Below are 60,948 nucleotides of genomic sequence, written 5' to 3'. Positions count from 1 at the left end.
CTGCCTTTGTTTGCTAAAGATAATGGCCTCTAGCTCCATCCATGTTCCTGCACAGGACATGATCTTGTTCTTTTTTATGGCTACATAGTATTCCATGATGTATATGTACCACATTTTCTTTATCCAGAGTACCATTAACAGGCATGTAGATTGATCCCATGTCTTTGCTATTGTGAGTAGTGCTGCAATGAACATACATGTGCATGTGTCTTTATAATAGAATAATTTAAATTCCTTTGGGTATATACCCAGTAATGGGATTGCTGGGTCAAATGGCATTTCTGTTTTTAGGTCTTTGAATAGCCATGCTGTCTTACACAATGGTTGAACTAATTTATACTCCCACCAACAGTGTTCCTTTTTCTATGCAACGTCACCAGAACCTATTACTTTTGACTTTTTAATAATAGCCATTCTAACTTGTGTGAGATAGTATCTCATTATGGTTTTCATTGCATTTCTCTAACGATCAGTGATGTTGAGCTTTTTTTATATGTTGTTGGGCGCATGTATGTGTTCTTTTGAAAAGTGTCTGTTCATGTTCTTTGTCCACTTCTTAAATGGTGTTATTTGTTTCAGACTTGTAAATTTGTTTATGTTCCCTATAGATACTGGATATTACACCTTTGTCAGATGCATAGTTTGCAAAAATTTCCTCCTACAATGTAGGTTGTCTGTTCACTCTGTTGACAGTTTTCTTTGCCATGCAGAAGCTCTTTAGTTTAACTAGATCCCATTTGTCAATTTGCTTTTGTTGAAATTGCTTTTGAAACCACGGCTTTAAGTCAAAGTCTCATATGTCTTTGAAAAGCAGTGTCCCAAGATGTTCAGTTTCATGAGAGAAGTAAGACACCTGGTTTTGAGTGAATGCTTGTTGATTACCTGATATCCTTATTACATATCTTTATGGAAAATAGCCTAGCTGAGAACATCCTGAAAATGCACACAAACCCAGTAACTCAAAATCCTGAAATTTTTCACAGGATGCAAATGATATCTGAAGCTCCCTTTACATGTTGTAATTACAAAATGTGCTTTTAATGCGAGCTAACGAAATACATTTCTTCTCTCTATGTCAATGAGAATATCTTTTCTTATGCAGAGAAAGAAGGAAGACAGTCAGAAATGACATGATTACCAGCTACAGTTACATGAAATAGACATACACAGACATACATGTTTTTACTTAGTAATTTATGACCAGCCCGACTTTGGGAAAACTGAGGCCTAAAGAATTCAAGTGGCTTGTCCCAGGTCACACCATCAGGAAGTGGTAGAGCCACGACTCCAGATCAGACCCGTCAGACTCAAAGTCCACCTCAGCCACCGTCACCTTGTCAACAACGACAAAGGCCTCGATGTATTGAGCACTTTCCGTTGACCAGACATCTTCTATGTAATATTTCATTTACCATAACAGGCCCACAATAAAGACGTCATTAACATCTGAAGCCTAGAGAGTTAGTCCCTTCCTCAATTTTATGCGGCAAGTGCTAAAAATAAGGCTTGCTCCCAGGAACCAAAGCCCCTGATCTTTTTACTGCCCCTGGGCTTTGGCATGCAGCAGAGACCTACCTGCCTTCCACGTACCTCTAAACCTCACACAACACACCATGCTCACCAGCATGCAGTTCTGTAGCTGATGCTAAAGGCTAACAGTGCCTCCAGCCTGGCAAGGAACAGAGGAAGCTGGAAGGTTCTCTGTCGAGCCTGATACTGTTCATTTGTAAAGCCAAACAGTTGCGAGGACACAGGAAAGTGAAAATTTATAAGCTAGAAGTGGGTTTATCATTTTAATACTATATCATTTTAACACCTTATTTCCCCATTAGCCTGTGATCTACTAGAACGTTAGGAAAGTTTATGTCCAAGCCCTGTATTCTAACAGATGTAGTCCCCCAAGTGCTGAGGTACAAGATCCATATCCAAAAAGCAACAGGTTTCCTCTACACTAGCAATCACCAATCCAAAAATGTCAAGGAGAAAAAAAATCCCGTTCATCTAAAATACTGGGGAAAATGCTTATTATAAAATAAATCTAACCAGAAATGTGCAAGGCTCATATGAAGAAAAATGTAAAATGTCACTGAAGAACACATAAACAAATTCCTGGATGAGAAAACTCATTTAAAAATGCTCGTTCTCTGCAATTTAATGAATAAATTCAGTATTTTCCCAATGCTATTTCAATCTACCAGAATTTTTATAAAAATCAAGCAAGTGAGTCCTAACTTCTTTTCTAAGTGACAAAATATTTTAAAATAGCCAAAATAAAAAGTTTAAAGAAAAGAATTCTGGTAATCCTTGCCCTACTAGTTATCAAAACATACTACAAAAAAACCTGCAATGAACAAAAAATGTTGTTTTGGTGCAGAAAAAGATGGTAGATCAGTTCAAGAGAAAATAAACACAGACTGATGGATTTATATCAATTAATTATTTAATAAAAATGAATATTCCGTTCAGTGGATAAAAAGATTATTCAATAAATTATTTTAGAGGAATTTACTCTCTTTGTGGTGGAAAATGACTAAACATTTTTCTTTCTGTTTTTTTCTTTCTCTTTTGTGTTTGTTTGTTTGTTTGTTTGTTTTGAGACAGAGTTACAGAGTTTTGCTCTTGTTGCCCAGGCTGTAGTGCAGTGGCCCCATCTCAGCTCACTGCAACCTCTGCCTCCTGGGTTCAAGCAATTCTCCTGCCTCAGACTCCCAAGTAGCTGGGATTACAGGCACCTGCCACCACACACAGCTAAGTTTTGTAGTTTTTTTTGTTTGTCTGTTTGTTTTTTTTTTAGTAGAGACGGGGTTTCACCATATTGGCCAAGCTGGTCTCAAAATCCTGACCTCAGGTGATCTGCCCATCTCAGCCTCCCAAAGTGCTGGGATTACAGATGTGAGCCACCGTGCCCGGCCACTAAATATTTTTCTTGACAAAATACTCAGCTTATGGTTAAAAAAAATCAAAAAGTACTAGAAGAAAATATAGGTAAAGTCTTTCTAATCCTTGGGGAGAGAAGACCTTCTTATGATTTTTTAAAATGATGCCATAATGGAAATGATTGATGAACATGACTATATTAAATGAATGTACATTTAATTCAACTTAAATTAAAAGCATCTGCAAGATAAAAGGCTGAATGATGAGAACGCATAGACACATGGTGGGGAACAAAACACACTTGGGCTTGTTGGAAAGGGAGGTTGGAGGAGTGAGAGCATCAGGAAGAATAGCTAATGGATGTTGGGCTTCACACCTAGGTGATGGGATGGTCTATACAGCAAAGCACCATGGCACCCATTTACCTATGTAACAAACCTGCACATCACGCGCATGTATCCCTGAATTTAAAACAAAAGTTGGAAATAAAAAAGAACAAAAATATACAAGATAAAATATTTTTAGTATATAACATCAAGTTTTAATACCCAGAATACATTTAAAAATGTATAAATCAATGAGAAAGAGGAAAAATAACATAATGGAAAAAAGAACAAGAAAGATAAATTGCCATTTCATAGAAGAAACATGCCATTATGAATGTATTCTCAACTTCAATAATATTCTCTCATATTCTTAAAAAAGTAAATTTAGGCCAGGGGTGGTGGTTCATGCCTGCAATCCTAGCACTTTGGGAAGCTGAGGCAGGTGGATTGCTTGAGGTCAGGAGTTCGAGACCAGCCTAACCAACATAGTGAAACCCCATCTCTACTACAAATACAAAAGTTAGCTGGGTGTGGTGGCGGGCGCCTGTAATCCCAGCTACTCGGGAGGCTGAGGTAGGAGAATTGCTTGAATCCGGGAGGCAGAGGTTGTAGTGAGCCAAGACCATGCCATTGCACTCTAGCCTGGGAGACAGAGTGAGACTCCATCTCAAAAACAAACAACAAAAACAACAAAAAACAAAACAAAAAAAGTAAATTTAAACCACAATGAAATATCATTTTTTTATCCATTTACTTGGCAAAAATCTCAGATGAGTTATATCCAATGCTGGCAGTTAAAAAACAATCTCACTCACTGTACTTGAGAATAAAATCTTTGGGAGGGCAAATGTACTATTAGGTTCCTATGCTAGGGGAAATAGACATATGCAAGGGTGTTCAGCATTATTATTATTAATAACCCTAAATCTAAAGTAACATAAATGCCTATTAGTGAGGCTAAGGTTTTTTTGTTTTTGTTTTTGAGATGATGTCTCACTCTGTCACCCAGGCTGGAGTGCAGTGGCATGAACTCAGCTCACTGCAACCTCTGCCTCCCAGGTTCAAGCAATCCTCCTGCCTCCCTCCTGAGTAGCTGAGATTACAGGTGCCCGCCACAGTGCCCAACTAATTTTTGTATTTTTAGTAGAGACGGAGTTTCATCATGTTGGTCAGGCTGGTCTCGAACTGATGACTTTAACTGATCCAACCACCTCTTCCTCCCAAAGTGTTGGGATTACAAGCGTGAGCCACTGCACCAGCCAAGGCGAAGATTATATAAAGAATGGTGCAGTCACACAATGAAATCCTATGTTACTCATGAAAACTATGAAGCAGACCACAGAGTTTGAAATGAAGAAAAACAAGGTGCAGATCCCTCAAGAAAGGTGTGATTTTCAGTGTGTGTGCATGTGTATGTAAGGCAAATATATACAATTATATAAGACAGGTTTTATGTCACATAAAAAATACGTATGTTCCTAAATGCACATGTGTTTGCAATTGTATATATAAGGCTGGGAGCAGTGAATATTGCCTCGGACCAAGGGAGAAGGGTGCTGGTGGATGGAAGTGTCTGCACAGGACCAAAACATTAGCATGGGTCTCACTCACACTCACATGCTCTTTGCCATGAGTCTATTGGAAAACATAGTGTCTTAATTCTCTGGACTTCAGTTCAAAACGTGATTTTTGAAAGCTGTTATAATTTCCACCATTTTCATAATCATTTTATTATTTAATTCCATTAGAATACTTCATGAGCCACTAAATATTTATAAGCAGGTTTTTTAAAATCAATAATAGAGTCAGTTATCGCAGGGCAATTTCAATTGGAACTGACCTTCTTAGGGGAAAAGAGATATTAAAGGGCAATCATGTAGAACAAATAATGTTTCATCACAGATGAGCTTTTCCCATTGATTCTGCATTCAGTATAAATCTAATTATATTTATTGAAGACCCGTAATTATTACTCATCTTATGTGTCTTGATTTCGTGTTTGCTTGCTTAGTTTTAGTAATGGCAATGCAATCTACTATTAGTTCATTCGTGGAAACTCTTTCCTCATTCTGTTCATTCTGTTGTAATTGCACTACAACTACGTTATGTATGTGTAAACCACGACATAAGAAGGCAGGACCTTTTCTGCTATTCAGAATAAGATACCTTTAGCAAAAGGATCCTGAGCCCTTATAGTAACCTGTCTCTTCATCAAAGTAAGAACTGAAACAAAAACTGTCTCCAATGTTTTCATTTTTTTTGTTTTTGTTTTTATTGTCCTGTTATTAGTCGTCTTATTCCCCATACCCTTTTTTCCTTCAAACATTCCTTCAAGTAGAAAAGCTCTGTTATTTCTTCCTCAGCTGCCAGAATCATTTTGGGGAGATGGGGGAGAGCAAATTTCGGCGTGAGGATACATGGAGTGCTCTAGGACAGGGATAACCATTTCCAGTAAAGTATTAGTAACTCAGAGGGCGGTACCTCAGTGTCAACAGTGCATATAACCGTGATGGTAAAGAACCCACACAGGAACTGATGAACATCTGTCCTGTCTACTGATTAAAATAAGTTCATCTTCTTCCCTTCCTCCTTTTCCTTCCATCCTTCTTCCCTTCCTTCAGTTTTCTTTCCCCTTTAACCTTGAAGGCAGTATAGTGAAAACAGGACAGGTAGCCTTTGGTGTGATACTGTCCCTACCACTTACTGGCTGTGGAAAATGAAGCAAGACACATGGCCCATCTTTCTGAACCTTGGGAGCCTTGTCTGTCAATTCAGACCCCTATCCCAAGATGCACTTCCAGAGCTTTTTATGAGTTTGAATAGGATTGTTTATGTTGAACATCTGAATAGGAGTTCAGTGGGTGCTTAATAAAGATTAGGTCTTGTCCTTCTTCCTACGGATATTTTCTTTGCAAACTATTTCCAATTGTGAAGTTGTGAAACTGGAATTTGAGCCATAAATGAATTTCCAACATCAATAAGCATATAGATAGAGTCCCCCAATTAAAACTGAAGTGTGTGCAAACACAAATTTACAAGATAAAAAAATCTAAGCAATAGCAAGATGAATGCATGCACCATGCAAAAAGATAACCAATGAGCATTGGTATAATACTTAGGCAGTGATTCAATCACCTTCATAAAAACTGAAGGGTCCAAAAAGATAAACTGGAACTTCTGGTATTGGAAAATATAGAGTTAAAACATTACAGCCTATCTCTCCTAGCCATCATAACCAGAATTCTGAAAAGAATAATCATAAAAGCAATTATCTCAGCACCAATGACATTAGCAGGTGGTTTGGGGAGGGAGGTCAAAATCTGAAGTGCAAACTGTAACAAGAGTAAATGTTGTGTAGGGTTTTCTCTTTTATTACCTCCTGGCTTTGAACCAAGGGCAGTCTCAGTGGGGAACTACCAGAGGGCACAAACAGCAAAAGCTTAGAGACAAATCTATCTTTCATCCAGAGTAACAGGAAAAATGGTATCTACAAGCAGGAGAGTTTGGGGGAGTAGGTCTGATTGTTGTTCAATAAATTTTACCTTGGAAAAATTTTATATTTTCAGAAAAGCTGCAAAGATAGTACAGAGAGATCTTGTACACGTTCACTCAGTTTCCCCCATTATTTACATCTTACATTACCATGGTTCATATGTTGAAACCAAGAGACCCGTATGGGTACATTGCTGATATGGATTGGCTGTGTCCCCATCCAAATCTCATCTTGAATTGTAGCCCTCACAATTTCCCCACGTTGTGGGAGGGACATAATTGGAGATAACTGAACCATGGGGGTGGTTTCCTCCACACTGTTCTTGTGGTAGTGAATAAGTCTCATGAGATCTGAGGGTTTTAGAAGGAGTTTCCCCTTTTGCTTGGCTCTCATTCTCTCTTGCTTGCTGCCATGTAAGACATGCCTTTCTCCTTCCACCATGGTTTTGAGGCCTCCCCAGCCACGTGGAACTGTGAGTCCATTAAACCTCTTTTTCTTTATGAATTACTCAGTCTCAGGTATATCTTTATCAGCAACGTGAAAACAGACTAATACCAACTACTGTTAACTAAACTTGACTTTATTTGGATTCGCTAGTCTTTCCACTAAAGTTCTTATTCTGTTCCAGGATCCAATCCAGGATACCATATTGCATTTAGTTATCACATCACCTTAGTCTTTTCTGCTCAATGGCAGTTTCTCAGTCTTTCCTTATTTTTCATGGCCTTGAGAATTTGAGGAGTATGCATTGAATATTTTGTAGAATGTCCTTCAAATTGGGTTTTGCTGATGTTTTTCTCATGCTTAGACTGGACTTGCAGTTTGAGGGTAAAATATCAAAGAAGTGAAGTGCCCTTTACATAACATCATATGAGAGGTACACACTATCAACAGAACTTATCACTGGTGATGTTAGTCTTCAGCACCTGGTCAAAAAAGTGTTTGCTGGGTTGAAAGCAAGTCACTAGGTCTAGGACCCACTCCAAGTGAGTGGGAGGCGAATCCATATAAATTATTTGGTATTCTGCTGTAAGGAAGATTCGTCTCTTTTCCCCCATTTTTAGGTTTATGCCTTGAGAGTAGCATAAACATAAAATGTAAAATTGTCTGGTGGGTTTTCTGAGGTTTGTACAAATGTAAATTTTAATGTATGTGGATGTAATACACATGACAACTATAGCATAAAAGGGGAAGGGCAATCATTCCTAGAGCAACTGCTAAAATATATATATATAGTAAAAAAAAGAGATAAATTTAAATGGATTACTAAAAGATGTTCAAATAATCAAAATGAAGGCAGGAAAAAAAGAATAAAGAAACAGACACACTGATGAAGGCACAAACAAAGCAAATAATAAAATGACACATATAAAACCGACTGTCTTAGTCTGTTCAGGCTGTTACAACAAAATGCCATAAAACGAGGTGGCTTATAAACAACAAACATTTATTTCTCATAGTTTAGAGACTACAGAGTCAAAAGATCAAGCCACCAGAAGATTTGGTGTCCCATGAGGACCTGTGTTTTCATCTGGTGGTGGTTGTTGTTTTGCTTTGGTTTGAGACAGGGTCTCACTCTGTGACCAAGCCTGGAGCGCAGTGTCGCAATCTTGGCTCACTGCAGCCTTGACCTCCTGGACCCAAGCAATCCTCTTGCCTCAGCTTCCCAAGTGGCTGGGATTACAGGCACGTGCCACCATGCCCGGCTAATTTTTGTATCTTTTGTAGAGACAGGGTTTTGTCATATTGCCCATGCTGGTTTCCAACTCCTAAGCTCAAGCTATCTGCCCACCTTGGCCTCCCAATGTGCTGAGATTACAGGCATGAGCCACCATGCCCAGGCTCTTAATCTATTTAGCGTTGCTAAAGAAACAGAATACCTGAGGCTAGGTAATATATCAAAAAAAAAAAAAAAGAGGTTAATTTAACTCATGATTCTGGTGGCCAAAAAGTTTAAGATTGAGCAGCTGCATCTGGTAAGGAACTCAGGCCGCTTCCACTCACCACAGAAAGCAGAAGGGGAGCAGGCATGCACAATAGAGATCACATGGGGAGAGAAGCAAGAGAGAGAAATGGACGAGACTCTTTTTACCACCCTGCTCGAGTGAGAACCACAGTCCCATGAGAGCAAGAACTCACTCGCTCTTGCCAGAGGGTGTTAAGCTATTCATGAGGGATCCACTCCAATGACCCAAACACCTTCCACTAGGTCCCATCTCCCAACACTGCCACCTCAGGCATCAAATCTCAATATGAGTTTTGGTGTGGACAAACCATATCTAAGCCATAGCAGCCTGCGTCTTCATAGATGGTGCCTTCTACATCCTCACATGGTGGAAGGAGTGAGGGTTCTCTCTCGGGCCTCTTTTGTAAGGGCGCTAATCCCACTAATGAAGGCCCTGGCATTCGCGGCCTAATCACCTCCCCAAAGGTCCTCCCTCCTAATACCATCATCTTGGGCATTAGGATTCCAGCATATGAATTTTGGGGATGCAAGTTATAGCACCAACGTTGTTACGTTATTAAAGATCACATTACATGTAAATGGTAAACATGCCAATTAAAAGAGATTGTCAGATTGGATTTTTTTAACTGTCATATGCTGGTATATTAATAATAGCTGAACTCAAATATTCATTGTAATGTATACACAACAAAAATGGAATTTTATCTGTGAATGAGTTGAGTCACCATATAAATTACTTTCTCTCTAGTTATAGAATATTTTTGATTTAATATCCTCTTAATGCCTGGCTGGGGCAGCTCTGCTCTATAGCAAATTTGGCCAGACCCACTTGAGCCACTCAAATGGCTCTACGATGTTGACTGCTCAACAGCCATTTGCCCCTCTTCCTTGTTAACAGAGCTCTAATTGTGTTCAGCACCCGGAGAAGAATCACTGGTGTAAGTGAATTGTAAAAATCCTACTTATTTTTGCCAGTCAATAATCTATAGGTGTACATATGACTCAATTTTGGCCAATGACATGTAAGAAGTCTGTTGGGGGCATCTAGGATATAAATATATCTTCTTTCTGAGAGAAAAGAGAATTTTTGTTTGCTTGCAGACCCTCCCTTGCTTTATGTGTTGAACTCTGTGGTGTAAGGAAGAGAAGGAGACGCTTAGAGCTGTGGTAATCCCTACTACCATGAAGAGAGCAGAGTATGTCAAGGAGAAAGATAAAAGGATTCTGATGAATCAATCTGAAGGGTCCATACTCAACTGCTGACCTTTTCGTCTAGTAAACAAGAAATATTTTTAAAGGCAGAATGTGTGTTGGTCACACATTCTGTTGTTACCTGTAGCCAAAACCATTGTTTTTGTTGTTGGTGTTGTTGTTCTGAGATGGAGTCTCACTCTCTCGCCCAGGCTGGAGTGCAGTGGGGCAATCTTGGCTCACTGCAACCTCCGTCTCCTGGGTTTAAGAGATTCTCCTGCCTCAGCCTCCGGAGTAGCTGCCACTACAGGTGCGAGCCACCACACCCAGCTAATTTTTGTATTTTTAGTAGAGACGGGGTTTCACCATGTTGGCCAGGATGGTCTCAATCTCTTGACCTTGCGATCTGCCCGCCTCAGCCTCCCGAAATGCTGGTATTACAGGCGTGAGCCACCGCGCCTGGCTGGCCAAAACTGTTCTGAACTGAAATGAGAACAGAGAGTCTGGTCTTTCCCAGTACAGAATGCAAAACCTGCCATTTTGTCCTTTCATGACTGTTAGGACCATTGTCCTTTTCTCCCTCTCCCGGCCACTTAATTTGGAGGGAAGCATGACCTGGAGACAGTGAAAGTTTAGTAGAATAAGAGGCAGAACACTATTCATGTATTGCAGAGCCAATAATACTACACGGTTAGGATACATCATTCAATCACTCAACATTTATTGAACGCTTATTGTATGCTAAGATCTGTGTTAGGCCCTAGAGGTCAAAAAATGAATGAGAACAAGTTCTGTGTTTCAAATGAGTGGGATGGATAATACACAGATAAACATATAAGGTCAGGTTGTGTTATAAAAAAAAAAAAAAAGTAGGCAGAGTAAGAGCATGTTAGGAGCTATTCCAGACGAAATGGTCAGAGAACAGCAACTATTCAGAACTTTACACAGAGCCTAATTTGTGACTTTTCCACTTTCTCTGAGAGGTAATAAGGAAATTTTGAACTTATAAAACTTTATTAAAGCTCCACATTAATAATCTAAACTCAACGAGGGACGAGGGTAGTAGAGCAACCTTTACTTGGAGTTTTTTTTTTTTAGGAAAATTATTAAATTTCATTGTGAGATTAATCAATACATAACAGCTCACAAACGTGGCATGTCGATAAGGGGACAACTTAAAAGTTAAGAAAATGATGGCCAGCTAATGACAGCTATGCAAGATGGTAAAAAACAGAACAGAGAAAGAATGGAAGGTTAAAAAGGAAAATGTAACAGGACAAGCCAGAGGAACAGTGGGCGTGAGGAACAAGTCATCAAGGCAATTGGAAATTTTTGTGGATATGATACTGTTGTCAGGAAACTTTCGGGTGGGGCAGAAACTTGAGTGACAGATGTTGTTCAAAAACAATGTGATTCATGACCTTATTTACAGCAGGAAGAATCAGAGTTCCAGCTATTCCTAACAGCGATACTGCGGAGCTTAGGAGGAGAACGCCTTAGAGGATGTATCAGGTTTAAAACCACAACCCTCATTTTTCTTATCTATGGCTCTTACATGGGCTGGGAATTCTGAAACCTGGGAGAGGCGGGGATCAAAAACCTGGAGGTTAGAAGATTCCAAGTCATATTAAAGTCCCGATGCGGCCGGCCCCCAAGATCTCAGAAGGAAATATTGCCGAGTTTCGTCTCCCAGAGCATCTATTTCCTCTCGAGTATTGCAGATGTAACCATAAACCGCAAGCCAGTTACAGCCACAACTTCATGCTCTAGCGAGAACGCAGTGGCTCCTGCAAAGTCCTTACGCTGCTAGAAACCCCGCCCCCGTTCGTAACTATGGGAACGGCTGACACGCCGAGAGCCGGGGATAAGCCTGTTCCGCCCCCTCCCTGACAGATATTGTTTCCCACTGTCTGTCCACATGGGCGCACCGCCTCGCTATTGGCCTGGGCTCCAGGACTGTGCCTGGCCTCAGCCAGTAAACGGCCTGTGCACGTGCACGCCGGGGCCTCCCGATTGGCCAACACTCCCTGATCACGCACGGCCTTCCTGCGCCAACCCACGCGTGGGAGCGCCAATGAAATGACTCAGTGACCTTCTACAACAAATCAGCAAGAAGCAGGGCTCGCAGCTGACCAATGGCCGCCCGCCGGGGGTGGGCTGTCCCGGCCCTTGTCCAGCCCCAACTGGGTTTGTTAAAGCGACAGGCCTCTCGGCGAGCCGGTGCTCCATCGGGTACCGCAGGCTGCCGCGGCGGCCTCAGCCTGCCGCGAGCACCTGTGACAGCGGCGCCGCTGTGCTCGCGACCCCGGCTCCGGGCCTCTGCCGACCTCAGGGGCAGGGACGAGTCGCCCGGCGGGATGGGCGGCGAGGCTGGGTGCGCGGCGGCCGTGGGTGCCGAGGGCCGCGTGAAGAGCCTGGGTCTGGTGTTCGAGGACGAGCGCAAGGGCTGCTACTCCAGCGGCGAGACGGTGGCCGGGCACGTGCTGCTGGAGGCGTCCGAGCCGGTGGCCCTGCGCGCGCTGCGCCTGGAGGCCCAGGGGCGCGCCACCGCCTCCTGGGGCCCGAGCACCAGCCCCCGCGCCTCGGCCAGCGCCGCGGCCCTGGCTGTCTTCTCGGAGGTGGAGTACCTGAACGTGCGCCTCAGCCTGCGGGAGCCCCCGGCCGGTAAGCGCAGGCGAGCGCCTGGGGTTCCCCCGCCAGGCTGCGGGGCCGGGGAGGGGCTGGAAGGCCGCGCACCCGCGGGATGCCCACCTGGCAGGTGAGATCAGGGCGGGCTTCCGGGGGTGGGGTCCGGCCTAGCCTCTCGGGTAAGGAGAGACCGCAAGTCCTGGCTGCGCAGCTCTACCTGGCGACCCGCCCCTGGGGCCTGACCGGTACCAGTGGCTCGGGATTTCCTAGGACCGCGACGGGAGGGGGCCATTGCGTGCGGTGGGAACCTGTGATTGGACAGTGGGGGATCCAGAAATCTAGGTACTGTTCCTTCTGGTCCGAGGAAGGGACGGTGGAACCGGCGGCTATGAGGTTCCATTCTGCGGTGCCCGTGTCTTATGGCCTCCACTCCTCCCTATCCTGGGTACGTTCTTGGTTCATGATGAATTAGCAGAAATTTGGTTTTGGGAATAGGGAAGTAGTTCCTGAGGGGTAGGAGTTCAGAGGAAGTGTTTTCTAGACTTGACCATCATGCTTGGTTTCCCTCTTCTGGGGAGCAGGGCAACTTAGTAAGAGTTGTGCCTCTACCTGATACTGCTGCTGTTTCCTCCGCATCCTCTTCCTCCCCTCCTACCCGCTTCTTCCGCTGTCCCCCACTTCTTTCCACTCAAAATGCGTTTAGAGACAAGGGCATCTGGGCGTGTCGGGATTTCCCTTCCTGCTCACTGTGGTGAAGTCCAGTTCATAGTGTAGACTTTTCCAGAAGTACCCATGTGGGGACACACTACATGAGTGTTTCATTAATATTAGATACCAAAATTGGATCCCTTCAGTCACGAAAATACTAAGAACCATGAGTCTTACTCTTATTTCATGGATAGAAACTAGTTTAAACTTACCTTTTTGCCATGAGCTTTTATCTATCAAATAAAACAATGGTATGCACCTCCTCGCCTTGAAAAGTAAACGCATTATATCTATGTGCTATGTCTTATACAAAATATAACAGAATATGTGGTTTTGCCTTATCCTACTGTGGACACAGTGAAGTCCTCGAGGTAAGTGATCATCTGAGTGATCCCAAAATTGTAGTGAGGAAAACCATATTTGGAACCAAAACTGCCTTTTGGATCAATGGGAACAGTGTGTTAGTGATAGTTCTTACTCCTTCATGCACTCTCCTCAGTATGGCTTCCAGGATCAACCCAGGCCCCAGTGGAAGCAGACAATACAATTTGCAAGACAGCTGAATGGAGTCAAGGACCTTGGGAGAGAGACATACATTGATTTTTCTCCAGGACTTTGGACTCTATCTCTGGGCCTATAACTGCTGAGTAAATAGATGTAAAATTAAAAGCAGCTGAACCTGGGATTAGCAATAAAAAACTGCTTTGGTAAAATCTGGGCTAACAAATATTTTTTTAATTCACAAGTCAGATGTTTATTCGTCACACGCACACACATATATACATGTGGAACAGAATGTAAAAACTAGACAATTTGGAAATCTTAAACTTGTTTTAGAATGTATCATAGCACCTATTGGCACAATTACATTTTGCTTAAAATCATAGTCTCTTTTAGTTGAGGAAAAAAAATAAGTCACCCCTAATATCTATAGCTTGGAAGAAGTTAGCATCTTGACACAGTCTAGATTCTGGGGGTAATTTAATTACAAAACCTGGCTGTGTTTCAATAACCTAAGGAGATTTTTTAGAAATCCATATTATGTAGCACTGGGATCTGTTTTCACAAATGCTCTCCAGATAATTCTTTGACATCCTTAATCTAATTCAATTACTTGCTATCATTGTGATTGATTTTCTTCATATTTTTATTGAGAAATTGTAGTAGAAAAACAAGACAGAATCAGAGAGTTGGTTTCAGTTCTTGGTCACCCACCAGCCGTGTGACCTTATGCAAGTCCCTCACCCTTCCTGAGCCCCAGTCTCTGCCTCTGTAATGGTCTTCTGCATCCCATGGCTCATCAAAACCTTTAATTATGAGCTTTGGCTGTAAGACCATTAGTGATCGAAACATCTTCCTGTGACTTTGTAGTGCTCAGTATACAAGACAGAAATAATGAGCGGTTGGTTCAGAAGCAGAAATGGGCACGTGGTTCAGCTTGTGAACCTTTTACATTAAAAACAAAAATTGAGAAAGAGAAAAAGAAAACGAAGATTGAATTCCAAATATTATAACCCATTTTTGTCAGTTTTTCCATTTCTTTTTCCGGTTTATGTTTTGAGATAGTTGAAAGTCTAATTTTAAATGATATAGATCTTATGTCGATTTGTTTCTTAATGAAAAGGGAACTTCATGTCTCTCATTCTCTTCAGTATCCTGGGCAACTCTGTTCCTCATAAATGCCTGCCATGCTCTTCCTCATGCTATTCCCTTATCTAAATTTCCCTTCCTACCTGTCTTCATTCCAGCCCTCAGGTCCTGAAGATGTCGGGCCCACCCATGTTCCTTTGTGGATGCTCTAGGTTCTAGCACTCTATGGTCATTACTTGTGTACAAACATGTAATCTCCTTTCCTCCCTCGGTCTATTTGAGGATTATCCACGGTGCCTGAAATCTAAGCACTATACATTTTAAACTCAAATGAAATACACATTTCAAAACATTTGTAAATACTTGGTCATGTTCTGTAACCTAATAATTTCAAATTAGAACTTTAGCCCAGCTCTTTTAGGAGCACTGGGATTGCCTTGAGCCTTTCACTCCACAGCTGTCAGGTCGAGATGCTTCCCTGGTCCCTGGTCCCTGGTCCCTGGTCCCTGGTACTGTAGCTGTGCTGCAACCTGCCTGAGCACACCTCAGCCACTGGGACTTGCCCTGCCACTGAATTTAACATGATCTTATGCCCCTGTAACTCGTTCTTCACATTGCCTCCAGTCACCCACCTGTGGAGTATTCAAATTGACTTAAGTGGCAGGTGTGTCACTTTTTTATCCCCCTTGATGTTAACACATTAAAAATTTGGGGATAGATTCAGAAGACTTAATGGGTCAGTAATGTGTTCCTATCTTCTAAAAGTACAAAGTTGAAATGTCAGCTGACTTGGTTAAGGTCATAAAATAAAACTCTTTTTTTATTTAAGGGATAAAAAATTCCCATTTCACTACTGATTTCTTTAAATTTTTTTTAGTGAATGGATAAAGTAGAAATCTTCATTTTAGTGTCAGATGACCAGGCAAATCTCAGAGTTCTGTCTCTGTGTTCCCATTTCTTCATCTTATCCTATCCACAATAAGGGAATTCAATATTAAATCTGAGCATGAAATGAAAGGACAGTGTATAAGTCTCTCAAGAGAGCCTCCTGACCAACCGTGAAAGCCATGAAGTCTACTTTGGATCTGAATTAAACAGATTGTCTTGGTGCCTTCATCAGAGGTTTCAGTGGTGCCTCTGGCCTTACAAAGTCCCTCCACACCCTGCATTTTGGCCTTCTCACAATCCAGTGATAAGTTTCTGCATGAAATAAAATGGAGCTGGTAACCCAAAGCTGAGAAAAGGGCCCTGGCCATGCTTGGTAAAGCCCTTTCTGTATTCCAAGTTAGCCACCAAGAAACTCTCTGTTAGTCAGGAGAGCTCAAGGATACATACATGACTTGCTTAATAGCTTGTCTTGTTGGTTTGGCTGTTTTGTGTTATACCCAGTATTAATAATGTTCATCAAGTTTTCACCCCTTTCCATTTCTGCTCGAAGAACACTCAGTGTGATGTTTCTGGTATACCCAAAATAAATCTGTCTTTTGCTAAATTAGTTTTCGGTCCAATTTAATATTGGTATTTCCTGTTAGTATAATAGAATGGGGGTAGGCAGTTGTGATTTTTACATATACACACACGCACACACATATATACATATCCATATACACATATATATGTATGTCAGAGTTCTGAGCCTTAGCACTTTAGTAATTGGTCTATTTGAGAGTGGAATGTATGTGTGTATGTATAAGTGTTATGGTACTTGGTAAAAACTGGCCAAGTGCAGTAGCTCACCCCTATAAGCTTAGTGCTTTGGGAGTCCAAAGTGGGAGAATCATTTGAGGCCAGGAGTTTGAGACCAGCTTGGGCAATATAGCAAGACCCCATCTCTGGAAAGAATTATTAAAAATTAGTCAAGAACCATGGCACATGCCTATAGTCCCTGCTCCTTGGGAGTCTGAGGCAGGAAGATTGCTTGAGCCCAGGAGTTCAAGGCTGTAGCACTCTGGCCTGGGCAATAGAGCGAGACCTTATCTCTAAAACACGTAGACACACACACACACACACACACACATTCAAATTTAATTCTCTACATTTGTTTAATGAACTTTTGGAGTATGCTGCATTTTGCAGAGAGAAAAACTTCCTTCAAAAAATTAATTTACATTGTGAAAACTCTTGAGCTAATACTAACCACCCTTCATTAAAATAAAATACAATCTCTTACAGGTGAAGGCATCATTTTATTACAGCCTGGAAAACATGAATTTCCGTTTCGCTTTCAACTTCCATCTGAGTAAGTGAAACGCTACAATTTTGTGGTTATCTTTCTCTGCAGCATGTCCATTCAAATTTATCACTGCTAGGTATCTTCTGATTCTCAAGTATGCATGTTTATACTGCATAGCCCCTAAATAGACTTACTCTTTTTTATTTCCAACCTAAAACATTTTAAACCATGCTTTTTTTTGGCTTTGTTTAACTGCAAAGTGAACTCATAATTAATGTCTTTGGTTGGTTTCAGGCCTTTGGTCACCTCGTTTACTGGGAAATATGGAAGCATTCAGTACTGTGTGCGGGCAGTGTTGGAACGACCCAAGGTACCTGATCAGAGTGTAAAGCGGGAACTCCAGGTTGTTAGTCATGTCGATGTCAACACACCAGCATTATTAGTAAGTTCTTCCTTTTTCTCTTCCTCCTTCTTTTCCTCCTTCCCTCCCTTCCTCCTTCCTTTCAACAGTGGGATCTATATTTAGCCAGTTTACTGGTAGTCTGTCCTGTCACTTTCTGATGGCTTGGAAAACACAGTCTTGTAACCCAAAGGCATTCACTATAAATATATGATTCTAGGTTGGACAAATTACAAATTGTGTGTGTTAATACTATTGATTATGTCCCTGCTGTTCAGGGCTTCTTTTGCCAAAAAGTTACACAGGCTTGAAATGCATTAATAAGGCTTAATAACAATAATGCACACACAGAGAGTAGTTACTTTTACCAGAGTGGCCACATTTACAGGACTGGGGTATTCTAAACTCCTCAGTAATAGCAGGTTGAGGAACAGTAATTATGGAAGAGTATTAATCATGCTCAGCCTGTTATTGAAGCTCAGGCCATTATGCTATGTATCCTGCCATTTTGCATGTCATTTTCTAACATTAAGTAAGTGCATGCAGCTGCCGCTGAGATCCTTTCACTTATCATTTCCTTATGACAGATTTGGCCACATTAAAGCATTGAACTTCTAATAATCACCAGAAATACTGTAGACTGATAAGAAAGATCAGGCTATAAGTAACAACAGAATGGGCAAGATGGGAGCTAATGAGTTAGATTCTTTTATCTAAACCCATATTATCAAAATAATATAAAATTAGACCTTGTACTTTCATGACAGCTACTAGGACCTAATGGTTCTTCATTTAAATATGAATGAATGATTTTTTTTACTTCATAGAAAATACTGAGATAATTTAAACTTTCCATCACGATACTGATGTGACAAAGATATATTTTTCGTGTTGGAGGTTTTTCTAGCCTGTGTTTTTAAAGACAAGGAAAAAGCTAGCAGTTAGAAGTTGTTGTTTAAGTCTTATTTTCGCATGAAAAAGAAATAGAATTTAATGTTCACCTTTGGATTATGAAAAGATAGCAGATATGCTGTGGTTACATGGCCTCTTGTGGTAGGAATCATAAAATAGCCAGCACCCAGCTGGCCTGGCTTATAGCTATGACTTTAATAGCTGCTTTAAAACCATTTTTGAAAATTGGTGATGCCAAGTAGCTTGTATTTTTAAAAACTACTTAGAATTGGGAGGTTAAATATTTTTAAAGTTTTTATGACCATTGTGGGAATTGATTTAAAGGGACTTGTCTTTGCCAAAAACAGATGCTGTTGATCCCTTACTATTCTTTATATAAATAAAGAAAAAATATTGCAAGTAACTGGGTTTTGCAGAAAGCTTTGGTGTGTGTAACTTGTAAACTGAACATTGTAAATCTTGCAGTAACTTCTCTTGACACTATAGAATACTATAGTGAGACAGTATGTTTAATAAGCTTTTCAGATCTGTTAACACTACACATGTTATTGTACTATTACACAAAACCCCAAAACCATTCCAAATTAAGAACACATGAAATTTCTGCTTGATAATGCATTTTGAAGTAAGTGATGGGAAGAGGCTGTTTGCTTATTCCACTTATTAAATGCCAAAATAAATACAATGTTCTGATTCTTTTTTATTTTTATATCATTTATCCTTCCACCTGACTTTTATATATAAAGTCTTAAAAATAATTCTGTCATGTTTATAAGTACTAATACAGCTTTTGATTTTTTTTAAAAAAACATGGTATATTATTTCCTGGAAACATAATGACTTCAGGGTAAAATAAGATGGTGTCCCGCTAATTTTTGAATCTTAAAATTCACTGTAGTTTTCCTAAAAGGGGAGTCTTAACACCCTGTGTTTTTGTGCATATTTGGCCTAATATGTTACATGAGGATAAGAAAGTTTTATTCATTTTTTGGTATTTCCTTACAGCCATTCTGTGAAGAAAGATATAATTTTAAGTTCTATGAGTTCTCTAGAGTGGTTTAATTAAGGTTGTTTTATTGTTTGAAATTTTCAAGACCCCTGTATTGAAAACTCAAGAGAAAATGGTTGGCTGTTGGTTTTTCACTTCTGGTCCAGTCTCGCTGAGTGCCAAAATTGAAAGAAAGGGCTACTGTAATGGTAAGCAAAATGCTTGAAAGTCCACATGAAAGATTTTATTCATTTTCTTAGCTAACTTTAAGTGATTTTAAATAGTGTTTTTTGTAATTGTATGACGTGTATAGTATTTTAAAACATGAATAGTGATACATTTTTAATATAAATAATTGATATTTAAGTATTTTTAAACGGAGGAATTGTTTCCAGTCAAACTCCTGTTTTTCTCTGACTTCGATCCTGTTACTTTAGTAACAAAGAGTATAACTAGAGGAATGAGAAAATGCCAGCATCTGATTTTAATGTTGCAAAAGAATCTCCAGGGTTGTATTGCTAAGAAGAGAACTATTGGAGTATGAAATGCTGTTAGACATTCTGATTCCATGCTGGCTTAATATATGCAAATACATGGGACTGGAATGTAGTGTATTAACAAACTTAGCAATCAGATTGTTACTGGAACTGCCATTAGTGAAGGGCCCATTTCCAGCAGTGGATTTGGCCCCTGCTCCAGGATTCTGACTTGTTAGAAAGGAATTCAGTATGGAATGGTATGATGTGGAGCCATAATGTTATAAAACTTGCCTAATCCATCCGTTGATTCCTTCTGTGCCTTAACATTATTAATTCCTTAAAAGCAAAGGCTTTGTTCTCCTGTTGGGCAGATTTTAATTTGATAAGCACTAATGAGTTTGTTAGTGATCTTCTATACTTAACATAGTCCTGAATCATTTATTTGTATGTCTTATCCTAATTTATATAGACACTGGTCATTTACATATCTTTAGAATTGCTAATGCAATATTGCTACTTTAGAAAAGTCAATAATGCAATAATTAGAAAGTAAGATCTACCACAACCTGCAGTGAATTTTTATTTCTCTGGCTTGAATTTACAATGTTTTCCATCAAAGCTTCTCAATTTGTTAAAGTGATGTTGGAACATTTCAGCTATCTGGCCCTAATCCATTGTGGTGAGAACTTTTTCAAGAGTCTCTGAATCCTCCCTGGTTTTGTTTTCTTTTCAGGAGAAGCTATTCCAATCTATGCAGAAATAGAGAATTGTTCCTCTCGTCTGATTGTTCCAAAGGCTGCTATTTTCCAAACGCAGACATATTTGGCTAGTGGAAAAACAAAGACCATTCGACACATGGTCGCCAACGTGCGAGGAAACCACATCGCTTCTGGGAGCACGGACACGTGGAATGGGAAAACGCTAAAAATTCCACCTGTTACTCCGTCCATCCTGGATTGCTGCATTATCAGAGTGGACTATTCCTTAGCTGTAAGCAAAGCTCTTTAAAAAAAAAAAAATGTGCATGATGGACAATAGCTGATGTCATGTTACTGTGCATATGTAGAGTTACCTATAAAAATGTCATTTTATTTCAGCATTAACACCAGTTGGGGACTGTATGAAGATTGGCCCTTGTTTTTAATAAAAAACTATTCCCCACAGGGGATTTAATAGAATGCCATAAAAGAATTGAGGTACATTAAGGGGTGTTTGTTATATTGAAGACATATCCTTAATTTTCTATAATTATTATATAAGCCATGCAAACCTACAATGGTGCATGTTAAGGACACAGTTCTCTGTCACAGAACATTCACTATGTTTTGTATACTCTTCATTTTGTTTAATCAAGACAATTGAGAATTGTGATGGGGGTGGTGGCAGCTGACAAAAGCATTTGTTTCTATGAAAAAAGAAATTAATTGGGCTACCTACTGGAGGTATACCTTACATTTGTTCCTTTCTCTCTCTCTTTTTTTTTTTTGGCTTATCAGGTATACATTCACATTCCTGGTGCTAAAAAATTAATGCTCGAACTGCCATTAGTGATTGGTACAATTCCATATAATGGTTTTGGCAGCAGAAACTCCAGCATTGCCAGCCAGTTCAGTATGGATATGAGCTGGTTGACACTGACCCTGCCAGAACAGCCTGAAGGTAAAATATTTTGGCGTTCTTTCATAATGAAGTTTTACCTAGAAAATACCTAAGAACAGAATATATAAGCTATTAAATGCTCAAATGTTGATTAGTACTGCTACTATAGGTATCTTTATTCCTACTACTAAAAAATCATAAAGCATTAGTCCTGGGAGGGTCTTTGAAAGTTTAGCTTTATCTAGGACGCAAAGCTGCTGATAGCAGGTTCAGGAATAAGATGTACATTTCCTAATTCCTATTTGTAATAGGAAAACAATGAAAAATTGTCAAATGAATGGTGTGTGATGTATTTTCTGTAGTCATATTTCAGTGATATTTGTTTACCTACATCTCAAGAGACTAGAATATAATCTAATAGTAGTAGTTTAATAAAAGGAGAATCTATTTTTTATTGTAATATGCATAAAACCTTGCTGATGAGAGGGAAAGAATGCCATATTTTTATCTTCAAATTTAGCTGTTTCTTGTTTTTGTAACAGTTAAGAGTTGAGATTAATTTTTGAGTGGATTTCTTAACTCCAACTTCATTTCTATTTCAGCACCACCAAATTATGCAGATGTGGTATCAGAGGAAGAATTCTCTAGACACATTCCTCCTTACCCTCAACCCCCTAACTGTGAGGGAGAAGTGTGCTGTCCTATGTTTGCCTGTATACAAGAATTCCGGTTTCAACCCCCACCTCTTTATTCAGAGGTAAGCAAAGCGAAAGAAAATTAGACTTTTACTGTATTCTTTTCAAATAATCATTTTTTGTCATCCATTTATTACAGTGTCTGTTGCTGACTCGTAATTAGTAAGGGATACATTTAAATTTGTTTATACAGTGGTAATAGATCATCGCTGATTCATCTACCAGATTTTACTATTTTCCTCGTGATCTATGGCATTATATACAGTATTGTGGATTGCCTTTAAGGTGTGTTATTTGGCCATGGAATACAGAGAACTTACGCACCTTCTGGAACTTACTAATAACAGGCTCTGACCAACCTGGCATATAACCGTCATATAATTAGAAATAGGTACTAGAATCATTTTTAAATAATGCTACAACACTAATCTCAGTCCACTCTTTTTTTTGCAGGTTGATCCACATCCTAGCGATGTAGAAGAGACCCAGCCTGTTTCCTTCATTCTCTGAACATATTTCAGAAATCACTGTGTTCATCAGCAAATGAGAATGTTGGTTCTTTTCCTTCTGCCTTTTTGGGAAAGAGACAGGAAAGTTTCACTTGAAAACATAAATGAACATCAAGACTGAAGGCAATAGAAATTAAAGAATGTGAGAAATTTCTGGTGGGCCGACAGGATTGCTGCACAAGTTTACATGATGGTCATATATATATCCCTGTTAAAAACTGGGATGAAGATGTGCAAAGTCACAGAATGTAATGGAAGTCCTGATGGTTATAGAGTAAGTGAAAGGGTGCCTGCGCTGACCTGAGAGAAAGGAATCTGTAAACAGTGGAAACATTGTGGGAGTTTCCCATGGTGTTTTAAAGAGTGGAACGAAGGCGATATGAACTGAAGGGGTGAAGACTTGATTTTGGAGAGGGTAACAAAGCAAGGGTGTACATGAATAGGAAAATGGCCCGCTCCGAATACGAAGTGAGACCCTGAGGTTGTGGGTGCTTCATGATTTCCTACCACATTCAGGCCTAAAGACATCGAAAGTATCTTTCCTTGAGATCATGGTCATATGAGGTCCTATTGAAGTACTACAGTTTTCATTGTTTCAAGGGTAGACGAAAATGTAGTTTATAAATTGGCAGTACAGTATTATGAAAACAAAAAAGGGTTTCTCGAAAAGCTTGTCGGTTCAAAGGGGAAAGATGAATTTCATAGTGAAAACATGTTTTGTTGAAGGCTGTACTTTTTATCCCCTTTAAGTGCTTTAACAGGATAGATGTTTGATTTTCCTCGTATCTTATTTACCTAGGAGCACGTCAGAGAAAGAAGGGAGAAAGGTTGCATCTGCAGGATGCCTTGATAACTACACAGTGCAAAATAAAAGGCCTTTTTCTAACCTACCTCTAATGGGGTTATCAGATATGTTCTTAAATCTCTCACCCTGAGTACGCTTCTTTGGAGTTGCTGCTGTTTACAGCAACAATCGCATCTATCACGAAATATGAAACTGGGCTAAGGGGAAAATTCAGTAAGTTAGCATTAAATGGAAGTAAATATATGTATACCTAAGAGAATGTCAAAATAAACACCAAACCAAAAGAAGGTAGGAGTGCCATTTTTAAAAAAGACACAACTTTAATTCCTGTCAAGAGACCTAGGTCTACTGATGGCAGTCACTGCGTTGTATATTATTCCAGTTCTTCAGTAATTCTGTTTAAACTGTGATTTTTCTTTATCGTGTTGGTGCAATATTTTATTATCATTTAACCTCAGGATATTCAGACCAACAGGATTGTGTTGCTGCTAAAAGTCTGAGCAGTGTTTTACTGTCCCTAGCTCCCCTCCTACATGGTCACATGTTCACTTGCTTTTCCTTCCATCCGTTGGTTTTGTGAGCTGAGAGCATCTCTGGACACGTGGAAGGGAGCCAGGGATTCCTGTGATAGAGATTTTGAACCAGCAGAGTACTTTGGTTTTCTTCATGTCCTAAGGGTTTGATCTAGAAACCCTGGTGCTTCCCCTGCAGAATACTGTACTTCATTTAAAAGAATGATTGATTTTTCTTTCAATCAGCATGTTCACCAAAAACAGAAAAGTTCTTCTAAGGTTAAATTTTGTATTTAAAAATTAGTTGGCCATTTGATCAGGGAATTTTCTACACACATTAGGCAAATGTATGCTTTTCACCCTCTGGGCTTACCTCTCTTCTCTGCAATCATGGAAGCATCGTGCATAGTTCTTTCATTGTAAGCTGCTATTTAAATTCCCACAATGCAAAACTGTTAGACCAGTAATTGTGCTACTGAAATTGTCACAAAACGTTATTCCTTGATTTGGTTTTTAAATTTTGCTTTTGTGTGTGTGTGTCTTTAAACAGCTAATGTGTATTTAAGTGTTGTCTAAACAGTTGATTTTTTACTTTAGAAAAGATCATCTTCAACTGTTTATTGACTTCTAAGTGGTAGTTCATGCCTTGTCAAGGCTTTGTTCGACTCTATGATACTAAAACATAATGAAAGAAACAAACTCCAGTATGGAGAGAGGGAAAGTTTAATTATTTGGTTCCATCTAGAAAAGCAACTACTTTAAGGAATCCTTCACTAGGATTGTTTTATCATCTTTATTAGATAAATCATGAAGTGTCCCTGTGAAATTGAAGTGAAACTATCTCTGTAGGACTTAAGAGAATAGCTAAAAGGTGTGACTTGCCTTATTGAACTGATACTGGCATATCTGACCATAAGCAGTAGGTTGAAGATATCATTTTATGAATGTGGAGAGTTCTACATTGAAACAGAAAATACCTGGGAATGAAGATTAAAAATTTAGCTGCTGTTATTTGCTTGGTTATTCCCCCCTTGCTCTTCTTTAGTTTGAAAAAACAAAAACGTGGCCTTGGACTTTTCATTTTGATGCAGAAATTTTGAAATTGACAATGTGCATGTTTTGGTGCACAAAATCCTTCTGTTGGCAAAACTCTTTATGTTTTTGTTTTGCATAGTAAGAAACAATAGGCAAGGGTTATGTTTTTGGTAAGTTAACTATGAAAGCTTTCTTATTTTTATTATTAAAAATGTAACAATTTAACCCACAGGAAAAACTTTGTACACTTGTTTGAACCCTATGGGTTCGTTTTATTAATAAAATTATTACATTAATGTTATGAGTTGCTAGTTTTTTTCAAATATAAATTATTATAGACAAGGGAGCTCAATACCAAAAAAAAAAAACTGTTGCTGCAGTTAAAATCCTTTTCTCTAGGCGTGTTATCATGAGGGAAGAACAGCCCTAGAACCTGACTTTGTTTTTCCAGTGGGCTCAGTTTCCCAAGGTAGTCCAATTTTAGCATTCCATGAAGAAAAGTAGTTGAGACAAGTAAGGAAACTAAAGCTATATTGATTTAAAAAGCCTATCATCATTTATTCCCAAATGATAAGGATTACTCTTTAAAGCCTCCTGAGTTTGAGTGTTTGATTGTCCAGAATCTCCCCAGGATCGATTTAGCAGGTCTCATGGGCAGTCAAGGGACTCTTACTGGGATACACTGACCTAAGTATGCCACCCCTTTCTACACAAACACTCCAGTAGTTATGAGCACTAAATTTTATACAAGGAGGATGTAATGGTATGTCACTTCAAGGAAACCGCCCAGACCCCTCTGTCCTGGAAAACTACCACCTGAACTAAGGAGTAAGAATTAGTCCAGTTGGTTTGCTCTTCAGTTATTTTTAATAGATGGTGTTACATAATAAATAGGTTCTTTCTGTATCCACATTTATAATCAACATAAGTTGAAATATTTGTCTTATGCGATACTGAGGCAAAATTTTTGATTACCATTACAATTTCTGCAGTTTACATCTAGTATGAAATTTAGAACTAGGCAAGACACTGCAAAGAAACTGGGACAAAGCCCTCACATTACAAATCAGGATACCAAAACAGAGAGTTGTAACCTGACAGCGTGGTCCCTGCTTGCTCTGAAATGTCCTGATTCTACCATCTTCATAAAAGTAATGGGAACAATTAATTGTTTTCAGTTACACAGCCTAAGAGTTGCAGACCTGGTTACCTGGATAACTAAGCATATGCTAAATCAACAGTCTTCAGTGTTTACACTTAAGAGCTCTGCCTCCTGAAAGGACACCAGCCTTTGACTAAGTTGCTTCCAAGTGTGTTTAGTTGCCAGAATCTCTTCTTCAACAGAGATTTATGTTTCTGCCTTTATATAATGAAATAATTACAGACTCTCAAGAAGTTGCAATAATAGTACAAGGAAGTCGCGTGTACTCATCAACCGGTCGTCTGCAGTAACTACAGTACATTAGCAAAACTAGGACATTGAGAATACAATTTACAGCTTAGACCTTACAGGGATTTTGCCAGCCTTTGCATGCAGTCATTTTTCTTGTGTATGTTTTTGTGTCTAGCCCCATGACATTTTACCTCCTGTAGAAGTGTGTATCGTCACCACCACCACCAAGACACAGAACTGCTCCATCACTGCAAGGGAACTCCCTTGGGTTGTCCCTTTATAGTCACCCCCTCCCTCTCTCCATTTCCTTCCCTCACCCCAGCCTTCCCATCCGTTTTTCATCTTGGTAATTTTGTCATTTTGAGAATGCTAGAAAAATGGCATCATTCAGTATGTACCTTTTGAGACTGGCAGTTTTTTACTCAGCAGAACACCTCTTAAGATCCATGCAAATTGCTCCGTGCATCAATAGTTTATTTGTATTTTAATGGAGACATTTTAAAAGAAACAGAATCGACTACTTCTGAAATTTTCATTACGCACTTTTCAAAGAAAACGTGTGACATCGATAAGCACATGATACCTTTGTAAATATTTTGAGTTTGAGAACTTTTTATGTAGAAAATATGTAAATGCAGATTGATACAAATTTTTGGGCTAATGTTTAGCTTGTCAAATGCTTGAAGTATTTTGCCTTTAAATAGAAAGACTACATTATAAATGAGCCAGATAGACCTGTGATGAAATTAGACAACAAGGAGAAACTATATTGGGCTATTTAACATACCAGCTTCTGAGTCTGATAAATTTTAACATAAATTATCCAGGAAAGAGACTACAGTTGCCTAGTGTGTTTGTGTATTAAATTTTGTGAATTTTTTCTCTTCTGTTTCTTAATTCCTTCGTTCACACTCCCACTTCTTAATATCTGATGAAATGGAAAGACTACTCGGAAGCTGAGAACATTTTTAACTACAATATATGTGGTTATTCCTGATGAAACAATACTATAAAACATGGGCTTATTTGCTAAGACTATTAAATTTTTCTAGAAAGGAGAGCTCTTATTTTATAGAAGCCATTACACACTAATATTTCCCAAAAACCAGACACGAGTTTGTTGGTGATGAGCAGCAGCAGCAAAAGGAAGACACTGAGATGGGGTAGAGGTGGATAGAAAGGGTTGACCAGTGTCAACTTCTAGAGAATATCACTATAAATGAATTCACCATGAACTGTCTCTTTGGTGGAGGTTTCTGTGTTCATTGATGGAGATTTCACCATCCCTGACAAATTTTCAGGGAACCAAGATGTCTTCCTGAACAGGAAGAGACACGCTTCAGGCAGCTTCTCCCACTGGAAACAAGGAAAGCATAGGTGCCTCCCTCGTGTTTGCAAACACCTGCCATATATGTGCACACACACGCATGTGCACACACAAACGCTGTTATTTCTTCCTCTCCTCCACACCCTTTACCTCCAGAGCTGTGTCTATTTCAGGTAAGAATTTAAGCTCCATTACAAAACGAACAAACAGATAATAGGTTCCTACTTCCACAGGAATTTATTGGAAGAGAAGTCTTTTGCCCCCAGCTTCTTCCTAGTTTGCCCCCAAACAGTACGAGACTAGTAGAAAGGTATCAGGGAATTATAATTAAATGAGAAAATGGGGGGAAATAGATGCCCTAAGTTTATTTTTGTTCTTTTTTCAAAAAAAAGTTACTGCATGGTATAATAGTCATTTCTCCATGCTGCCCCAGCCTCATAGATCCTTATTGTAATGACTAAAGGACACAAAATGTTCCAGACCAAAATAATAATGATTACATTATTTACAGCTCACACATCTAGTATTGACTGTGTTCTTTACAAATATGCAGTCACTTTCCCATAACATGAAGGTTTCCGTGGTATTTTATTTTGCTTTTTAAATTTTAGATGACAGAATGCATCTGATTGTCCACATGGCAAGTGTTCTGTATGTGATCGCTTACTCATATTTGCTACCACTGCAAATATTTGGACTTGCTGGAATTGGTTGATTGAGTTGATTCAGTAACATCTGAAGATTTATTGTCTATAGTTAATTAGCTTCTTTCTTTTTTTTATTATACTTTAAATTCTAGGGTACATGTGTACAACGTGCAGGTTTGTTACATATGTACATATGTGCTATGTTGGTGTGCTGCACCCAAAACACAGCACACAAATGCACACACACGGACACACAAGGCATGCATGCATGTGCACACTGACATGCACTCACACACAGATGCTCTGTTTATTGGCTGGAAATTTCACCCCTTGGGCAAGAAAACTCATCAAAAATGTCATTGTTTATACACCTGGGAATCAAGAGAGGGCACATTATCAACACTGAGTCATCTCACTACTAGAAGAACACAGAGCTCTAGCCTTATTTTTAGTAGTTGCTGTATTGGTGGGTGGTAAACAGATAAGGAATAAGGAAGAGTCCAACAAAACAATTCCCTATTTCATACACCTTCTAAATCACTGCAGCACAGGAAGCCAGATTCAATACCCTACTATTAAACTGGAAGAGCAAGGTATAAGATGGATCTAGGATCACACATGAGCACATCTGAGAAACTGCACTGAGGGTTCACTGTTGCTGAGTTTCGCTACAGATCTGTTCTAAGACTTCCGACAAAGCTCAAGTTATGGAAAAACAGCTTAGGAACCTAAACACTTCCCTAACTTCTTTCTCCTGCTTAAATTAAAACGAAGAAGTATATGTAAGTATGCGTACACATGGGAGGGGTGTGATATTGAGCTTAGTCCCTAGTTTCCTTTAGCTTCCTTAGTGAAGTGGCATCGTTCATCTGGGATAATACCTGAGGTTTGCTGCCTCACGCCAAGGAAATCAAGGACACAGATACACAAGGAGTGAGGTTAAGAGCAGAGCTTTAATAGGTGAAAGAAAGAGAATCGCTCTCTCTGCTGTAGAGACAGAGGAGCTCCCAGGCAGGTCTTCGGTTCCGTGGTGAAATGCATGGGATTTTATACAGGAGCTTGAGGAGACGGTGTCTGATTTACATAGGGTACGAGGGATTGGTCAGACCAGGTGTGTCATTTGCATAGTGCAAGATGGCGGCAGGCCCACTGTAATCTATGAGGCAGCTGGATTCTCTACCTAGCCAGCACCATGTTGCCTGCTTCTTTACTGTACATGTGGTTGACACAGAAAAGGGAAGATGGAGCCTCCATGTAGAACATGCCTGGCCCCCAGGTAGCCTTTTCCCATGGGCATAGCTGCCGGCATTCACCCATGCAAGCTTCTAGCTTGCTTTTCTACGTCAGCAGCTTGATTTTTCAGGCTGCTCTTTGTTAGAAAAGAAATTATTTGGGGGCTGCTTTTTCTTAAAAAAGGAAACCTTGACAAAGACTGTCTTACCCTCACTAAATGCCTAAATAATTTCTTTCTAGTTCCTGTATCATTAGGAGAGGACAAAGCCAAAGATTCCTGGCAAACCTCTCTTAAGAGAACCTCTGTGTACAGAGGTGGATTTAAAAGCAAATTTCAATATGTGTTATTTCATCCTTAATTCAACCATCTGGCCCTCTTCTATAAAAGTGGAATACTGCTTATCAGGGGAAACTGTAGCAGCAAATACTTACTTTTATCTCATCTGACAAAACAAAAATGCTTGGTCATGATGTCAAAAGATAACTTATCTCAAACATGTATGGCTGCAAACACCAACAGCTGTTCCTCTAAGAGAGTGGCGGCATTACATCAGATAAAGGCAGTGTTTTTAAGAAAATTAATCTCATTTTACGTAAAGCCTTTTTAAGACAACCAGAATTATCCTCCCAAGAACAAAACAAAAATAATTCCCTTTGCTGATGGGAAGATGTTTAAAACAGTATCTACATTGAACAGGGAGACTTCTAATGGTCTCAGACTTGCTACTGAACACAACAGGGAAGTCTCCTGGGGAGAAATACATTGGTGGAAGCCAGGAAACCCACATGTTAACCTTCTTTCTCCAGCCTTGGCCAGCCAAAGACACTGGGTCTTTGAAGTTTAGCAATGCGTGACTGGCTCCAAGATAAACAATACCTTCACAGACTCCATGGCAGCTGCTGGAGAGAGCTGGAATGTGTCATCTTGCCCCAAGTCTGGTCTAAGCCTGGACACCTGAGCACTTGCCGTGCTCACCCATTACTTCCCCTGGGCTGGATGACCCACACAGAGGACTGGGCCTGTACTGGGAAGAAGCCCTTCCCAGATCAACCCACTTAGTGGATACCCAACACTTCAATTCCAACACCAGGAACCCCAGGGGAAGGAAGGTATAAGAAATTTCTTACAGCAAGGAATAAATCAGAAATGGCTGCTATGAGCAGAAATGAGGGCTGTATACATTAGATAAGTTCACTGTGAGGAAATTATCTTTTTTGTAGGTTTGTGTGCCCGTGTGTGTGCGTGTGTGTTAAAGGAGGGAGGACTGGGGTTTTCTTTGCATCTGATTTTTGTGAAGGAGCTTTATGCCTTAAGACCTAAACAATGCTGAAGTTGGCAGCTCTCTTCTTGCCCAGCCAGGGCCCTGATGCCCTCCACAGCTATTCCCTGGCCTTCCCCAGAGGACCAGCTTGTCCTGGTTTGCCTAGGGTTTCCCCAGGTTTAGCATTGAAAGCCCCCATCCCAGGACCCCTAAATTCCAGGTAAAGGGGTGTGGTTGATCACCTTCCCCTCATTCTTCCCACTGGGGCAACCCTGCTCCCCATATCCACAGACACCAGCTGTCGTCCTCCAAGAAGCTTCCATCACCTGCTGCCTTCTAGCACTAAATTCCTCCTGCTGTCACTAAACAGTCCCCATGCAGAGTGTCTTCCCAGAAATGAACAACGACACTGGGATGGGGCCACAAACCTCAGGCCCCTTTGGCCATTGGCACTTGGATGGCATCCCCCACAGAGATCAGCAGTACAGCTGGTTCAGTTCCCATCTCCCCCAGTTCTAGTGCCCTCTCCTTCCCCATTCTGTGTGGAGGCCCAGCCTACCCCGGGCCTGCCCACAGGGGCTGCCAGGGACCGAGGCCTGGCTCTGGATTAGAGGTCACCAGACCACAGATGATTTGCACACCATTTCCTTTCAGGACTTGTATTCTGTGGACAAGTGTCCATGGTCAGAGGCTACAGACATGTTTCTCAGGTTGTCTTTGATTTTCTGCTCTCTCTCTCTCTCTCGCCTACAAATAAATGAGGACCTGATTTCCCAAGAGATCTGGGTCTCTTTCTTCTTCCTGTGGCTCTGTCAACAGTGGCCTGGGGCCTGTGAAAGCAGGCCCTTCTCCCTGTCTAATCCCAGGACCGGGTGGTATGCTCATCGTACGAGGAGTAACTGCAAAGGAGGGTGACGCGAATGTGCTCAAAGGATGCCCAGAGCACTCTCGAAATGGCCCTCAGAAACTGTGGCTTCATCTTCTCATATCTTCACTAGGGAAGAGTCTTTATCCTTTGAGGTTAAAGGATAGTATTTTTGATAATACCTAAAGCTCATTCAGAAACAAGCCTGGAGAGTAAAGCTGAAGGCCGGGCAGGCAGAGGAGAGGTGAAAGACAGCAGCAGAGGCGAGAAACACATCTGACAGGGAGGTGAGAAACACATCTGACAGGTAATACTGAACTCATGCTTCGCCTTGTCTGGGTGTTCCCAGGCATCGTCAGCCTGGGGAGGTGAATTGGGTTCATTAAAAACAAGATCCCCATGTTGCTAACTCTTACCCCAACTTGATCTTGAAAAATCTCAGCTTCTCGCCAAGTCCATCTTCTACTCCCAAGAATTTCCTAAAAGTCTCCAGGAATAAGTCAGTCTCCACTACTTCTTAGCATCACCTCTAATGCCCTGAAGTCTTCACAATCCCAGGCTAGGACTGATTTGGGGAAAGTGAAGAAGAATGATTTTTTTCATTTTATGTTTTGTTTTATTTTTATTTTTTTATTTTTTAAGACAGAATCTCTCTCTGTCGCCCAGGCTGGAGTGCAATGGCGCGATCTTGACTCACTGCAACCTTTGCCTCCTGGGTTCATTCAAGCAATTCTCATGCCTCAGCCTCCCTGAGTAGCTGGGATTACAGGCATGCACCACCACGCCCGGCTGATTTTTTTTTTTTTTTTTTTTTTTTTTTCAGTAGAGACAGGGTTACACCATGTTGGCCAGGCTGGTTTTGAATTCCTGGCCTCAAGTGATCCACTGGCCTTGGCCTCCCAAAGTGTTGGGGTTACAGGAGTGAGCCACGGCACCTGGTCGATTTATATTTTGTTTTGTAGAGGCTCCCCACAAAAAAACAGCTTCTTGTGCCCCACCCTATTACCTTGTTTTTAGAGAAACTGCCGTTTTCACCTTTTCGTTTGCAGATTTTCCTCTGGGTAAGACTCAGACGTACAATCTTAGGACTGGGCTGCTGACAAAAATCAGGTGATCCCGAGTCTCACCTCCCTTCTGAACACTCAAGCTCTGGAACTGAGCCAAACTTAGCTTCCCTGGCATCCTCTTACCTTAGGGTGGGTCTTCCCAGACCCCACAGGCCCCCAACTGTTTTCCAGGCATCAACATACATCACTGAGCCCTGGCTCAGAGTCAAGCTGGGGCCCCCTCCATCTACACCCCAATGGCCAGAGAGTCATGGAAAAGTGACTGCAGGAGGGGCCTACCACCTGCCTTCAGAGAGGCCCCTACCTCGGGCAGCTGATGGCCCCTGCTGAGTGGGAGGCTGGGCAGAGGAGCACCCCAGGCCGTCCTTGTATTCCTACTTGAAACACCCAGGGCCCGCGGGCCAGAGGACAGGGGGCTGATATATCTTGCTAAGGAGGAAGAGCATCTTAGCTGTGGATCACTGCATGGTGAGGACAGGTCCAGGGGAAGTCATAATGGGGGTCCCCAGGCCACTAAGGAAAAGCACAAGGTCACCTGCCCAGGTGTCAACAGGGAGGAAACTGGGCACTAAATGTGCCCCTGGGCTTGCTTTGAACTTTGCCTTACTTCTCACTGCCAATTCTGTAGCCATCTGGGCTGCAGACCCCTACTTGAACCGAACAGTGTTAGGAATGCAGTGTGCTTGTAGTCAATCTGGCAATTCCAACGTTTCCTGTCTCCTTATCACCTACTTGGTTGGGGTTGAGGGGTTCAATCTCTAAATGAGCTTTTCCTATGAAAAGCCTCCATGTGTGCTTAGTATGGAGACTCGGAAGCCCCGGGAATTTTTATATTTATTACAGAGAGAGGCAGGCATCCATTCAGTGTTTCCATTAACACAGACTGGCAATTAATGTGTTTGGTTCAAAAGACTTCAAACATTTGTACATCCATTTGCACGTTTAAATGGTTCTGTATAACAGTCAAGCAGGTGGTTAACTATATGTATATTAAATTCATAGAGAAACTGGTAATTTTCAATTATAATTGTCAGTTCACAGTTTACATGATAAGAATTTTTTGAATAGACCCATTAGCTGATTTTAGTTAGCCAGGGTTTTTATAAATCATGGTTTATTTGCTTATTCTACTTATAAAAGAGAAATTTTCAGTATTCTCACATGAATCAATAAATATTTACTTTGGTCTTTATTCTGCTCAAATGCCAAGTTTGACAATGGATGAAGTATCATTGGGTTTCCTTAAACAGCTGTTTGAATGCGGCTGTTTTATTAGTTGTTTTGTTTAGTATTATTACCCGGATAATGGTTTAAAAGTTTTATTCATTTGCTATTAATTTGTTTTTTTATAAATAAAGTCAAAATAGGACTGAATTGCAGTTCCTTATAATTTTACAATGGATTGTACTTTCCTGGTAATGTGTTTTGACAATAGAAACTTCCAAGCCAATGAAAAGCTGTCCCATTTTTCTAAATTATAACCTCTAAAGCAAAACTCCTAAATATATAGCACTAACTTGTGCATAATAAAATTTGATGATTTTGTTACTGTGGATAATATTTCTCTTTCCTAGGCAACAGAAATAATTTAAATGCCTCTCATTTGGCTTTTACAGCACAAAAGGCAGTGTAAGACACCAGATCTCTGGAGAATGCTGAACTGGTGTTGAGAAGAGGAATAGCATTTTGAGAAATACCTTCAACATTCTCCACCTTGTAACTCCCTTGGGTCTGTTCCTGGATTTCTCCTTTTCAAAAATGATCAAGGAGGGAAGGCATGGTGGCTCATGCCTGTAATTCCAGCACTTTGAGAGATTGAGGCGAGTGGATCACTTGAGGTCATGAGTTCGAGACCAGTCTCCCCAACATGATGAAACCCTGTCTCTACTAAAAATACAATAGAAATTAGCTGGGTGTGGTGGCAGGTGGCTGCAATCCCAGCTACTCTGGAGGCTGAGACATGAGAATCACTTGAACCTGGGAGGCAGAGGTTGCAGTGAGCCGAGAGATCACACTGCTGCACTCCAGCCTGGGTGACAGAGTGAGACACCATTTAAAAAAAAAAAAAAAAAAAAAAAAGTCAGGAACTTGCTGTCACCAAGGCATGTAAAGAGAGCTAGTGGAAGATTTTCAGGTAGTTTCCAAAAGCTCAGAACTCCTCCTGATCTCTGTGGAAGCCACCATATCTGTGACTGGGAGCTGTACCATCCTTGACACCCTTCCTCTTCAATCCTCTCTGTCTTAGCCATCTGGGCATGGACTCCTTAAACGATGTAAGAAACAGAAGCCATTTGCTTTAGTCCCTCAACCCGTTTCCTGTGGGTCCAGCCAGATTTTTTCACACTGAAGGGAAGGCCTAAGTGACTGAACATGGCTGGCCCCCACTACCACAACTGATGCCTTTAAGACTGTCACTCAGAGGCAAGACCTGGGGAAGAATCTCTCTGTGTTACTCAGCTACAGATGAACAGATACTGAAAGACAACCTTAGAAACAAGTATTTTATGTCAGATCTTAGGAAAATATTAGAAACCACTTAACACCCCATCATAAGCTACCAAATATTTTGAAGAAACATAAACTTGTTAATATTCTCATTTAAAGGTAATCATACATGATTCTCTCCTGTTAGTGTCTCAATAAAACGCACATGGTGAGTGTCAGAAAGCTCTGACTCTGACTTAGCATTGATTGCCTATTCTACTTATGAAGGTTTAAGTGATTAAAAAGGGTTCTCTCTTCATTTGAGTCTACTGATGTTATCAAATGGGACATTGCAGGAAAAAGTGCAGTGCTATTCTCAAAATAAGTGTTTACAGGCAACTGAAGAACACTTCCTGGAAAGAGAGAGAAGGATTTGCTATTTAACAGAGAAAAGCAGGTCAAATTGGAGAATTTAAGAGGCAACAGCAAACAGAAAGAGAGACTTGGCTGTATGTAACTCTTGGCCACCCAAATTATACAACCTCAGGCATGTCATTTAACTTCTTGAAGCCTTGGTTTCCTTGTCTGAAAAATGGAAATAACAATACAATCTCTGGTTGGGTATGGTGGCTCACCCCTGTAATCCCAGCACTTTGGGAGGCTGAGGCAGATGAATCACTTGAGGTCAAGAGTTCCAGACCAGTCTGCCCAACATGGTGAAACCCTGTCTCTACTAAAAATACAAAAATTAGCCAAGAGTGGTGGTGCATGCCTGTAGTGCCAGCTACTCAAGAAGCTGAGGCAGAAGAATTACTTGAACCCGGGAGGCGGAGATTGCAGTGACTTGAGATTGTACCACTGCACTCCAGCCTGGGCGACAGGGCAAGACTCTGTCTCAAAAAAAAAAAACAAAACAACAACAACAAAAAACTACAATCTCAATGGTTGTTTAGAGAAATAATGGAGTAACATCTACAAAGCCTAGATCCCCTAAACCATGAAGCCATAATGTATGTTCGGCAGATGTTAGAGGAAACCTGGAAACGTTACATCATTCATCACTTCAACAATGAGATGAGTTAAATTTCATCTCAGAGAGATTTAGCATCTACACCCCTTCTCTGTCCATCCCTGATCTTCCCTACCACTAAACAATTCCCAAAACTAACCTTCTCTTCTTCCCCCACAGCAGTTCTGAAGGTCCTGTATGTCTATTCCATAGGACCCTAGTGGCAAACTTCTACCAACCAGCCACATCAGTACTGTTCAGGAGAGAAGGTAGGGGAGAAAACACTGGGGAAAGCTGTTTTTCTGTATTTCTATAAAAGTATCCATCATTGAAGGTCAAGGCATTGACAGCAGGTGATTCGTGCAGGGAGGAAAAGAAAAAATGGCACAATGGTCACCCTACAGAAAGAAGCATTTCTGAAAGCAAAATTTGAGCCTTTTAAATGGCATTTTCATAATTATATCACTTTAAATATGATTCTGTACAGGTCAACAAAGGCCCTACCCCATTCTTCTTCAGCTTATTGCTAGAAAGTTCTGGGAATAAACATCTGGGCATAAGTCAATTCTTTGCATTTTTGAGTCACAGAAAATTTACATTTAATTTTTAAAACTATGAAGTTATTACTGATTTCAAAAATAAGAATAAAATTAAAACACTCATATTTACCACCTAGTTTTTCATCATCCATATTTTGCTTAATCTAATTTAGATGTTTCTAAATATAAAAATAAAACCTTGGCCGGGCGCAGTGGCTCACACCTGTAACCCCAGCACTTTGGGAGGCCGAGGCAGGCGGATCACTTCAGGTCAGAAGTTTGAGACCAGCCTGGCCAACATGGTGAAACCTCACCTCTACTAAAAATACAAAAATTAGCCATGTGTGGTGGCAGACACCTGTAATCCCAGCTACTCGGGAGGCTGAGGCAGGAGAATCACTTGAATCTGGGAGGCGGAGGTTGCAGTGAGCCAAGATCACACCACTGCACTCCAGGCTGAGAGTGAGATTCCATCTCAAAAATAAAAAAAAAAAAAAACAAGAAAAAAGAAAACCTTTAGATAAAGCCAAAGATCTGGTTGCAGTTCTCTTGATTCCTTCCTCTCTCATTCCTTCCTAGGGGAGACCATGGTACCCATGTTATGTGACTCCCTCTTGTCTACATTTTTACAATCTTGCTATGTCTCCCCCTCCAGAAACAATATAGGGTACTGATATGGTTTGCTGTGTCCCCACCCAAATCTCAATTTGAATTGTATCTCCCAGAATTCCCACATGTTGTAGGAGGGACCCAGGGGGAGATAATTGAATCATGGGGGCCAGTCTTTCCCATGCTGTTCTCATGATAGTGAAAAAGTATCACGAGATCTGATGGGTTTATCAGGGGTTTCCGCTTTTGCTTCTTCCTCATTTTTCTCTTGCCACTGCCGTGTAAGAAGTGCCTTTTTATCTCCTGCCATGATTTCGAGGCCTTCCCAGCCATGTGGAACTGTAAGTCCAATTAAACCTCTTTTTCTTCCCAGTCTCGGGTATGTCTTTATCAGCAGCACAAAAACAGACTAAAACAGTAAATTGGTACCAGGAGAATGGGGCACTGCTGCAAAGATACCTGAAAATGTGGAAGTGACTTAGGAATGGAGTAATAGGCAGAGGTGGGAACAGTTTGGAGGGCTCAGGAGAAGATATGAAAATGAGGAAAAGTGTGGAACTTTCTAGAGACTTGTTGAATGGCTTTGCCCAAAATGCTGATAGTGATATGGACAATAAGGTCCAGGCTGAGGAGGACTCAGATGGAGATGAGAAACTTGTTGGGAGCTGGAGTAAAGGTGACTCTTGTTATGTTTTAGCAAAGAGACTGGCAGCATTTTTTCCCTGACCTAAAGATTTGTGGAACTTTGAACTTGAGAAAGATGATTTAGGATATCGGGTGGAAGAAATTTCTAAGCAGCAAAGCATTCAAGAGGTGACTTGCATACTGTTAAAGGCATTTAGTTTTATAAGGGAAGAAGAGTATGTAAGTTTGGAAAATTTGCAGCCTGACTATGCAATAGAAAAGAAAAACCCATTTTCTGGGGAGAAATTCAAGCCAGCTACAGAAATTTGAATAATGAGAAAGGAGCCTAATATTAATCCCCAAGACCATGGAGAAAATGTCTCCAGGCCATGTCAGTGGTCTTCACAGCAGCCCCTCCCATCCAGGCCTGGAGGCCCAGGAGGGAAAAATGGTTTTCTGGGCCCAGCCCAGGATCCCTGCAACATTTGCAGCCTAGGGACTTCATGCCCTCTGTCCCAGCCGCTCCAGCAGTGGCTGAAAGGGGCCAACATACAGCTCTGGCTATGGCTTCAGAGGGTGGAAGCCCCAAGCCTTGGCAGTTTTCATGTGGTGTTGGGCATGTGGGTGCACAGAAGTCAAGAACTGAGGCTTGGGAACCTCTGCCTAGATTTCAGAAGATGTATGGAAACGTCTGGATGCCCAGGGAAAAGTTTGCTTCAGGGGTAGGGTCCTCATGGAGAACTTCTGCTAGGCCACTGCAGAAGGGAAATGTGGGGTCAAAGCCCCCAAACAGAGTCCCTACTGGGGTACTACCTGTGAGAACAGGGCCACCGTCCTCTAGACCCCAGAATTGTAGATCCACTGACAGCTTGCACCGTGCACCTGGAAAAACTGCAGACACTCAACACCAGCCCATGAAAGCAGCTAGGAGGGAGGCTGTACCCTGTAAAGCCACAGGGGTGGAGCTGCCCATGACCTGGGAACCCACCTCTTTCATCAGCGTGACCTGGATGTGAGACCTTGAATCAAAGGATATCACTTTGGAGCTGTAGAATTTGACTGCCCCACTGGATTTCAGACTTGCATGGGCCCTGTAACCCCTTTGTTTTGGCCAATTTCTCCCATCTGGAATGGCTGTATTTATCTAATACCTGTACCCCCCACTGGATCTAGGAAGTAACCAGCTGATTTTGATTTTACAAGCTCATAGGCAGAAGGGACTTGCCTTGTCTCAGAGGAGAGTTTGGATTGTGGACTTTTGGGTTAATGCTGAAATGAGTGAAGACTTTGAGGGACTGTTGGGAAGGCATGATTGGTTTTGAAATCATGAGGACATGAGATTTGGAGGGGCCAGGGGCAGAATGACATGGCTTGCCTGTGTCCCCACCCAAATCTCAATTTGAATTGTATCTCCCAGAATTCCCATGTGTTGCAGGAGGGACCAGGGAGGTAATTGAATTATGGGGGCCGATCTTTCCCTTGCTTCTCTCATGATAGTTAATAAGTCTCATGAGACCTGATGGATTTATCAGGGTTTTCCACTTTTGCTTCTTCATTTTTCTCTTGCTGCTGCCATGTAAGAACTGCTTTTTGTCTCCTGCCGTGATTCTGAGGCCTCCCTGGCCTTGTAGAACTGTAAGTCCAATTAAACCTCTTTTTCTTCCCAGTCTCAGGTATGTCTTTATCAGCAGGGTGAAAGCAGACTAATACAGGTACAGTCATGTGCGTGTACGTGTATGTGTGTGTATGAGTTGATGCTATATAGAAATACCATCATACTGTTCTATAACTCTGCAAGTAACCTTTATCATTTTCTGTTGTTTTCTGAATTTATTCCTGTTGGTACAGGTAGATCAGATTCATTATTCTCATGCATTTTTATATTTACTTGTAGGAATCTACTACAATCAATTTGAAACCTGAATTTTTGAATGCTCATTTCTTACATCCTTACCACTACTAAGTACTTCCAAGTGTTAAATTTATGAAATGTTCTCTTATTATTTTAGTTTTCATTTCTATAATTACTAGCAAGGTTGAACAACATTTCATATATTTATTGGCCATTTGGATTTTCTTTTCTATGAAATCTCCTGTTCCTACCCTTTGCCCCTTTTTATAATTAGTTCTTTTTTCCTTATTGATTCATATGATTTTTATATATTTTATATCCTAATACTTTTGTCAGTTATATGAGCTCAAATATCTTACTGGAGAAAGATTTTCAAAAAGTTTTATTTCAGAAAGATTCGTCAGCTGGCATGCCCCCTTTAGCTCCTTACATATAGAAATATTTATTACTAGCAAAATCATTTATTAATACATTGTATATTCATTCACTAATTCATTTCATAAGAATTTTTTTACTACTACACACCATATAGGCAATCAACTGTGCCAGGTTTGGGACAAAATAAAGATAAATAAGATGTTTACTTTCCATATAATAACAACACAGATATCTAAAATACATGATAAAATGTAATATGGGCCATAACAGAGAGTCCAACTGAGGGAGCACACGCTGTTGGACATTTCATGATAAAAATGGCACGAAACCCCAACTTTGAAAGTTGAGTAGAAGTTGGACTGCAGGAATAGGGTTCATGACGTGCGCCTGAAGGAGATTTCATGAGCAAATATCAATCCATTTTCAAAGCAAACAAGTTACATAATTTATCTCCTTTTAGCCTTAAGACAATTCAGCAAAGTGGTTATCATCGTCTTTTCATACATCAGAGGGCTTAGGAAATTTGGCAAAGTTTTCAAAACCAGTTAATGTTGGGATTTCAGGTAAAACCCACGTTTCACTGACTTCACAGCTTTGCTCTTAACATCATGCTACACCACTTCCCAAGGCCTCGAGGGTTTGAGTGAGAGGAACAAGCAGATCATAGCAACAGGCTGTTTGTGGAGCCAAGTCACTTGCTGCCTGGGCATGCAGGAAGCTACAATATGAACAAGGGAGGCGCTCAGACGGCAAGGGGCTCAAGGCCAGCTCAAAGGGTGTGGACTGCACCTGGTGGTATACGGGGAGCTGTTCATTAGACCTCTGGAGAACAAAGGCAAACTATGTGTTAGATTAGGCATGCCAGAGTGAGGGTTTTAGCAGTGTGACCCTGTAAGAAGGTAAGCCAAAAAGCTAGCACAACTGTGTGTTGTTGTTGTTGTTGTTTCGCTTTAGAAGATGGAAGATGAGACAGCCAGCAGAACTCTGCAACTTGTCAATAAATATATGTTGAATGAGTATGTAAATAATGGGCAGAGAGAATACAAATATACATACAACATGGTAAGCAGCCCTATGAAGGTTACTTTACCAAAAGGAAAAGCAGATAGGTCACTATTGTTTTCTTTTAAACCTCTTTTCTTTCTCATGACTGTTTACCTTTCTGTGTTTGCACCGTGGAATCAAGTAAAAAGGCCATAACCTTCCTTTTCTATTCTTACACATTTGAGCCTCCTCCTGGCTGTTCTCAGTGCATTGAGCAGTGTCACCCTTTACCTCCAGCAGGGAGTTCCAAGCTGACACAGAAGGGACCTAACAGATGATTGAAACTGATTTACTCGTGTTGTGGAGGAGGAAAACAAGGCCTTAGAATTCAGACATTTGCCCAAGGGCACTGTGTACATTCCTCTTATCTGGCCATTTCCTACTGCTCTTATTAGAGTTTACCTTTAGTTCTTTAGAAATGAGATATACAGAATGTGCATATATTCAGAAAAACAGGCAAATATGCTTTGGTGTCTCACAGATCTTGAGCACTGACTCTTCCTAAAAGAAATAGAATACGAAATTGAGAAGTGATGGTTGTGCTACATGAGGTAGAAAATTGGACTGATTAAGTCAAGGAGACACACAATAATCCTATTCAACACTTAAGAGGTAATAAAACCCTTGGGGTCCATTGTTTCAACTGGGTGACCTACTCAAAGACAGCCCACCCATTTACAGATGAAGCCCATAGTGAATGTCCCACAGATAGTGAATGTGGAGCCAAAGTTTACACCCAATTCTTTTAATTCCAATTAAGGTCTTCCCAACGTTCTTCAGGTGAGAACACCTAGACAGACAGGGAGGAGAAAGGAACATGTCTCAGTCACCATCAATGAATACAATATTCATTCATTTATTTATTCATTCTATTTGTTATATTGAGAACTTACTCTGTGCTAGATACCACACCAAGCATGTAGAGGTGTCTAACCTCAAGAAGCGCGTAGAGGTGCATAATCTCACAAATGCTTTGATGCATTTTCTACAGTCTTTTTATATAAACATTAGATAGGACTCTTGACCATCTCTTCTATCTTCCAAGTTAAAATGAGACTAAATTGTCCTCTTGAAAATTCATCCTCGTATCTCAAGAACACCAAAATATATTTCATAAGGCCTATTTAATGTTTGGGATGTGTCAGCACCCAGGGCTGTTTCTCAACTATTTATGCACAGCGTTTCTTATTACTCCATTAGGGCCACTACCTCCCAGTCAAATCATCCATATAGCCAATCATCTAGCAATATTGAGGGTCTGTTAGGAAAACATGCAAATATACATGAAGAAGTAAAACATAATACTTTTTACAACTGTTATCACCCCAGTAGGCATTCTAGCTATTCCTCCAACATACTTGATCATAAGAATCCTCCAGGATATGTGTTAAAAGTAGAGATTCTGGCTGGGCTCAGTGGCTCATGCCTGTAATCCCAGCCCTTTTGGAGGCCAAGGTGAGAGGATCACCTGAGGTCAGGAGTTTGAGACCAGCCTGGCCAACATGGTGAAACCACATCTCTACTAAAAATACAAAAATTAGCCAGGCGTGGTGGCAGGCACCTGTAATTCCAGCTACTTGGGAGGCTGAAGCAGGGGAATCTCTTGAACCCAGGAGGCAGAGGTTGCAGTGAGCCGAGATCGTGCCATCACACTTCAGCATGGGGAACAAGAGCGAGACTTTGTCTCAAAAAAAAAAAAAAAAAAAGGTAGAGATTCCTGGACACTGCAGGAATCTCCTTTTATTTCAGTCTGTCACCCAGAATAGCATGCAGTGGTCCAATCTCGGCTCACTACAAGCTCTGCCTCACCAGTTCAAGCGATTCTTGTGCCCCAGCCTCCCCAGTAGCTGGAATGACAGGTGTGCACCAACACACCTGGCTAATTTTTGTATTTTAGTAGAGATGGGGTTTCACCATGTTGGCCAGGCTAGTCTCGAACTCCTGACCTCAAGTGATCCACCCGCCTTGACCTCCCAAAGTGCTGCGATTAAAGGCACGAGCCACCGTGCCCAGCCAGTGCATGAATTTTCTGATTCAGACCTGCCAAGGGACAAAGCCTCTGGCAAGTCCAGAAATGCTTGGAAAATTTGCCTTAGAGCATGTCAACCATTATAGAAATCAGGAAGGAGAACTCCAGATATTCAACTCAGGATCCTCAATTCTGAGGAATATTTGGAAGCAGGAAACACCAGAAAGTGTTTGAAGTTTATAGGTCAGGTGGATGATGGGCCTGGACAGGTCATCAAGGCAAGACAGCGTGAGAAATGGGGAGAGGGTCTTGTGAATGAAGGAGGGAATGGGAAGGGCAAAGGAGAACTCAATGAGGATGTGGATGTCCTCACTGATTCACTGAGTGTCCTCACGGATTCAGGAAGCTGGGAGGCTGGGCAAGAGGTCAATAGCTCTGGCGCAAGCAGTTCAGTTGACCCATAGCCACTTTACTCATATACATGTTTACTGACCTAATGAAAAGTCAGATAGTCCAAGCCCACCTGACCTTGAGCTGCTCATAAACAGAAAGGCTGGCTTCAAGCCCACTGTTGGCACCACCAGGAACAAAGTCAGCCCTTGGTAATACAGGGAAGGCCATTCAGAGCTTGTCAGGAAACCTAAGCTCCTTTGTGGCCCTCTCACAAGCCTGTTCCTTTTGTGGCAACTGTGAGGAAAACTGGTGTTTACAAAGGTTCTTGTCAATAATTCCAAGGCTCCCTTGCCTGCTTCTTGCACCTATCAAGATATCAGAAATCCTCACTGTCTTAGCCCTGAAACAGCCTTTTTGGTTTTTAAAGGAACCCTCAATGCTTTGGTTTGATATTATCCAATAGTCACCGCTGACTTAGGAATTCTGGAGCTTTGCAACCTTGAGAAATCTATAAAAATGGAGTACATCTCATTTTAAGAACAAAAGCAAGGGATAATTAAAAAAAAAAAAAAAAAAAAGCACATGCATCCCTGTAAGACTTGCAAAGTAAGATCTCAGAATTCGAAAGAAGTTAAATCTCTTCATGGATTCCCAAAATACTCCCAATGTATTTATATCCCTTCACCTTAAATCATCTGAAAATTACTTTCACATTAAGAATCTCCCTTAAAAATGAGTTAGAACTGATTACTCCCAATTTACGGAAGATGAAACTGCAGTTCAGAGTGGTTATGTAACCAGAGTGGGAGACAGGGTGATTTAAGCTCAGAGAAAAAGGTACTCCATGTGACATAACTTGCAGGATTTCCCAGAAATACTGAGAGTGTTCTGCTAACTGCTGTCTCCAACTTGATCATGAAAGTAAGCAACTTCTCTTAATGTATCTTTGCCTGCCTGACAGTGAGCTCAGAAAATGGTGACTGAATGAATGGCTTTAATGATTGTATCCTTAGCCAGTCTCTGAAAGTCATTCCTTTGTTTTGAGGTTTTTGGTCGATCCTCCCAGACAATCTCTTCTCAGGGCTTCACTCCCACCAAATCATTTGCTACCGGAGAGGAATGCAATGAGCCCTCTTCTCTCTTTCCCACATGTGACTCAATTCAGCAATATCTAATCTTTCAAAATACCTCACGTTGCATCTCAGAGGCATGTCCCTTGAGATATGAATAGTCAACTAAGGCCACCAGAATGTTGTAGTACCATGGCACTGACAAGTAGGCAATCAGATGAGTCACCGGGCCATTATTGGGTGACGTCCGAGCTCCTTTGCCCGATCATCGGGTCCCAGATGGGTGGTAGTTATGCATAACTGAAAGTCAGCTGCAAGATAACTTCTTGGCTTGCCTGTAAGAAATCCCTTCCTGTCAGATGGGTCCATGAAGCTGCTTCTGTATGTGAAATCTGGCGAAGGAGAGAGAGACGATCTCAGTTCTTTCCTCCAGGGGCTGGAGGACACCATTCATAGAGTCAGGCAAACTGCTCCTGAAAGAGCTTCCCTTATGTGGGACTCTGTAGCTGCAGTCCAGCCCCTGGGCTTATTTCTGTCAGTTTCCAGCTTTTTCACTTTTAGTGAGACATAACAATTTTCTAAGCCTCAGTTTCCACATGTACTTAAGAAAAAAAAAGAGGGATTATAATGCCACTTTTATCATTGGGTTGCCATGAAATTTAAAGGAAAGAGTTTGTGTGGAAAGGCTGATAACCCAGTGCTTGACACATTATATGCTTTTGACAAATGTCACTTATTTATTATGGAATTTTTCAAATTTAATGGATTGTCTGGTAAAGATGTGCCACTTAGGCAGGGTGCAGTGGCTCACACCTATAATCCCAGCACTTTGGAAGGCCAAGGCTGGCAGATCACTAGAGGCCAGGAGTTCAAAAGCAGCCTGGTCAACAGGGCAAAACCCCGTCTCTCCTAAAAATACAAAAGTTATCTGGGTGTGGTGGCGCACACCTGTAATCCCAGCTACATGAGAAGCTGAGGCAGGAGAATTGCTTGAACCCGGGAGCAGAGGTTGCAGTGAGCTGAGATCACACCACTGCACTCCAGCCTGGGCAACAGAGCAAGACTCTGTCTCAGACAAAAAGAAAAAAATCTGCTATGTATCACTTAGACAACATTAAGTAGTGTGTATGAGACATTTTTGCTCTTTCCAGGCTCATAGAACCTGAACTCTAGGAGTAACCTCAGAGAACCCCCAGAGAGCACTTCTTCCCTAAGAGGAAGCAGAGGTCCAGAGGGGTGGCAGTGTCCAAGTCACATCAGTGACACACCAGGATTAGCATTTGGCTCTCCTCATACCTCATCCCCATTTGTTGTACTGCACCATCTTCTGCGCTAATGGTCCATACTGTTTAGTTTCTAAGTAAATACTTCTTTGGAACCTAAAAACTTTGTTGCTAGCAATGAGAACTGTCAAATTTTAATCCAATATTTCAAACCAAGAAGATTTATGACTTGATGACATTGTTGGGGGTGTGAGGGGGGTAGTGATTACTCTGTAAAAATGCTTCACTGAGACAGGTGTGAGCATTAGAAGCTCAAGATGTCACCTGCCTTCTCTCATACTGCAGCATGACCTGAAGTGCAACTATCCTTCAGAGAGGAACCTCAGCTGGAGACCTCAGGGCTTGCAGGTCCTCTGCCCTTGGATGGAGATAGTGCCTCCATGGGGATAAGGATTATGCCTGGCTTTTCTGCTACTGCATTTCCACAGCCTAAAGCAGTGTTGTCAAATAGTGAGTGGTCAAAAATAATTGCTGCTGTTGTTGCTGAGAGGCAAGTTTTAGAATAGAAGACAATTATTAAACGTTTGGTCTCATCATAGAACTCAATAGGTCAACAAGAACAAAAACGGCAACAGCAAAACAAACAGAAGAAAACTTGGCTCACCAAGTCTGGACTCTGTCCTCCATTCTCCAGGCTGCTGAGTTTGTCCTCCTGCCTTGGCAGATCTAGGTAGCATAATTGTTTAGGTGTGTCACTCCAGCCTGTTTCTGGGTGTCACGCTATCTTCTAGGAATTCACACAACGAACAGGTTTTGGAAGAACACCAGCTTGTTCTCAGACTTCCTTTTCTCTTGTTGTTTTTCAGAATTCAGGTCAGTTTCTATCTCCACATCTTCCTATCACCTGTTACTGGATTTCAGCTTTGGTTTTCTCCACAGGACACAGCACAGACATTGTCGTTGGGTCACCATCTGATTTAAATCACTTCTTGTCTCGTTGTGAAAGGTGATCAGTTTGCCTTACACAACAGAAGGGATTGCTGTGGAATCAAGAAACCTGGGCACATGTCCGTCTGGGAAAGGGGTTAAGTCTTCAAAAAGGAAAACGAGGAGAGAGACCTCGACGGCAGGCAGTAGTACATTGTTTACATGAGACACGGATTCCACTTTTAAAAAAATCTGTCTGTTGGTGTCACAGTGATTTTGTCTTTATGTTCATAGAGAAAACTGATCCTGTGGTCAAGATGGCTGGGAACAAGCCTCTCAGATTCAGTCTTCGGGTGGGATGGGGAACAAGGTGTGGAAGAAATTAGTGGGAATTTCTAGATATTTAAAAGGTGGCCTTGTTCTCAAGCTTCCTGAAAATGGTGTTTTGGTTTCATTATCTCCCAGCTCACTGCTTCAAGCTCACCCTTTCTGACTGCAGGCTGAATGTGCTGGAACAAAGTTATTCTCATGGCTTCTGGAGCCAAGTTCCTCATTCAAAAATATGTATTAAGTGTCTTGTTTTATGCCAGGTACTGTTCTAATTGCTGCAGGGACCAAACAACCATGGAGCTTTCAGCCTCTTGGGGAAAAGACAGACAATAAATAGATGAACAAACAAACAAATATTGCAAGTAGTGCCAGACACGAAGTAGAACATACACAAGGAAAGGGGAAGGGAGTGGCAGGTTAAGGGTGGTCTCCCTTGAAGAGGACCAGGGAAGGCCTTGTCAAAGGACAGCATGTGAGCTGAGATAGGGATGATGACAAGAAGCCGGCCACCAGAGGGCCAGAGAGATAGTCTTCCCGGCAAAAAGCAGGTGCAAAGATTCAAGATGCAAAAGAGCTTGACAGAGCGCACTGGACAATAGGAAATGAGGAGGAGAGGCGAGGGGAGGAGCCTGAAGGAGAAGCAAGGAGCCCATTCGTCAGCCAGCTGGGCCCTGCACAGAAGGAGGGCCTGATGTTCCTTTAACTCAGACCCGCCCCTGAAAATTCTATCTGAGAAGACGACCCCTCACATGTAAACATGTCATAGAAGATGACTGGCTGGTGAGGTCTTAATGAGAAAGACAGAGACAGGGAGAGAGAGAGAAAATAAAGTCTAGAAATTTCTTAGCGTTGTTTTGTTGTTTATAGAAATTAAAAATTATTTCTGGCTGGGCGTGGTGGCTCACTCCTGGAATCCCAACACTTTGGGAGGCTGAGGCGGGTGGATCACCTGACCTCAGGTGTTCAAGACCAGCTTGGCCAACATGGTGAAACCCCATCTCTACTAAAAATACAAAAATTAACTGGGCATGATGGCGTGCACCTGTAGTCCCAGCTATTCAGGAGGCTGAGACAGCGAATTGCTTGAACCCGGAAGGCGGAGGTTGCAGTGAGCCGAGGTCATGCCACTGCCTGGAAAACAGAGCAAGATTCTGTCCCAAAAAAATATATATATATTGTTTGAACCCCAAAACGGCAACAATCCTCCCCCAAATCTGATGTAACTTAAGATTCTGGTGAGTGCCTAAGTCTAGATGTCTTACTAAAACTAGTGGAATACAAAGCTGAGCCTGGAATAAAAGAGCTTGACTTTTTAATGCTCCTCTAAAGTGGCAAGATAGTGCCACAGGAAAAGCAGCTTGGCCAGGTTCTGCCTTTTAACTGTGGTGTGGCCTTGAGTAAATTACTTAACCTCTCTGAGCCTGTTTCCTCTTTTGTAAAATCCTCACATGGTGATTATGCGGAATTCCACGAGTTCACAGTGGATGCTCTGGTAACATTAGTTTTGGTTCATCCCTCATCCCTCCTCTGCCATGTAGACAATGGGAGAGTGAAGCTCAAAGCGAAGACTCATACTATTTAACAGAGTGAGAAAAAGGTGGAAATGAAGGCAGGGATTTTGTCCATGCCCGGAGCTGTGCCTGGAATATAGTATTTTTTTCAATAAATATTCCCTGGGTAAATGCATTCTTAAAGAGCCAGAAAACACTACAGGAAGGACTGGAGGGGTTTCACTGGTGTGGGCTCATTCCTAGTGCGTTTGGTTTGTGGCTTGTGGTATTTTCTCTGGTTTAAGATATAGCCAGGGAGTGACAGGAGGGCAGTGTGGGGAGGAGGAAGAAGGAAAGATGCAAATATTTGCCCTGAGAGAGACCTAATTCCCAGAAGTTATCCTCAAGGCCAGAGAATCCTTTGATACTTGGCTTGGTGGACTTGTTACTTTACAAATAATTAAATAACTTTCATTGTTTATATAACATGCAGAAAATAAAGATGGAAAAATCAACAACCCTACCCTCAGAGATAAACTGCCATATTCATATTTTGTTTGTTTGCTTAAACGTCATTGAGATCCCCATGTGATCTCAGTCATGTAACCTGCCTTTTTCAATCACTATGCTGGAATCTAGAAGGTTCTTCATCAACACAATCTTTATGGCAATATAACAGTTCAGGCTATGAATGGAGAATAACAAATTTCACTAGCACCCTTGGGGTGGACATTCCAGCTGTATCCAGTTTTCTTATTACAGACCATTTGTATTTTTAACTTCACATTATGAGCCTGAGGAAAGATAGGAAAGAATAGATATGTATGTAGATGTGAGATCATGTATTTAAGGATCCAGGATGAGCCCCACTAGCCCCCACCAAGCAACAGGCATCTCTTGGTCCGGGCTGCCACTCCGCTAGAGCTGCCTTCATGAAAGACCATCCCTGAGACCAAGCCAAGGACCACTGGCCTGACCGATATTGGAATTCCCAGACTCCTAATGGGATAAAGGGAGAGTTTGTGGGAAAAGGGAATCCAGAGTGAGGTTGCCGACTCCACGTCTGCACAGGTGGCCTGTGTGTCCTGATTGAGCGTTCCTGTCTCCAAGACTGGAGTATGCAGATAGCCCACCTCTCCTCTGCACTGTGGCTGACATCTGGGACCTGCAGTGTTGCCCACCACTCTCTCATTTGATATCAAAATGCACTCAAGCTTAGGTCTGTAAATGTGGAGTTTCACAAGCGCTAAAAGTAAAAAAATCTATCTGTAGAAGGATTGCTGTCAAGGTTGGGCAGAAGGCTGATTTAGTCTAACAGCACACTCTCTTCCCTCCCACCTCTGTCTGGCCCTCTCTCCATGCCAGAGAAAGAAAGGAGGACTGTAATATTCTTTGCTCCACTTTCAGCTCCAGACAGGGTGTACTACTATGATGATACTGATCACACTGGACACCTGCACCTATGTTGTGTATCTGTGGCTTGGGGACTAGAGTTGCTATGTTCCTCTTTACTTCCCCAGTGCTTAGCACATTTCTGGGTCCAGAGCACGTTCACAAAAAATCTTTGCTCCTCTTTATTTGCAAAGGGGAAAAGAATTAAAGCTGATTTTGGCCGGGCGCGGTGGCTCACGCTTGTAATCCCAGCGCTTTGGGAGGCCGAGGCAGGCGGATCACGAGGTCAGGAGATCGAGACCACGGTGAAACCCCGTCTCTACTAAAAAATATAAAAAAAAATTAGCCGGGCGTGGTGGCGGGCGCCTGTAGTCCCAGCTACTCGGAGAGGCTGAGGCAGGAGAATGGCGTGAACCCGGGAGGCGGAGCTTGCAGTGAGCCGAGATTGCGCCACTGCACTCCAGCCTGGGTGACAGAGCGAGACTCTGTCTCAAAAAAAAAAAAAAAAAAAAAAAGCTGATTTTAAAAAAACGAACACCGTGTAAATAAAGTGAGTGCTATGGCCTTTAGAGGTTACACAATTCCTGCAGGCCCATTGATTGACATTGTTCACAAACAATTTTCCCAAACCATTTCTTGGAATTATCTGCAGAGGCAGACTCTAAACAAAACATGAAAACAAACGTGATGACTCTCTCAGTGGAACCCGTTTTGACGATTGCAGAATAACTGGTTTGATCCCTCATTCTTCACCCGATTTGGCTCTACACAATGACCGGTGCTGTCTAAAAGCTAACGTTTAAGAATTTGTTGGCATATAAGTTATTCTGCTGCAGGGCTTTCCGGGAATTCCCAAAGTGTTTGGAGCACTAGCAGCAGGGCTGGGTTAATGGGAAATTTCCCATCCCGTCTGCCAGGAAGGAGACCAGGTCCACATGCCTGAAACAGGCTGGGAGGCTTGGTGATCACATCAGTCTCAAAACACACACGATTTTCCTGCAACTTAAAAACCACTTTCTACCATTCCCCAAATAATTCCCCACCAACTTCCACCTAACATATTCATTCTATAAAGCATAATAGAATTTAATGGGCAACTGCTCTGTCTTTGTTGAGCTAAACAAGACAGCACAATTACACTCAGTCCCCAGGGCCACACCGGGAAAGGTAAAGACACAGACTTATTGCTCTTAAAGAAACCCAAGGGAGGTGTCTGGGAAACTCCCTTGGGAAAGAATGACTTTGACAGGAAGTGGCTTCTTGGTATTTTATGGCAGAGAATGCCTCTCTAATTTAAAGCTTCTTTTCTTTTGATAAAAACAAAGCCTTTAACAAAATTGTAGGAGGAATATTTCATGGGCTGTTGTGGACAGAGTTGTGCCCATCTCCCCATACTTTTATGTGGAAGTCCTAAGCCCCAGAGCCTCAGATTGTGACTGTGTTTGGAGGTAAGGTCTTTAAAGTTAAAATGAGGTCTTTTTTATTTATTTATTCATTTTTTTTAAGACAGTCTCGCTCTGTCACCCAGGCTGCAATGCAGTGGTGTGATCTTGGCTCACTGCAACCTCTGCCTTCTGGGTTCAAGAAATTCTCGTGCCTCAGCCTCCCGAGTAGCTGGGATTACAGGTGCCCGCCACCTCGTCTGGCTAATTTTTGTACTTTTAGTAGAGAAAGGGTCTCACCATATTGGCCAGGCTGGTCTCAAACTCCTGACTTCAAGTGATCTGCCTGCCTCGGCATCCCAAAGTGCTGGGATTATATAAAACAAGGTCTTTAGTGTGGGCTCTAATCCCACATAATCGGTGTTCTTATAAGGAGAGGGGATTTGGACACAGACATGAACCAAGGAAAGACATGTAGATGACCACTACTTGCAAGCCAAGGAGACAGGCCTCAGGAGAACCCGCCCTGCTGACACCTTGATCTCAGCCTTCCAGCCTCCAGAGCTGTGAGTAAATAAACTTCTGTTGTTTCAGCCACCCATTCCGTGGTGCTTTGTGATGGAAGCCCTAGCAAACTAATAAACCAGTTCGTCTAAATGGCATGTTTTGGTGATAAAAAATTCAGAAGTTCTTTTTTCCTCAATGGAGACTAAAATAGAAGACAGCCAGCCGGGCTGGGCGTGTTGGCTCATGCCTGTAATCCCAGCACTTTGGGAGGCCAAGGTGGGCGGATCACGATGTCAGGAGATCAAGACCATCCTGGCCAACATGGTGAAACTCTGTCTCTACTAAAATACAAAAAATTAGCCGGGCATGGTAGCAGGTGCCTGTAGTCCCAGCTACTCAGGAGGCTGAGGCAGGGGAATCCCTTGAACCTGGGTGGTGGAGGTTGCAGTGAGCTGAGATCACACCACTGCACTCCAGCCTGGTGACAGACTAAGACTCCATCTCAAAAAAAAAAAAAAAAAAAGGGCAGCCATAAGCATTTTCCAGGTTGACTCCAATTTGCCCCCTTGTTTTGAAGGAAACATTTGGTTTTGAAGTGACCACAGTCAACAGACAACCCCGGCACAGAGGGAGGCCGGGAGCTCCCATGTGCTGGCATGGCTGGACCCAACTCCACAGATTCATGTATGCCTGCAGCTGTGGATTTTAAAATCCACATGGGATCCCATCCTTCCCCTGAATGTAGGAGGAAGAACACAGCACCTTCCTTTGGCTGTTTCTGGAATACCCAGTAGGAGAACGAGGAAACTCTTAGAATCAATGATACAAACCAGTCATAGATTGGTTTATTCCAGCCAATTCCCCTATTACAGAGCAAGGGAATATTACCTGGACTCTGTTTCTGGAACTCAATAAAGTGATAAAATCCATTATCTTTATTCAAATACAAAAGAAACCTTGAGATTTTATGACTCCATAATGACTTTTACGACTCCTGGCATTTGTGTCACTTTGGAAATCAATCCCATGCTCCAGCCTCCCTGACCTGTGGCAGACTCTACCACACTTCTACAACCAAGTGGCCAGTAAGGATGAAAGCGATTCTTTTATCTGAGGAGCTGGTCATGGGAGCATGTATCAACCACAGACATGCCCTCAAGGAGGAGCGAGGTTGCCAAAGAATTACAAATGTGTGTGTGGCGTGTGTGATACGCGGGTGTGGTATGGTATGTGTGTGAGAGGGTATGTGAGTGGTATAGGGTGTGTGTGTTGTGTGTGGTATAGTGTGCGTGGCTCATATGAATAGTATGTGTGTAGAGTGTGGGTGTGTGATTATGTGGGGGGCTGAGTGGGTGTGTGGCATGTGTGAATGTGCTGTATGTGAGAGTGATGTATGTGGTGTGTGTCGTGTATGATGTAGGGTGTGTGTAGCGTACAGTAGGTGTGTGAGTGGTGTAGCTTATGTATGTATGTGGTGGAGGATGGGTGTGGTGTAGTGTGTGTGGTGTGGGCATGTGGTGTGTGTGTGTGTGGTGTATGTGGAGTGTGTGTATGTGTGGTATGTGTGTGTGATGTATGTGTGCTGAGTGTGTGGTGTGTATATTGTGCACACATTTACATATGTGCACAATATGTGACTTATTTATATGTGAGTCAGGAGGACACAGGCATTGTTTTCTTCCCTATATACACCACATCTGTATGGTGTATATAGAAGGGAAGTATATGTGCTGTGTGTGCTGTGTATACTGTGGGTGGTGTATGTGATGTATGTGTATGTGGCACATATGGTGTATATTGGGTGTATGTGTGGCATGTTATGTATGTTGTGTGTGTATGTAGTATGTGTGATATGTGGTGTGTATGGTGTACAATGGGTGTGATATGTGTTGTGTATGTAATGTGTGTATGTAACATGTGTATATGTGGTGTGTGTATATGTGGTTTGTGTGTATGTGGTGTGTGTGGTGTATATTGGGAGTGTGTGTGTCATGTGTGGTGCATGTGATGTGTGTGTGTGCTGTGTGTGGTATGTGGTATGTGTGGTATGTGGTGTATGTGCTATGTGTGGTATATATTGGGTGTGGCATGTGTGGTGCATGTGATGTGTGTGTGTGCTGTGTGTGGTATGTGGTATGTGTGGTGTGTGGTGTATGTAACATGTGTGGTGGTGTATGTGATGCATGTGTATGTGGGGTGTGGTATGTGGTGTGTGTGATATTTGGTGTGTCGTATATATTGGGTGTGTGTGGTGTGTGGTGTATGTAACATGTGTGGTGGTGTATGTGATGCATGTGTATGTGGTGTATGTGGTATATATTGGGTGTGTGTGGTGTGCGGCGTATGTAACGTGTGGTGTGTGCGATGTGTGTGTATGTGATGGACGTGTGGTGTATGTGAGTGGCTGCTCACACTCAGAAGCTATCTGCTGTCCCCTTCCTAAGGAGGGCGGCAGTACACCAGTCGCCCAGGGTAACTTTCTGGGTGCCCCCCAATCCTGCACTTTCCCTCAGCTGGGAAGCATAAGGCAGGAAAGGGAGGGGAGGCGGGAAGAACCTGGGAGACAAAGGGCCTCTGTTGCCCTTCCTCACTCAGGCACAGTCTGGTGAAGACTGCGGCCACAGCCCACACTAGAAGGCTGTTTACCAAGACTGCTGGAGCCTCTGAAGGGCAGCAGCCAGCTCACACCCCATGCCCTGGATGGCCAGAAGGCACGGGAGACCGCAGAGCATACAAACAGGGCAAGAGGAAACCATCTATCAATGACCAGGGGCCAGAGGAAGCAAAGTTCCAACATCTCGCTCATGCTCTCCCAAGGCCCAGAGGTGAGTCTCCCTTTGCTGTGCTCAGCACTGGATCTGGGTTCCAGGGGAAGTTGCGGATCATCTCAAGCCTCAACTCCATACCCTGATGACTTCACCTCATGATAAGGTCAAGGGCTGTGCAAACTAAAGGGACAGACTTGTTGACACGGATCCGATCAGAATGTATTACCACGGGAATCAAAACCAGATCAGTTCAACAAACACTCTGTGAGTCTCTACTAAGCATCAGGCACTGGGTCAGGTGCTAGGTACTCAGGAACAAATAAGACAAGGTCGCTGCCCAAGAAAATTTCACAAGAAGATGGGTGCATAATCTTGAGATTAGTGTTAATGTGGAATAATGCCTGGGGATTAACCCAGGAGTTTAAGAAAAGCTTCCTGGAGAGTATCATGTCTGAATTCATACCTGAAAGATGAGTAAGACCCGGCCTGATGATGACAGGTAAAGAGGAGAATCCCAGGAGGAGGCAGGATTGTAAATTAAGGCGTGGAAACCTAGAGCCCTAGAGCATGTGGGGAACTGCCAGCAGCTTGGTCTTACAGGAGCGCAGTATGCGAGGTGGACAAATAAAGAAGCTGTGGAGTCAATAGACGGATCAGAGCATGGGGAGGAGTGTTCAGAGTCGCAATTTAGGGTATTGGTGAGACTGAATTGTGGCAGGTAAGAAGACCAACTGGAAGGCATAGGAGCTTTCTGGGTGACAAAGGTAGCAAATCTGCTCAGGTTCACCTGGATACAATGGAGCATTAGACTGCAAGAATTGATGCCTCGGTTCGGATGTTCCTGGAACAAGGAATCAAGTGCACGATTATCCCCACTGCCTTGGGGAAGAAACTCCGTGAGACACATGATGCATGACATCCTCTAAGCTGTAATTGTACAGACTCCAGACACCTCAATTACTCACCCACAAAGACTGGTTCAACTACTGTGTGGGAGAGAACTGCCTGATCACAGGGCCTGTTGCAAATTAGCCAACAGAGGCATCCTTCCCATTTAGAACAGGCAGAGAGGAAGGCTCACTTTAAGCCAAGGGGAAAGGCTGACATAGAGAGGGGATTAATGGTATCTCATAAACATAACAATATCTCCATGATGTGAGAAGGCGTCAAAGAACTCCTCAGTAAGGCAATTCCCCATTGCCTAAAGCATCCCTCTGGAAAGCCTCAAATATTAATAGAATATTTCTCATCTCTTTCTCTGTGAGTCCACCCTCCTCTCCATTTGAGATGCCTGAGTATTGGCCCTGGTGCTTGAAGAGTGATACGTACCACTAGTTGATGCAGGGACATTACTCTGAGCCCTTCTTTTCACCTGCTTTTTCTTTATGTTTCTGGAATGACTCTGGAATCCCCTGTAGCTTCTCTCTTAATCCCCCAGGAAATACTGACCTTATCTCTCAGTCTCTATTTTTACTACTTAGTCAAAAAGAGGCCAGCTTTTCTTCTTTCTTTTTCCAAATTTATTCCAGTGGAAAATGAACATGTAACAAGGGATAAGTGTTTATAGTCATGCCAACCAAGTCAATAGGACAGAAGAAAAACGCCAGTGTTTGGTCATGTTGCTAAAGAACTGATGACACCAATACAAAGAGGTGTCTAAAACACCCGTCTTTCATCCAGGTAAAACAACAACCCTAATCATCAATTGTCTACCTGAACAAAACAGTTACTGATTCATTAGTATAGTTCAGTCAGTTGGTGCGATACATACACGGCCTAACCCTCTCTGCCTGGCCTTTGTCTTGTGATTCCTTAGTGACATTCAACAGAAGACCAATTGGCTTTGACTATGCGAGACTCTGAGCACCTTCAGAGAGGGGGATAGTCCCAGAGATTAAGGCCATGACAGAGTCAATGGGTGTGGGGGAAGCCAAATTAGTCACTGATAGTTTGGCTGTGTCCCCACCCAAATCTCGAATTGTAGCTCCCATAATTCCACTGTGTTGTGGGAGTGATCAGGTGGGAGGTAATTGAATCATGGGGGCAGGTCTTTCCTGTGCTGTTCTGCTGAGAGTAAGTCTCGCGAGATCTGATGGTTTTATAAAGGGGAGTTCCCCTGTACGTGCACTTCTTCCTGCCTGCTGCCATGTAAGATACGCCTTTGCTTCTCCTTTGCCTTCTGCCATGATTGTGAGGCCTCTCCAGCAATGGGAAACTGAGTCCATTAAACCTCTTGCCTTTATAAATTACCCAGTCTCTGGTATGTCTTCATTAGCAGCATGAGAGCAGACTAATACTGGCATCAAGAATGCCAACACTTAGAATCCTTCAGGGAACCTCATGTCATCGTGGCAAAGTTTCCATTTTCTGCTTGCCAGCCCCATCCCTACTCAAGCTTCACTGTCCGTCATTTGAGTGACAATAATAGAGGCCTGTAAGGAAGTGCCAGGCATTTTCTAGTCACGGAATCTTGAATTCAGGGCCTTGCAGTTTTAAAAATCAGTGTAGAGTTTGAAAAGCCAATCACATTACTTTTCTGGGGGACAACCAATATCTTCTTGCGGCTGTGTGGAGCGTGAAAGAAGCTGAGCATATGTGGCACCATGAGATACCATAACCATGAGAATAATTGCACCTGTTTTCTGGGCTCCTGCACTTGTCAAACACCACCCATAGGTTTATATTTATTAGCTTGTTTGACCCTCATCACAGCCCGGCAACAATTATACTATTATATTCTGCACTTTATAGACTTTTTACAGAAAAGTTGAGAAACATGCTAAGCCTACACCTTAGTCAGTGCTGGAGCAGTGATTCAAAACCCTACAGTCATGCTCTCAACCAGCCCTGGTTTATCTGCTGCCTCTGCCATTCTCCAGGTGTCACCTTGAGAAACGTTCTTCACCGTTTCAAGCCTCTATTTCCTCATTGACATCACCGGATAATTAAATTTCCCTCATTGATCAATTGTTAGGATTGGAGGGGATTATGCATGGTTGGCACAGGGAGCACCCCCATATTGACCCCCCAATACGTTGCCTGTTTCTATCACTGTCTCCAGCTGGCCTTTCCAGAGCACCCAGGCACATCATGGTTAAGGTGAATCACAGTGATGAATCGTCCTGACTCCACGCAGCTGGGTCACAGCACCTGCTGTGGGTGGGGTTTGGTCCTGTGACTTCCAAACCTGGCATGAGCATGAAACCACTGGGCTTTTCCTCTCTACTGGCCCAGCTTACGGGTCACACTAGCCTCTAGCGACGTCTTAGTGTCAGTGGGGGATGCTGCCTGTCCTTTTAAGGGGCTTCTTTAAAAAACCTGAAAAAATTTGGGGGTTATGTTCCAAAGGCTATAATTTTAAGTTAGATGGTCTCAAAACTCAGTTTCTGAATTTAATAAATTCTTTCCTTCAGTTCCAGCTGCTCTGAAATGACTCCCATGTCTCCTGATACAATTTCTGGCTCACTAGATAGCCTAAATATTGTAAGTACATCTATACCTCTAATACTCCCCAGATTTACTGAGAATCCATCCAGTCATTTGTGTATGACGATAAAATATTTATATGAATAAGTTATTTATATAAATATGTAAGATAAGTACCTTACAATTTTTCTCAGTGGGCTTAGTAGAGACGAACAGAGAGAGTTGGTGACAAGAGCTTTGTATAAATTCTGCAATGAAGTTTATAAAGACGCAACATTGGTTCTTCCAAAAATAATTATTTAAAAAGAACGTGTTTTTCCCATAGGCATCTTTTCCTTCCCATTTTATGTCACTGTAATTATTTATACTCCACTCCCTTTAAAAACAGCACTCCTCTCCTTGGTGGATACGAAAGCACTTTGAGAAGAAGCGGGAACGCATGTATTTCTAAACAATGAACTTTGGAGAAATTAACAGGCAAAGGATCAAGTACTACTAATATAAAAATGAAAAGGTAAATTAAACCCAAAGAGAAATGGCTGCTTGGCTGGTCTGCCTAAAAGGGAGTCATCTCACTTTAAATCAGATCACTCATTTTTTCTTCAATATTTCAAAATGTAAAAATTTAAGACACAAATTCAAAGAAGTAAAACAATCTACATTTTCAACATCCCACTTATATCTTAGCCTATTGTAAACTTACTTCTAACTCTTTACAATTTTTTTTAAAAATTATGCTTTCTTACTTAAACAAATACACATAGCTAAAAGAATTCAGATAATTAGGGAAAAATATGTACACAGATAAAAGTGAACAAAAATATTCCTTCTCTTAGAATTGGCCACCATGAATCTTTAGGAGGTCACTAAGCATGTCAGCAAAGAACAGGAGCCAGGCAGGAGCCAGCCTGACTGCCTCTGGGTCTTTCCTGGTCCAGTCACATGTGTCCAGGCAGGACACAATGGTGTCTCAGTTTCCTCATCTGTCAATGAAGAAGATGATGACAGTACTTACACCACAGGGGCTACTGTCATGAGCTAACCCACATAAAACACCTAGCATATACATGACACAAATGTTAAATATTATTACTATTATTACTATTATTATGACTACAGTTATCTTTCTATGCGTATACAGAGCTAAAAGGATAGAGAGCTAGTCAGGAAAACTGTTATACATATTAGACCATTCTATAGATTGCATTTTCATAAAAATTATTGTATTTAATTTTAGCTGAATTTGAATTGAAGCTGAAAATGAAAGGACTAACTAAAGAGACACTTCATTTTGAAATAAATATCTCTTTACCACACAAGTGTTATTTCCAAAAAGATCTTTCTAAAGTAAAAAATGAAGATTAAGGAAAACAAAGTGACAGTCAGATGCATTTTAAACAAATCTTTCTGCTTCAGTTTTAGACGTGGGCTCTTAGCAATGCTGCCAAGATCCAATTGTTTATTATTTTAGAACATTTTTAAATGATTTTTCAGGCACATCATGTCTGCAGGATGATCTGTACCCATAATTCTTATAATTATTAATAACAAGTTTTATACTTAAGCGGATTCAATCCTCACTACAAAGCTATTTAATACATTTTCTCCTGCTCAGTTTACTTTTTAAAAAAAACACTTTGGCTAGATGAGACTTACACAGAGCTATCTGTTGTTTGTTTTGGTTTTTATTTTTATTTATTTTTAAAATTTATTTTTTTTATTGAGACAGAGTCTCTGTCTGTGTCCAGGCTGGAGTGGAGTAGTGCCATCTTGGCTCCCTGCAACCTCTGCCTCCCGGATTCAAGCAATGCTCCTACCTCAGCCTCTTGAGTAGCTGGGACTACAGGCATGCACCACCATGCCCGGCTAATATTTGTATTTTTTGTAGAGACAGGGTTTCACCGTATTGCCTAGGCTGGTCTCGAACTGGGCTCAAGCAATCCACCCACCTTAGCCTCCCAAAGTGCTGGGATTACAGGCATGAGCCACTGTGCCCTGCCTTGTTTGTTTTTTAATTTCTAAAATGGTTCAAAGATGTTCACTTATTTCATGTTTGATAATATTTCCTTATTATCTTTAGATTTTGAAGGCACCTTGGCTATGAATAACCAAGTGACTCTTTTAGTGAGTCTTTTTGCCTTAAGACTTCATGTTTTCTTGGTACAGGCAATCAGTGTAGAAAAGTCTGAGACCAGCTGAATTTTTTTCTTTGTAGTAGCAATTTTACTTTTCTGCCTGGATTCATGGGAAAAAAGAGTATTTATAAAACACAATAGCTTAAGTAGTAAGTGTCTAAGTATTAAGAATTCTGGAATAGTTTTTTAAAAATATGGTATGGTTATTTGTTCTTTCAGAAAATTTTAAATATCAAACATATTTTTCCATTTGTAGGGTTTTTTGTTTTGTTTCAAAGACACCACTTTACCTTATGTTGAATGGTGCACAAACATATTAGTTTCTCTCCTATTTTAATATTTTTGCCTTTATCACTTACAATACTTAGCGATTATATTAGGTCTTTTCTTCACATCACTAATTTGACTTTTTAGACTTTTCCCTGTTCTTGGTGTTTCTAATTATTTTTTTATTATTTTTCATTTTCTTATTAAGGCATTATTTACATGCCATAAATTCACCCTTTAAATGGAGTTCTTCATGTTGATAAACAGTCATGTAACCACGACCACAATCAACATATAGAACAACCAGTCATCTTCAAAATATTTGCTCACACCCTTTAGTGGGCCCTGGCAACCACCGATCTGTTTTCTGTCTGTATCGTTTTGCCTTTTCCAAAATATTATATAGATGCGATCATATATTATGTAGACTTTGGCTTCTTTCATTTAGTGAAATACATTTGATATCCATTCATGTTGTTGCTGGCACTGGTAGCTTGTTCTTTTTATTGC

General features: G+C 41.6%; 2 protein-coding genes across 3 annotated transcripts in view; both read left to right on the top strand.

The window, feature by feature from the left end:
• Positions 1–11,887: 11,887 nt before the first annotated feature.
• Positions 11,888–27,105, top strand: ARRDC4 (arrestin domain containing 4). Of its 2 annotated transcripts, XR_009209794.1 has the most exons (9): positions 11,888–12,517; positions 16,952–17,018; positions 17,247–17,394; positions 19,359–19,461; positions 20,465–20,721; positions 21,228–21,390; positions 21,933–22,087; positions 22,479–22,808; positions 23,334–27,105. XR_009209794.1 is itself a non-coding variant. In XM_032175178.2 (8 exons), the coding sequence occupies exons 1-8, from the start codon at positions 11,989–11,991 to the stop codon at positions 22,533–22,535; spliced, it is 1,479 nt and encodes a 492-aa protein (XP_032031069.1). In that variant the 5' UTR covers positions 11,888–11,988; the 3' UTR covers positions 22,536–27,105. The 2 variants fall into 2 exon arrangements, 1 of the variants encoding a protein (XP_032031069.1); XM_032175178.2 differs by having other exon boundaries at positions 22,479–27,105.
• Positions 27,106–52,498: 25,393 nt separating this feature from the next.
• The window catches only part of LOC116481547 (uncharacterized), a 21,470-nt gene continuing 13,020 nt past the window's right edge, over positions 52,499–60,948 (top strand). Inside the window, exons 1-2 of the mRNA XM_058427193.1 lie at positions 52,499–52,583; positions 54,356–54,667. Of these exons, the coding sequence (XP_058283176.1) occupies positions 52,499–52,583; positions 54,356–54,667 (397 nt within the window). The remainder of the gene's footprint in view (positions 52,584–54,355; positions 54,668–60,948) is intronic.

This window comes from Hylobates moloch, unplaced genomic scaffold, assembly GCF_009828535.3.
Source record: "Hylobates moloch isolate HMO894 unplaced genomic scaffold, HMol_V3 SCAFFOLD_14, whole genome shotgun sequence".
NCBI classification, from domain to species: Eukaryota; Metazoa; Chordata; class Mammalia; order Primates; family Hylobatidae; genus Hylobates; species Hylobates moloch.
Note: the sequence above shows the minus strand (reverse complement) of the source record. Positions and strands in the feature narration are given on the sequence as shown.

Coding starts and splice junctions, on each gene's coding strand:
- ARRDC4 (XM_032175178.2), top strand. CDS start 11,989: ATGGCCGCCCGCCGGGGGTGGGCTGTCCCGGCCCTTGTCCAGCCCCAA. Junction 19,462..20,464: donor AAGAAAGGGCTACTGTAATG/GTAAGCAAAATG, acceptor TTTTCTTTTCAG/GAGAAGCTATTCCAATCTAT. Junction 21,391..21,932: donor CCTGCCAGAACAGCCTGAAG/GTAAAATATTTT, acceptor TTTCTATTTCAG/CACCACCAAATTATGCAGAT.